The sequence below is a fragment of the Varroa jacobsoni genome, unplaced genomic scaffold (genome assembly GCF_002532875.2).
Source record: "Varroa jacobsoni isolate VJ856 unplaced genomic scaffold, vjacob_1.0 contig00072, whole genome shotgun sequence".
Classification (NCBI taxonomy): domain Eukaryota; kingdom Metazoa; phylum Arthropoda; class Arachnida; order Mesostigmata; family Varroidae; genus Varroa; species Varroa jacobsoni.
In genome coordinates, this window is record NW_019214406.1 from 10472 (window position 1) to 82560 (window position 72089).

A 72089-nucleotide genomic window follows, 5' to 3' on the forward strand; every position below is an offset into this window, starting at 1 on the left:
GTGGTGAGCTATGAATTCAGTAGATGTTGCTTTTGACCTCCAAAAAAACTGGTAAAGTATATATATATCAACGTCTAAGGAACTTTTTTTACCAGCCTTACAGAAACAGTAATATCTTCGCGATTTTTTTTTAACCCGCGGTTGACTCTCAGTTTCTACCTCCTCTGTTTTGAATTACCCCGGATCTGATCTGTCGGGTATTATTAAGAGGGGTCATCCAGAGTGGAACCAATGGCATTACCTTCGAAACGAGTTAAGAGCAAGCTGACATTGCGATATGTGATTCTTGATGTCTAAGGTACTAAGTCATAATGTTTTTCCATCAGTTGTTGGCTACTCTGTCTGTTGCAGTGTTCAGTGAGATATGGGCTGACGATGCCTGTTCCCATTATGGATATGTTGTTTTTGCAATGATTACAGCGGCCGCCACCACCATGCATGCATGCCACTAATTCACCAAGCGAGATAACGCCTAAAGAAGTTTTTAGATGAATGATCTCTTTGGTTTTTAGCGCGAATCGAACGCACGCAAGCATTAGATACAAAGTGTACAAAGCGCGCTACTGACTAAGCTGCCCCACTTGGCACATCTTTGGAATTAATCCTGCCGAAGTGAAATATCCCTTTTCAGCCGCCAAACTGAAAAATGAAAGTGGTGTAGGCTTGCAGCGTTACAGCCACTATAGATTTTGGGAGACCTGATTAAGTTACTCAAAAAGATCACACCACGCTAGCGCCCAACATGAGTAATTCCTAACTTGATCAGGCTCTTCGATATAGTCCTCCACCGCACACAATCTAAGATAACCAGCATGCTTTCCGTAAAGTTCGCAGATAGAATTTTATCCTTACCAGCCATTAAATGAATATATAAGAAAATGAGTGTATCGTAACTCGCATTCTTAAATGGTTTGATGCGTTTGCCTTTTCCATAACCATGTTGAATGCTTATTTTGTAATTCCTAGTTGACTGCTAGCTTAGAGCCTTATTTGCGCTAGAAACTTAATTTCCATTATCCAGTCGTAGTTTACTTCTGCGTTCTATATAAAAGATATTTTTGTTTCATCGTCACAGACACATATCCTTATGTTTTTCCTCGTTACTTACAAAGCCGACAGTGAGACTGTAGTATTCGACAATGCTAATAATACTGCCACTATTTGCATTGTTTGTTATACTGCATCATACTCTGATACGAATTGAATCGAAAGTTAAATTTCTTTATAAAAATCTATCGTGATTGACGAAATGCGGCTTACCTTATATACCTTTTGGGGACTTAATTTTACTGATCTAGATTGGAGGGCGCAAAAATCTCATACTTCCGACCAAGGAAGTCACGCTTGTAAACTTTACCATATTTAATTAATTAATATTTATTATAAAGTAAATTATTAGGTTCGCAGTTGGTACGTTCTTGACGATGGGCCATAATCTTGAGTAATACCTGTAGTGACAACAAAGCCATCAGTTTTTGCTTCGCTCCTTTCAGCAACATTTAGAACCTATCTTCTACTGGTGTAGGTATTCGTGAAGCGAATTACAAACGCAACCCCCTGATTTTGGAAGTCGATACCATTTCACCCCAATCTACTCAGAAGTACTGTAATAAACCAAAAAACTTATCAGAGGCTATCTGCAAAGATTCACTCAAGGAAAATAGCTTTTAACAGTTTAACATTTTTTTTAACAGTTTTTGTCATTAAGGACTAAGAACAGAAAACTCTTTGAATATTTATACTTCTCTCCGTCTAGGTTGAAATTCCTTTTAGATCATAATTAAAATAGTTTAACCACGAAGTTAGATGCGGAAATCTTTTTTCCTCTATTCGTTATTGGAATACGAACGAGGCACATTATTTTTCTTCGTTTATTAATTCACTTGTTATAAAGGGAAAATAATGTAGTAGTTATCTAGTATTATTAGAGTTGAACAAAGACTTCAGTGGACCAACTTTAGCTAAAAATCGGTCCGAGCTAATGCACCGCTGCCAGGCTTCGGAAACAGCCTGCACTACTTTGTATTCTAAAAGACCCTCAGGTTGCCTTTACTGATGTTCGTACCTCCTCTACTTATGCTTGCGGAACGCTGAAGGGTCGCGATCATTTGCCTCTCTGTGTTTCGAGTTGCACGCCCTATATCGCCGTTAGGCATTCCATGAGACGGCTAACTCTCAGTACAAAACGAGGTATGTCTATGCATTGGTTCGAACGTAGACCACAACGTGTCCCTAAGATTAGCAATCATATAGCGAACCTAGACATTCTGGTTACGCCACTATAAGTGATAAATAGGTAGGTGAAAAAGTTTGCTTCTACTTCTGTATACTCATGGGACAATCGTAGAAACATCTTTTTGTATGTGACTGAAGCCTCTCGCTCCTGCCCTTTGGTATTTCATACTTCAAGATAATAGACAAAATAAGGTCGCTTAAATTAAAATGAAAGTCCGTTTCTAATGGTATTCCTCAGATATCCCTTAGAAACAGCACAACCTTTATCGCTGAACCTTTATGTTGTTTGGTTTAATTGAGAGAAGCTGCTTTTAAGTTCTTACTTGTAAGTTTTACTTTTAAGTTTAGGGATCCCAATCCTAAACAAAGTCATGAAAAAATTAGATTGTCTAGAACTGCGTAGTGAGTCAAAGAATTGTTTATTTAATTTTTAGTAGACGGAATATGGTAAGTGTTTACGTAAATTTTTGGCTGTCAACTGTTATGACCAGAGTGTAAGCAAAGATGTCCTTTAAGTCCAAAAATAAATATTTAGCGGCTCCTCCGAGAACATGAGAGCGTTCGTCGAATTTATTGAACACTGGTGAAGACACGGCTGTGACGGCTGACGAGAACGAAACAACAGTTCGTTCTCGAAGCAGTGATTTCAAGAATGGAAATTGGGAGGTTGAAGATCATAGAGATAGTGACTACACCTACGGAATTCCAATGGAAAAATAAGTTGCTGTGATCAAGCTTTTAAGCGAAACAGGGTTAGTATGAAATTTCTTGAAACGCATGTTGTGAACCTGTGATGAAAACACTGAGGGTGAAGAAGCGAAATTTTATTCTTTACGAACTGCCTTCAGCACAGATAGAAACACGTGTAGCGTATTTTAAAAACAATTTACGCAACCATTATAAACGAATAAATCGTCTGTAGCAGTCGGTCGCCCTAGACCTAATGATTTTGTAGCCACTTCGAGCATTATTTAAGGTTTTAAGGTGTAGTCATTTCATTCGTAGTTTTCAACCCCTTAACTTTCTTGAATCAATAAAGAATGGTTATTTCGCTGGATGTCGTAATTGCTAATAATTACGTAATTATAACTTGTACTTGCCACTACTATTAAGATCTACACATGTGACAACTCCAGATGACTCCACAGCGATTTCCTTCGACGCTATTACATTAACTTCCTACTCTCTCTCTCAGGTTAGGTATGATGATATAGCGTCATCCTAGTGGGGGCGCTAGTTGATTTGGCCTGCTACTAAACTCCATTCGTCGGTTTCCAGTAGCAAGCGGTATCTTTGCCTCCAAGTTCACTATTTTCCAATAATACTCAATTAGCTGCGATTCGTAGATATCCAAAAATTATGTACCTAATTAACCAATTCGTGAATTGTAAGTTGTATTCTTTTTAACCAGTTAGATAGTTGGTTGGAAAGGATACAATACTAGTCAACAGTACTTTTAACGTATCAAAGATTGCTGATCCCCACTTTACTGCTGACCTAAATCTTCCTTACAGTAATGAATAAGTACGTCTTCTCGAAGTAATGCGCGAGAAATTTATACAAATAGTTGTCTCCTGGCGTATTCTTCGCTATCGGTGGTTGTAAAGAATAGGAAGGGAAAGAAAAGGAATCGGAAATATCGTATAACAAAGCGGCGTCGGCTTTATACCGTCACGTCATTACAATGGAATTTGTCAACACTACCACAGCCCCCCACGAGCATTGAGCTGCACTTTAACTAGTAGGTGAGCGCCAGTCCAGCGCGTATAATATATATATATATATATACATCGAAATACTTTATCTAAAAATAAAAAAATCTGCAATGACTCATAGGGAATTCAAGGGTACATCAAGCGGACCGCTAATATACTTATTAATCGTTTGATTTTCCTCTTCAGAAAGGTCGATACAGAACAGAGAAAATTCGCCTATCTTAACTTTGTCTAAGTTAGAAGAAATAGAACAAATTAGACGTGAATTTAGAAATTCACAATTAAGTTTTTTTTCTTTCAGACTCAATAAGTTTTCCTAGATGATTGCTCATTGAATTTCTCAAAACTACCCGAAATAAAGCAAAGACAGATTTAGGTGACTGATATATTTTTTGTGCTAAAGCAAACTGAAATAACCGTGTGAATAAACGGACTAATTAAGAATGAACAGCACTTCGTTCAAATCTTAGTTACACAGTCGGTCAATAAAAAGACACCGCCACTTTATACTATAACGGTTAAGATAGCTCGGCAGCCTGAAGCACCTATACAAAAATAAAAAAGAAAATTAAAATATGGCTTTGTTTAATTTGCACTCAACGGGCACAATAGACGATTATTAAGCCCGAAGAAAATCAAAATTGCTAGCAGTTATAACTGATGATTCGGTGTTAATAATATTCAATGGCAGAGCACACATAATGCGTAGGATTTCAGAGTTGCTGGCATTAGTAATTTAACATCATACAACGATTAGCTTGGAGTTTTACAGAGAAGTAAATAGGTGTTCACATTGATTAAGATGCTGTACGAATGAATGGCGTTTGAAATACGACAACCTGCCGTCATGCGAAGATTTAAGTATAGGCACTTTATGTATTAGCGTTCACAAGAGTAGTTAACCCAGCGTGAGTTGCCAGAGCGCCTGACTTCGCTGGTACGCTGTTACACCATCCGCTAAGCCATCATACTTTCCCTGGAGCAAACGAGCATGGATTAGTTTTATCTCTTAGATCCAAGTTGATTTGGGAATAAGGATCCGACCAGAGTGACGCAGTCCATTGATCCAGTAGCAGCTACCACTTTCTCCCTCCAGCTTGGTAAATGGGAATCTGAAACAATTCGGAATTCTAATGAGTAGTCATCTCGTCGAAAGGAAGCTGAAGGTTGAAGCGAATACGTAAAGGTACTATGTACGTGTTCCAAGCTACTACGTACGAGAAGTACAGATCGACACGCTTACTAGAAACATTACCGTCGGCGCATGTTCATCGACGACAAATAAGTGACACGACGAGTGGGTGTCAAAATGGGCAAGCCATACTAAGAGCGCTAATTTCAACTTTGGTTACATATTGCACAAGCCCGACGACAAATAATCCCTTTTTAACTACTCAAGCAAAAAGTGGAACGAAAGGACAGTTACTCATAGGTACATCAAATATAAAACCTCGAGTATTATTTACTATTATTCGCTTTTCGTTTCAGTGAATGCCCTCAGCCCTTATCATATTTGTCAACGACGGTTACTAGGCTTAATGCTGCTGTATCACTGGAGAAAATTCTTAACGCGTTATCAGAGGAAATCGTAGCTATTTCCGTTCTCTTGCACTGTAACCTTTTCGTATAACCCTGGCCGTTCTAGCGGCGGAATTTGTTCCATGGCTTAAATTTGTTTCACGAAAAATAAGTGACCTTACTCTACGCCCAGTGAATGGCAACGGCATTGTTTGGTGTGACTCACAGGTATGGCTTGAAGCAGCGTACGTGTAATCAAGCGACGAGGAGTGCACGCGTATCTTCGTAGAAAATCTTATTAACGGCCTACATCAAGCGCTTCCATAATTTGCGCTAAAAAGATTTCAAGTAAAAGCGCCCCACATATTCTGGCTTTCGAGGGTTTTAGGCCATGAGATACGCGCGCTCGGCCTCGTAGCTACCCATCCTTCATATGTGGCCCTGCGGATCTAGTGGCACACTGGTAACATCTTTTTTTTTCTTTTAGAAGACGTTTTTCGTCTCTCGTCCGGCCTCTAACGATTTGTGCCTGCATATGCAGTGTGTGCAATGCCATGTGCTTTTAGTTTCCCTTAGATTTTCACTTTTGCGTTTTTTTACCCCTCACCCACTTCAGAAAGACCGGAAGTCGATAGATTTGTGCACACGAGTCCCTCATTAAGTGAGGTTCTTTTTTCTTCTAGGAAAGATCTCACACAAAAATGTTCCGCACGGATGTCCGGATTGGAACACGTGATTTACGAAAAACAAGCTTTTAATGCCAGTTTAATGGAGCACTATAGCTGGATAATTCACCCCAGCACCTTTATTTTTTGTAACGAACGCGAGCAAGGATTGCATACATCAACAAGGATCAGTATCTCTGTAATGGATGACTCAAGGTACTCTAGGAACTGTAGCTCATCTCGAGGAATAAACCTTTACAAACTGTACCCACAGAGATCTTTGGAAAGAGCTCATTAGGCTCGCCTGGTGCCAGACATGATTGATGTCGAGATGCATGCAAGTCCATTCGTCGGTATCCCGCAACCTTTGGTTTGCCGAGTCCGTTTCAAAAGACATCGACTCTAGTTAGATTACAACTGCCACCCTGTGCCCACGATATCTTTAGGCTAGTAACAATACTACAGCGCAACGCATTTAAAGTGATCCACCGGTAAGCACTTGGCACTCAACGCAAGATCAGCGAAGTGCTATTCTCATAGCAAAGGCAAAGCTCCAGCCATAGGAATTGGGTTGGTCCCCGCAGATCCACGTCGTGCCTTATTCGTTCATCAATGGCAGATCGACGACTTCACCATAATATCTTAGTCGAGCAACACGGTACCGCATGGGGTGTCACTGTTTATTGCAGCGTGGGATATACCGACAATGAGCAAGCATAGACGGCTGGGTGGGTAGTTCTCCATGCTCAAAACGAACCAACAGCTTTTATTCACAGAAAGCAAATGAACTGGACAACATTGGGATGAAGACCACAAGACGCCCTAGGGCCGCTGCTATGCTAGCCCACTCTTTTCAACAAATGTCTTGATTTCGGACTGCCCCCTCCTCAGTACAGGGATTCAACGCTTTTCGTTAATTATAAAAGCAAACCCGACCGAAGCAAGCCGTCGTCGCTGTGCGGTGTTGCAAAAAAAGGGTTTATAGCGAACTTCCCTTGTATTTGCTGGCAAGAATTCCATGTGTAACAAATCCTAGCCAAATTGTATTCTACCGTCTCTGAACTGCTTTGACCATGAACCTCACCAACACCAATGAGAATTGCGGCTCGTGACACGCTCTCTCCTGTCGGTCGTTGCTATATATTAACCGATTTAGCTACTTAGACTTCTGAGTTGGTATAAGGGTTACAATTTTTTTCAGCAACATAGACTTGCCGGAAAATCTTGATTTTTAAATCCGAAGTAACACCAGTCGGCACAAAACAGGACTAACGGTGTAGAAAGATCTCAGCATGCAGAATCTCGAAAAATTGAACAAAACAAAAGCCTTGTTTCTCAAAAGAGGCGTGCGAACGCAACGAACGATTTTCAAGAAGATTCTCTATTTCATGGCAGTGACTCTACTGGTCATGGAAAACCTTCTTCACTGCTTTAATCAACCATTAGTTCTGTAACGCAATAGCGAATAGAGCCTGGGAATGACAAACAGACATGTACAAATGCAATATGTAGCGCACGGTTTCCACCACCGGTTACGTAGAGTAGAAAAGCAAAGCTTGATAAATAGTGTGTAGGTTAGCTGTAGACAAGCTTGTGACATGTATCACCTTCATGTCATCACTTCTCGCTACCCACAAGTTCAGTCGCCGCGAAGTCTGGCCTGATAAATCGAAAAATGCCGACGATATAGTGTATCGAGTGATAATTGGTAGGTTCTGTGTATCCTATAAACTCTAAACGTCAGGCGTTGTCGTGTAATTTCAGGGTTACCCTATTTTGTGAGGATGTTATATGTGTAATATTAAATTTGTTGTACCACGTTGTAATTGTAGGTATTTCGATTGATGTTAACTGCTGGTAGTACTTGAATTCTATATTTTAAAGATGATTTAGTGAATTTAGTTGACTCTAACCCTTTTTTACAGTCAATGAATCCGGTTCATCCTGATAGTATTCCCTCTGTTTTTTTGTACAACAAAATTGGTTGCCTTATAGTCAGCAAAATTAGATACCCGAATGACTATTTAATAACACCACAAAGAAGCTTGTAGGTAAATGGGTTGCAAATTACACTGCTAATGTGCGTCTCATCCAAGTGCACACTTCCTTCTCTGTAGTTTTACAGCAATTACAGTAGATCACGTGCATGAGCTAATAGAAGAGTCCGTTTGTTACATTCATCGATTTCATCTATTTCGTTAAAGGTTGTTGGCTGATATCCTTATCATCGCACAAGGATGTCGCAAATCCACTATGGGTTGTATCTGCAAATTTTGTGAAGCTGTTAGCTCTAGATACCATTCCAGCTACTGAAACTTAATTATATTTATTATAGACGGCTATGTAACTTAATATTGCACTAGGCTGTTACAAGCGAATCCAGCGAAATTTTGAAATAGGAAAACTCTTGAACTAGTTACATTGGAATTATGACTTTCCAGTATGTGTTAGAGGTACTCAATATAGTTTACCCTAATAACTAATAATAATCTGGGCAAGCACATACCTACCACTCGCATTCCCATGTTCAATTTTTTATTTATAGTTTCTCGAAGTAAATGGACATTGGTAAATATTTACCCACCGGTCGTATTTTTTAGGGCATAGAAAGTCCTGTAATCGTACGGACTTAAATCAGGAGAGTAAGCGGATTAAAGTCGACGTTAGTTATATCTTTGGGTAATCCAGAAGGTAACTGAGGCGTGGCAATGAAGTTTAGCGTTGTTATCAAGTAACTGGACCGCGTGCTTTTGACTGGCGAAGGACTGTAAAATCTCAGGAACTCCAGACTTGCCATTTGTAACTTACGCACCGTTAGGCGACAAATTCGCCTGGTGAAAACTCATGTCTTATAGCAACTTGTGCTTAAAACCGGTTGAATTTACTTCAGGAGAAGTGAAATCTCAAAAATGAAAGCTTAGTGGTTAACTTCTTCTTCTTCTTCTTTTTTTTTCATTAAAAGCCATAACACTGCGGAAAGTCATCGAGGGTTAGTGAAGACATTTAATAAGGCAGCTTCAAGCAAGTACGCAATAGGTGAGATTGGATTGTTGAAGGCCAGCGAGCAGATACTAAATATCCCGACCCAAAATAACAAAAACGCATTGCCGCAATCCAAAAGGCTCTCCATAAGAGTAGAGCTTATGTCTGAGAGGTCTGATAAATTCAGGTCAGATAAATTGGCCTTTTATATGTGACATGTTACAGACATGTAACTTAGATAAAGCTCATTTAAATACTAAAAATATGAATGGATCTTCGTAAATTGCCTTCAGATCAATTAGAAATACTATGGTACATTCCACATACAGTTTGCAAACTTTTGTGGAACATACGGTCACCATAGACAAGCCAGGTTTAATTTTTGTCATCAGCTAAAGAGGGACCAAACGAAAAAATGGCATCGCCCTGAAGCGCAATAGTTTTCTTTACGATGAAAAGTTTGGACGTAGGTGATGGTTGTACTTGCAAGGGATATCAGGGGCGTCTGCTATATAAGACATTCGCCAAAAATCAAATAATGAATACAGCCCGGAATTTTACATTCCTAAGAGACTTATAGACCCTTAACCCCTTAAGGTTCGTGTGATAACGGAGCTTTTAATGTTTTAAAAAGACAATCACTTACTATTATTGATTTACTTTGAGAAACGATAAATCGAAAGATTGAATATGCAAATGCGAATGGCTCTGCAAAAGTTATCAGTATAAATAATACTGATAGGGTATTTCTAACACATACTGAAAACTCATCATTCTAGCCAAACTAGATCAAAAGTCTTTCTATTTCAAGGTCCGCTGGATTTATTTGTAACAGCCTAATACAATAACAATAGTTATATAACTTCTGGACGAAATTAGTTCCGTTCATTAGAAACTGTTCATAATTGATACGACTAGGCTATAGTAGTCGGAATAGTATCTAGAGCAAATAGGTTTACAAAATTTGCAGGTACAATACTCAATGGCTTTGTGGTGTACCTGTGTTTCGCGAACAGCAATGGATCTCGTGCACTCTAAATAGTGTTATGATATGATTATTATTTCCAACTGGTGCTGGAGTTATAAAAATGATCAACTTCAGCCCACTCTGATTGTTGTGTATGTGTAAAAGAGTAGTATATCCCTCGGTTTTTTTAAGAGTTGAACATCTTTCGCATACATTTTTTTCCGCGATTCATCTCCAAGACATTGAATGCGTCGAATTCCCCTTCCCTTTAAGGATAAACACCACGGTGATCTGACAGTGGTTGGGTGTTCTTTAACGGTGCACAGATTCCGTGCCTATCATGGTACCAGGACGTAGGTGTAATGTTTCACGCAGATTTCATGTTTATGTTGCATGTAATGAAATCTTTGACGATAATGTCGACGCTATGTAATTTCACAATACATACTTTTATTTTGCAAGATCTTGTCTAAAGTTGTTTTATAATTAATGCATCATGGAAATACTGCTCATCGCGAAAATTTGTCGTATTAAAAAGCATACACCCTAAATTCTTGCTTGTGCCCTGCACACATAAATATTGTTAGAATTAATATAATCACAGGAAAATAACAACTTCTTTTGAAAAAAAAGATCGGTGGAGCGATGCTCCTTTAAGTATTTCATAATCTGCCAGACTTAATGCGGTAATCCTGTTGTATGACGAATGATAAGATTAAGTCGTTCATTTTTTTTAAAATTCACATTAGGTTATATTGTTAAAACTTTTTAAAAAACCCTTGGTAAGGACATTTTTATTGGACCAATGTTAGCCAGTTACACGTAATGAAAGACGTGTCATTTAGTGGAAGCTAATAGGTCACAATACAAAAAATAGCGGCTTGGTGTTTGTCAGGGTTTTAAACCTAATAAAATTACTAAACTTCTCCTCCTCGCCTTACTGAATAATTTGCCTAGAAGGGGTGGTGGACCGAAAGGACTTTATTTGGTTTTTTTTTTATAATCAAAGGCCTCATTGTTTGTTGGAGCAGCCAATCTTACGTACGACGAGTTCTTCGGCGAACTGCATGTAGCTGCAGGCTCTATATGTTTCGCGTTTTACCTCCGGTATCGCCGTTAGGCATTCAATCAGTCCAAACGAAGTGTGTCTATGCCCGGCTTCAACGTTGACCACAGCGTGTTCCTAAGATTAGCAGGCAAATTTTTACCCATTAAGCTATCGTGGCTGAGAAGCTGTAACCTAGATGAATCTAACAGCCAATCTCAATGGCTGAAGCTATGAAGCTTAGATGTTAAAACACTGCAGCTATTTCTTTGAAGCCGCTTGGAGAAGTAATGAAAATAAATGTTCTTTACTTAAAGTTAAGGGCCTAATGCATATAGAATGTATACTTTTTTGGAAGCTCTTGAAAGGCACATGCATATAACGAATTTTTTGCCAATATATCATATTCGTACCCTTGCATTTTGATTGAAAATCCAAGCTCAGTCGTTTGTACGCCTGTTTACTTTATAAGACGGCCACAATAGTGCGCAATACTATTTCGAGTTTGATGAGAACTTGGTATCCATAGACCATAGTGGTGAAGGTAATGTATTGTCGGAAAGAAATGGGACTTTTTGTTTACTACTTCTTATATAGTTCAATTTACTGACAATCAAATGTAAATGTCCTTGGTTGTTTCGTTGCTAAAACATTGGCTAAAACTTTAAAGTGGATTTGTCTTGTTCAAGATGCAAATATTCTGAAGTCTCAAGAAAACATCATCAAAATATAAAAAATGCCAGTATAAACCAAAACCAAGTGTAAATTAAAGCGACTGCAATACTAACCGAAACCAATTTTTTAAAAACAGTAAAATTTATTAGTAGAAAATAAAAACTTTAAAAAGCAACTATACAATAATTAATGTGGTGTGGGTTTCTTATGTTTAATGCTAATTTACGATTTCTAAGCATTCGGACGTTTCAGATCATATTGACTTACACTGAACCTAAACTCTGAACTCTATAAAATTCTGCTATATGGGCAAAATATTAACAACCGGCTTGAAGGTATATAAAAGAGCTTTGTTATGGTGTTAGAAGTTTAGCTATTAGTAAAAAAAGACTAAAAGAAAAGCCATATTTTTATAATTTTTTACGATTAAAGAAGAAATTCTCGACTAAGCTAATGAGCCAAGGGATGAAAGGATGACTTGGCTCCAATGAACTAGCGTCGGCGGACAGAAACTCGGCCGAGAAGGGAAACTAGACGTATGCCGCACGGGGAGCAAGCAGCCCTATACCGTACGAAGTCGTCAAAAAAGACTACAAAGGAAAGATGCCGGCGACGTTCGACGATGAACGGAAGGAAACTCATGGACCGTTGAGAAACTAGCGACAGCGTACCACCGCTAGGAGGGTCCCCAGCCGGAGAGTGTTATAGCAAATCGCGAGATCATTGGCGTACGGAATGTCGAAGGACGCAGTTTTCCGGGAGAGAGGCGAATGCCTTTAAGTAAGAGAACTAATATTGACGCCCGAAAGATACAGTTAGGCAAGTAAATAATAAACAACTGCTAGTTGAAACACAGTTTGGGTACATATCGCCGGCAGCTAGTCGTTACATGTATTGCCGTATGTCGACCAACGGCTTAATTTTTTGCAATATACACATGCGTAACAAGACCCAACTAAATGAAAGATGTTTTGGGTCTAATTTTGCCGATGGCTTAGAGTGTGCTCCCATAAAAATCACCAAATTAAAATTTGCTGCTTGTTGCTCATGCATTTTAGAAGGCTTTTTTATATTTTCTAGATCGCACCGCACGTATGGTATGTCATAATCCCAGATACTCCGGTGCAGCAACAGCCATGTCCAACCCGTTATCTAGCTTAACGTTCGGCCCATGCGCCATTTATATCAACGCCTTTAAATAACTAATAAAATTCCCATTATAGTTCCGCGATAGCAGCATGTAAGTTGGCTGTGTGAGGTGCGCACTCAAGATCTTGCCATAAAAACCCTTCAACATAGAAATTTTTGATCTGTAAAAAGCCTTTTGACTGGGAAATGGCACCATATCTAAAAGCAAAAACGATTTTGTGAATAAATATAACTCAAGAAAATGTGCGAATATTTTTGCAAATGTGCGGAAATTATTGTTTGTCGAATGCCACTGCAAATAAAAATCGGATGCCGACTTACTATAGAATTTAAACATACCAAAATCATGTACTTGATTGATCACGTTTATTGGTTAATGTAGATAAAAACCTTATGAATTCACTAGATTGTTTCTTAAAACTTATAATTTCAAGCAAATATTTTTGTTTATTTTAATCTATGTACTTCTATACATTTGTTAACACCCCAGGAAAGGCCAGTGCGCCTGATTAGTTCGCTACACAATGAGAATGCAAAAATGGTAAATGCATTTTACTATTGCAATTCATGTAGAACATCTTTTTGTAAACCGGACTTATGAAATTATAGTACTCATTTTCTACACGATTGTTACTCCTTAAAGTCATTTGTTAGCCCGTTTTGTTTGTTAAAGGGTGTCATTGTTTCGCAAACACATCATTGATAATCTTTTTTTTTTCGCTCACAGTACTGCAATAGAGCTGGGTAATCATGACGTGCTTTATGCCCTCGATACAGCTACCGCCTTTGGCGGGAGTTCCAACCCTAAAGACAATCGAAAATATTTCTAAGCTCATGCTCCATTAATTAGTTTCACCCATTGACCTTCAAGTGTCATATAAAGAGTATCACATTTTCCCTTCTCTGAGAAGATTATAGCTTTATGTTTGCCTAATGCTAATTAAAAACCGTTCTACCGTATCATCCACCAGCCCACTTCTGTTACTGTGTTCTTAACTTTAAATGACACCTCTTACGTATGTGCGCCCGGACAATTACAGCCAAATTGTTAAAACATGCTATTAAACTACATCCTTTTGCTGCAGCTTACTAGCCTAGTTCCAAACTCAGTACATTGTCATAAGGAAGATTCCATGAAAGTAAGAAGAGAAAATTCTAGGGGCCTCCCGCACTCAATTCGATTTGAGGTTTCGATTAGTACGCGCCAAGCGGGATCAATAGGAATAGTGCTGTACTTGAAGACGTTGTTTTATCCTTTTGGTAACTTGACATAAGTTTTTGGAGCATATGAGTGCAATTGAGAGAGACAAAATGGATAACAGTTCGATAAAATCAAGTTATACCACCGGGGCTAGGCTCCCCTACAAGAAATAGGTTTATCTTAGCTGTGTTCGGCTAATACATAAATATGTTACTCAAATTCTATAAAAACTTCATTTGCAGATTATGATTCTTTTCTAGAACTTTAATGCATACAAACTATAATCCATGCCACCAAATATTTTATTCATACATACTCCCAAGCAGCCTGTTACGAACTCGTTAATTAACAAAAAAAAGAGGTGTCCGATTTAGGGCATCATATGCCCATTCCGCCATCCTCCACGTTTGATGTTTCCAATTTGAATTGAATTTGCTATTAAAATTTCCAAATAAAAAACACATGTCGATTTCGTGAAACAAGAACCGTGTAATACTTCTAAAAATGTTTACTGTTAGGGGCCAGATAAAGCAAACGTAACTTCATGTAACCTTCAAGAATAAACGTTGTTGTTAAACAAAAGTTTGTCCCAGAATCTTTCATAACGACTTCTGAGCATTTAGTGGTTTACGACATCTCTCTAATATTCGATAAAACTGAAAATATTAGTCAGCCATTTAAGAAAGCTAGCGGCAAATACCAGTCTACTTCCTGCGAAGGAACTGGTTAGAATGCTAAATGCTTGTAATAATTTAGTCAGTATTAAAGACAGATTAGTCCTACGGCACTTTTTTTTCCATATTATAAGCGGATGTTGAATGTAAAACTTTAAACACTAATTTGAATAACAAATGTTGGAATTGCCAGAATGCATAATTGATCCAACTTGTTGGAAGCACATGGGAGCTAAAGGGCATTGGTTGATACCCTTCTGCCACTGAATGAGATTAGCTGACGTAAAAATAAACAATGTACTTGTCACGTGTCTGAATTTATTGACGTATCGGAACTGCTAAACGTAGAAAAAGTACGAAATCGCGCACATTACTTTTTTTAAGTACACCGTTTGATACAGTAGGAAGAATCACATTGTGTCTATATATCTGTGGTGTATTGTAATAAGGAAGCATTACTTTTGGTGTATTTGTTATAGATTGTATACATTAGACTAGAATCTTACTTTTTCGGTATTTGTGGAAACCGTTTACAACCGGGGTAAACGTTGGATCCCGTAATGCAGCTAGGTCTATGCAGAGCATAAATAAATTGTGTTCGTGACGACTGCCCGTCTGCTAAGACATTTGAAATAATGGAACGATGGAAAATTCTGTACTTTTATATTTACATAAATGTATTTCAGGTTCCAGCTGGTTGTTGGGATATAATACCTTCCAGCCGGGCAGTTAATCGCTAGTTGCCAGTGATTGAGCTCCCTCGTCGCAACAGATTTGGCGTCAATGAATCCAGCAGTTTAAACGGCAACTCTGTTCGAACTGCTTCATGGCAGCAAAGCTATTTTGCCCAAAGCTGGCGTACAATGGGTCCTGAAGCTATGGGAATACAGACAGACGGCAGGCCTTTTTTACCATTAAAGGTCAAGAAACTGGCCTAATTAATATTATATAGAGTTAGATTGCCTACCGGCTGGTGTCTAGCTACTTTCCGTAGCGCAGTGCATAAACTAGAATCCGCAAGTACGTCTACAGTTGCGGAGTCTGCCAAAGAACAAAGCCAAGTAATGAACACTGGCTGGTCTAGGCGTCCATTAATCAGACCGACATGGTTTTTTATGAAGGTGGATATGGATTTTATGGCACTACAATGCGCTTTGTAATGTGATCCTTTGTCTTGTGTCATGAGTGTAGATTACTGAACTAGTTTCGTTTGCCTTTTCTCAGCCCGGGAGAAAAACTGCAAGAGAAATGTCTGACCTTTAGGATCGTTACGAGATTATAGATGCCTTCGTGATGGAAAGGACGAGCTACTTCCAGAATCTGCACATTAGGCAGTGTTTTGCAGGATACACCATTCGCCATGTAAAACGAACCAGCTGGTGGTGCGAACGATCTGCGTAGTTACGGAGCGGTTGTCTGTTTTTTGGAAACACACAGACCTTTCGCTTCCGCGATACGTCCAGCGACCGCCATGGCAATGAACACTATAATGAACGACGCCCTCCGTACGATTCCATTCGATTTGATCCATGGGTTAAAGCTGTTTTGGTCGACAAGCCTCGAAAGGCTCAGTCAGTTTAACCACCTGGCCCTTCTATATTCGAGGTTCAAAAAGCAACCCACGTTCACGCTCTTTTGGTGAGGGAAGCCTTAAGGATACTCTCTGAGAAGCCTACCTTCCTACCCGTATAATATTTTGACACGTTCCTGTTTAAGTTCTAGCCTAAATGGAGCATAGAGAAGCGAGTGATGCAGTACGTGTTGATTACGCATGCCACGTCAGCGGCATATCATCGGCAACCTAAGACTTTAGGAAAGATTGGGCATGAGATAAAAACAAATTAAGCAAAGGATGAAAACAATCCTACCGGTTAATCACTTTATGTAATTCATCTATGCATACAAGGCAGTTCCTGTCAGAGAAATTGACTTATCTGTATTTGACTTTTATGGCATATGACACGTGCCTGGGATTTTCGTAACCAATCAGTGACGAACCTATTCAGAGCAAAGAGATAATTAGAATTTTTCGCATTTTCTCGAAATTTTTTCGAAACCGCAATTTTCGAAAACGCATTTTCTTTCTTTGGAGTACGCGTCGTTCTTTCTTGTCTGTTTTTTGTTGTGCTTTGCTGGAACCTGTTACTTTCTTCTAGAACCTTATATTTATCTACGATGCGGTACAGTGTTCATTTGAGGTAATCCAAGAAATATATAGTGTCGGTAATCTTCGTCCAGAGCTTAGAAGTTGGATAGTAGCCGATCTTTGGCCAAATTTTGAAGTCGATGCAGTGTTTGTTACGAGTTTTTTTTTGCGAGCTTTTGTTTGGTAGTAGCAGGTGGACGCACGTTGATTATGACAAATAGCCCGCCAAAGTTTTTTTCCAGTAATATGTATATATATATTACGAGACAAGCCTATGCCCGTTTTCAAAGCTAAGCCACCTTACCTTTTTTAGAGTCTAAGCACTAAACACTTACAACTGTATTATTACGGACACGTCAGCAAGTAGGTTATTAAAAATTTCTATTGTAATTGCTAAAATATTTTCAAAACCATTCAATGTTTCGAGTTATACGTCCGGTACTTCAGCCGTTAATCATTATTTCAGATATCTAGTTCTTAATTATACAGTGTGTGCCTCAGAACCTATACAGCCACGTGTTCCTGAGTTTAGTAGACAAAGACGCTACTTCGGCTCTATTAGAGAGTCGATAACTATTTTTATTAATTCTGTTTATTTTAAGCGTATATTCGCTTACCTTGGTATATAACACTTTAGTGTGGAAATAATTAACTAAAGTGTTATTAAGGAAAAGCAATAACTTTTCAACAAAATGGTCCTAATACACTGGTATTTCGTGAAAAGAATCGATGGAAAATCTTATGTGTAAATAGACGACCGAAGTTACCTTTGTCACTATTTTAAGAACCTATTTACCTTACCTTACGTAATGCCTATTTTTACGTGCATTTAAGACGATATCATCGTACCTAATTATATCAGCGCCATGACACATATGCAAATATGGTACCAACATAGATAATAGATATACTGCTTATCTCACTAGAATTTGGCTTTCTTTACTTCTGCAATTTATACATGTGTACACAGAAGCGGCCTGTCTTGATTGAGAATTTTTTTTATGCCTTACTTTAGGACTGTCTTCTAACACAAGTATTTCTCAACGAGATGTTCCATATATATACCAGAAGTGTCATGTTTATCCAACATAAGTACAGTCCGCTGTTTTAACTTAAACTATTCACGAGTTTTTCTCAGAATATTATTTTCCTAATTCACCAATAATCTTTTAATAGTCGCACGTCGAACGATATTTCTGGGTGCAAAATGGAAGCGACATTAAAGTATCGCTTAAGTACGCTACATATAGAAAAGGACTTCAATTTGCTCCGCAGACGAACCTTCTTTGCTAGAACAAATTGGCAGGAATGTCTTCTTCAGTTGCCAGCATATTCAGTAAGCGCAAGGCGATTGATTTTGGTTTTAGAACAATTTCAGACACCTCTAATTGAGAATTAGTACGTTTTTCAAAATATATCAGAAACGAAAATAGTAGATTGTATTTCTTGAGGTTGAACGTGGCCGTAAAAGCCATCGCATCACTCTTGTTCTAGAAAACGATTCATTACTCTAAAGACGAGGAAAATAAGTGAGTAGGAGTACAATCGGCTGCGCCGAAATGATCGGATGCTTTTTCTGTTCCACTAGGAAGCGCACCATCCGCTAACCTTGTGGTATCTTTCGTGAAACACCATGGTTAAGGTTAATTTTGTTAGATGTATTATAATGCAGTTATGTATAATCGTACTGAAAACTCTCATAAAGCGAAGAGTGTTAAACAAAGAGGCGAAAGAAATTTTAACATGCTATTTACAGTCGGAATTGGCAGGTTTACAATACATTTAATGTGGGTCGTAATATTTTTGTAATTCACTAGTTAACTTTATAAATCAGTGGCATAAATGCATACCCTGAGCATACTTGATTTATCAGTTAAATAAAATTGTACAGTACTCAACCATCAAATAAATACGGCAGGTGTTTTATCCAAATAATAGCCTATGGATTTGTTGATTAACTAAATAATAGTTAATGAATAAATATATCCACGTTCCGAAATACAACTCTATATTAATTACTTTTTGATTACGAAATTAACAAATTTGGTAAACGCAACCATTCAAGAAACGCATCAAAGCAAATACTCGTTGTTTCCGGTGTATTCGCCACTATTTCCAAATGTCGTTCAACAGCTACGCTTTGTCTCATGTCTAATATTTCCCGAACAATTTTCTACAACGCATCAAGCAAATGGTTTAGTCCAGAGAAATCAGCTGGGAGACCCATGTGGAATCGTTTACAGAGAGAAGGAAACAGTAAGGGTAAAAAATGAGCAGAAACAGTGTAACCCAATCATAAAGTGGAAGAAGTGCGATATCAGTTTTTGGGTAACATCTGAAATGGAGTCTAGGTGCAACACTGGGGATGTGCTAAAATGTGGAACGAAGGTCAAGGCACGGCTTGGATGTATTAGATACCAAAGGTACGTTACATATATGCACTAACAAATATGTACTTCGTGACACTATGAACGCTCTTCAGATACATCAGCAGCTCGTATCTGATAAACTGGAAAGCTGAGGTTTCAAAAACGCTGTCTCCAATAATGTGTAGCAACGGGCTGTTTATTTGTTGATATAATAGATTAGTCTAGAAACAACAAAGTAAACCATATATATTCGCATACCTGTCGGAACTTTTCCAATAATGAAAAAAAGCTTGCCTCTGCTTTGACTGAGTCTTTTCGTATCATTTTTATTAAAAAAGTGTAGTGTGGCTATGTTCTTACTACCTATTCATTATGCCAGTGCTGAAAAAGAACTTACTAATGTCAACGATGGTAGCGCATTAGCTCCCAAGCCTCTTGGGTACATTACTCTTGAAGAGCTTGAAAGTCATCAGCTTTCTTTCGGAAAAGGGGTCTGTTAAATGATAATGAGCTTCGTCACAAACATAAAGTATATTTTCTATGAAAATTATTTTCCGATCATGCGTGTTTATTACACATAAAATATTGTCATGAAGTATTGATATATGGGTATATGGAAATAATCCCGCGGATCGGCAAGAAGTGTCGAGCCAACAAAGGGAGAACGGGTATTACAAGTGCCAAAAAGATTATATATACCGCACATATCGTTGCGGAGCCAGCTCTCCTCATTCAGAACTTGCGTAGCGCGTGGTGAATTGCATACGATATGATCAGATGGGAACATTAACTACTAGTTGTTTTCCTCCTTAGTAAGTACACGTTTTTCATAGTATTTGGGACTTGCACACCGTTGCCTCCCATGTCAGCAAATGAACTGGATAATCTTATCCAACAAGATTAAAGCTTTTTTGACATCGTCGGTGGAAAAAGGGATATTGGTAGGTAAGTCACGTATGTCACGTGCTTTGGATATTATGTGGTAAGCCTATCCAGTGCCTCAAAAGTCTACAGGAAAGTAATGCGTAGCTAATGCAATGGCACAGTTAACCACGAGTGGTACCTTGTAATATAAATAGTTCCTGTGTTGTACTGAAAAACTGGCTTCAACAATCTTTTGTAGCGTTGGCCTCTTCTGTTTCTTTGGCTTTCTCTTGATCGCTCCTTCACTATAAACCTGTTGTCGTATGTTTAAGAGCCATGTATTAGAACCGGCTGACGTACCTTGGGTGTTTACTGCAGAGCATATTTTTTCATGCCGTTGATTTATTAATGTAAAGTCCATACATAGATTTCGCGATAGGCATATGTTGAAGGTAATAATAGCTTTCCACTTATATCATTAAATCACCGTGCACTAGAACTTCAAAGAATCTTTGGCTTTATTGTATTTCTCGCCAGAAGGTCACTGACGAACTCAGAAGATAAAAGTCCAGAAAAAGGCTAAGCTTATGACTTGCACGACCTCTATTATTTATTCAAACATTAGATATTTAACGACGTTTTTATTTTAGATAATAAAGTTTGCACTTCATGTTTGCCAGCAAAGAATTGAAAACCGAAATGAGCGCCGATAATTCTCCTAGATTTTGTTGTTGCGCAGATCTGAAGTCCACAAGAATTGCAAACTTATAATAATAATATTAATAATAGCTATTATTATTTAGTCATTAAAAATGCTAGCACATTGCCTTTGCTTGCCGCTGTAGTCCGTGTACCTAGACGGATTAAAGTTTTGCTTTTTAAATTTCTTCAAGCGATCGCAAACTGAGCTGACCTAACGTTTAGATTTTTGTTATATATGGGAGTCTGTGCAATCAACAATTCAGTTTAATATTTTGTTTCCCATTGAGTGTCATATAGTTAAGCCTATGTATTAGGGACCGAACTTTGACGATTAATTCTTTCTCGATTAATTGACTATCTTATATACACACTATTCTGTAAGAGCCGTTATCTGAACCAAATTTCCACCATAAAACATGCAGATAAAAGAGATCCAGCTCTGAAAGCAGAAACACTATGTTTATATCTTTAGTGTAAAATGTTGGAACATCATCTAGAACATGTCTATTAGCAAATTACCTTGGTGGCCTGATCTTATTTGTTCGTGACCTGCGCGTTATAATGTACTAAAGTTCTCGGCTTATCCGAAGGACAAGTTTGAATAATTTGATAGAACATTGACCGTCTACAAACCTAGGACATTCCATTCATCTATTCATAGGAGGCATGCTCTTTATGTCTCGAATAAATTGAGATGATATTTAGGTTTCTAGTGGCTATTACAATTAGTCAGCTTATTTTTTTCACTTCGCTGTAAGCTGCTTTATAAAAGTACACTGCAACATTTCCAGCAAACTTGGCAACAGAAATTTGCGAGTAATTCTTCCACTCTGATTAACTTTATTTAATTACTTACCTTTGGATTTACTAGCAAAGCTATTATATGGCAACAGAGAGACAGCTTAAGATATGGAAGACTTAGTGATGAATGCCCTTTAGAAATGCCGTTCTGGATAAATATTAAAGTTAAGGTTACCGCGGGCATTTAGTAAAAAGCATTCTTCTACTTCATGGCAAAAGAAGGACGTTTACTTGATAGGGTTTAGGATAGTTGATTTGTTGAATCGGCACAAAATGTTAGCTGGGGAGAAAATTCAGTGTGTTCGGTATTGTAGGCTAAATATAGAAAATCACAAAGATGTTTTGTGAGTTAGCCAATTTAGATACACATAATTTATCGTTATTCGCAACAGTAATTTTCTGAACGAGAGAACCACACGTACTGTACGCGCGAACCACTTTATTTGTAGAATGGCTCGCGCGACTATATCACGTTATGTGTTTTCGGGGGGTGTGATTACATTATTAAGGTAATTAATAAAGCTAGCATTGATCACCGATGTTTCATTCTACACTGTCTGTTTCTAGTGCCGTATCTATCAACTATACATTTTTAGCGTTTGTATTGCATCGTATAGTTGCATATATGTGGGATTTCGTTATTACAGGAATAAAGAAATCGATTTTTTGAGGGAATTTATGAATGGGTGCTGTTGCATTATTCTACGGTGTAAATTGTAATTGTTTGGAAAACAATACGTCTTTTTTCCTTCTTCTTTCATAAAATAGTAAAAAGGAAGCTTGTAGCTCATTTTGAGTCCCATGCTTTATCTTGTGCCTCATTTCTTCGTATTTGCCGCACTTAGATTTTTATGACTCTTTGTATATCACGTTCTATCAGATAGTCGCAGCTATCAGATAGTTATTACCAGTATATAAATAAGCAAGTTGATGATCTGAGTTCACAGGGAATAAGCAGTCACACAGCGACTACTATTGCAGCAGTGGCGAGGTTTTATTACCACATGTACTCGACTGACCGGCTGACGAGAGACCATTATAAACCTGCAGGCGGCCGGAACCGCAAGTGCATTTACTTTCATTAATACGCCTTTTAATTACATAATTTACACGCCTGTTTTGCTTGTTACGAAAACATGCCATTCGGTAACGTAACGGTTTCACGGTTCACGCCAAATCTTTTCAGATATTCCGTAATTTTGTAGAAACCCGCCGCTGTCGTGGCTCACACGAGCGATAAATTTGCCGCCCTACTTGTTTCTCCACACTTCATTCTACTCGAACCTGGGCAACAACTTCCGTGGTATACAAAAGCGCTAGAGTGGGAGACGTTTGAGAATGGATTTTCTGGGCCCAAGCGGGAAGGTCATCTCTTTGAGGGCCCGCCTTTGCTGGCAAAGCCAGACTTGGGCTTTTTTCCACCGCATGGACACCGAACGACCTGGCTTTTAGGCTGGTCGCAATCTCTATGGCAACACTCTAAAGTAATTTGAATAGCGTTGTATCTAAGGCCTCGCTAGACGTACTATTCACAATAAAGGTGAGCACCAAGAGCATCACAAAGATGGAACAGGTGAGCGATTACAGCCAACAGGCGGAGAGACGCCCCGTGATGGCGCGGGTCGTTCGCTCGGCTAACTCGTCCGCTTACTCGTGAGCTAGAGCGGCCTTCATATACCGAACGTAGGAACGTGTCAGAAATTGCTGTAGGCGTTGGCCTTGAAAGTAAACGGCCTTATCCGTGACGAACCCGTTTATGTTAGAACTGCTCTGAAAGGCGGAGAGAGCATCTACCAAGACTTTAGCGGTCGCACGGTGGGGGGTAGTAAAAATGAAGAAAACGGGTGCAACATTCTGTACTCACTACGACGAGCGGAACCGCTTTTTCAAATACACGCAACGGTTCCATAATATGGAGACTTATCTTTGCAAAAGGGTGCTTTGGCGATTCTACAGGCGTCTGAAGCAGATGACGCTCGAGGCAGCCTTTGTTTGGTCTGAGTGGCTTTGGTGGCAAAGAGCGAATAAATCTGATTTGGCTGATGGCAACAGGTGTGGTCGGAAGCCTCACGATCTGAAACGGTTCAGCATGGCTTCCTCTAGCATGAATTCAAATAGAAGAACTTCAGGATTTTTCTGGAGCATGGTCACCATGGAGACTTAACCCAGACTTGCAGGATGACATGTTACAAGAAATAGGGCCAATACCGTCGTTTATCGTCCCTTTTCGGAGTGCCGTCATACGGGTTTGGCTTACACTTATTGTTGGGGCGGTCAGCAAGTTCCACCCACAGCTGTACGGACGGATATGGTGCAGGTGCTTTTGGAACCCCTGAGAGAATGCCATCGAGAAGTACAAAGACCATTTGATATTGTAAACTTTGGTACCCAACGGGCGCGATTACTAGCTTCGACGACCTCGGGAGTATCACTTGGCCTATGTTGACGATCACGGATAAGAGCAAGGCGCGTTTACCGTTTAAGACTCGTGCAACTGTACTGGACAGACATATCCCCCCCCCAATGATTTTCCGGTGTATAACGCGGGGCGGCTTGCATTAGGACACTATACAGGGTCAACTTAACCACCTCAGTAAAGTTCGCTGAGGGAATAAACTTTTCTCTTCTGTTTAAATTGAATTGTCATGAAGGAGTTCTAGCCTTCTTACTTGCCTTCCGTCTGAGCCGACTTTGTTTAGGGAAAAAAACATATCTTGAATTTCTGTTTAAAAACGTCCCCATTATCCGGACTACGATTTCTATATCTTGCCATACTAAGGCGGGCTACGTAGGTATGACCTCACGCATCGTCCGACTCATCCTGGTGGCCATCGTCGATCTGCGGCCAAATATATTCCAGCTTTCTGTAGACCATCCAGGAAGCGGTGGATTAAGTCGTCTATATTTGCTTGACCCCCACCACTGCCATCAAATTTGCAACAATCACGAGATTCCATCGCTGAATACTGGCGATTGACAGGCCGGCGGGAGGGTATTATATACTTACAGCCGATCGCAATTGGAACTGCATAACATCATTAATACATCAATTTTACTATGTAGAAATATCGAATGCTATAGCAATAATACAGTTAGAGTAAGCGTATAATCCCTCAAGTAGTCAATTCCTACTCTGTGCAACTGACTCGGTAACTTTAGTGCACTTCTCTTACAATCCTGTTGTAATAATTGGTTATTCTGCTGAAAGAACTGCCCCAACTCAGTTAAAAAATGTACTGCACTCATGTATACTGATACTTCAAGAAACAGTTCAATTTAACATCAAAATTGCCAGTATAAACCCACATAAATTTTACTCCATTTGTACATGTGAAGTTACATGCTGCGCAACTCTGAGACATAATCTAACTCAAACCCCACGTCTTCTTAGGTTATTCGCGCTTTCGCATTGGCATGTTGTGCGTATACCTCACTTTTCACTTCTATTACATTTACTCTTGGAAAAAATGTACTCATCGAAAAATATGAATCATAATCCAAGATGATTTATCTTTCATCGACGATTTCGGAAATCTCATTAAATCAGTATTAACCCTTACAGGAAAAAATTACGGTTCAAAAAAGTACTCACACGCATATATGAATTAAGGTGGTTTATATTTTAGCAATTATAACTATTGGCAGCTCGTTGTTTTACCGTTAAATCGTAAATAAAGTAAAATATTGAAAACTAAGTCCCAAATATTAATGTCAAGTTTATTTTGTAGAGCTAGAAGAAAAACAAGTTCCAAGTACAGATTTTTGAGCAAATCACCAGGAACGGTTGATCTGCGTAAATTACCATTGGGCTTTATGATAAAAGAAACTTCTCAACCATGAAAAATTTTAATCTAATAAAGGGATATAAACCACATTATGAGACTGTTCCTCTTCTATGAACCACCGCAGAATCTAATCAGCTTTATGCCTCCCTCTATCAAAGATGAAACCTACCCTCGGAATAAGTATTTCAACGGTTATGGATCACTTCGGTAAAAAGAATCATATTACTTAATTAATAGAAATGGAAAAAGTCGCAAATCCGATACTACGCCTATTCGCCCAAAAACAAATAACTTATCAACATGAACTTTTCATCTGTTGTTTAAATTGAATAAAGTGCACAAAAAGGCAATTTGCTCACTACACTACGAACTATGAATAGAAAAAATCTGCCCCCAGAAACAAGTTAAATCAGTCAAAGAATATGGGCTATAGGCTAAGGTTAACTGATATTTCATCAATTATTTCGTAAATCAAGAGAATTAGCACTACGCTTCATTCCCTTATTAAAAATAATTTACTCAAAAAGAACCCCTACACTTGACAAATACGAAGCATATGCTATAATGGCTCATATTTCGTTCATTTTGAATCAATTAAGCAAAGTTAACAATGTTGCTACCGTACAGAACATATACTAAAAATGATTTTTTTGCGAAACTCAGTGTAGCATTTATACAACAGAGCCTGGAAAACCAATAGCCTTTCCACATAAACCCTTACGTGTGATAGAGCAAATAGCAAAATATGATCAAGTTGCACAAATAAATATCACGCTTAAGGAAAACGCTACAGAGACAAACTTTCAAACCTTAAAGGTTCAAAACCCAAAATTCAATCGACTCTATTTAGGATAAGGATTTAGGACAAGGATAAAGTTATAGTACCTTTAAAAAATTATCATCGGTTATCCTACCTCACTTAGCTTCTTTTTTTATTATTTTATCAACCTGTTTTAATATGTTTGCCAAAGGACTTAGTTAATTTGTCTTACTCTTAGCGTGTGTCATAGTCTTGCTCGTGATATGTTGGCTTTTTTATTTATATATATAGTATATTTCTCTAATGAAATTATGTAGACTCGTTAATGTTAACTAATTGACTTTGTCTCCGGGACATCACTAAGGCTTGATGTTTTTTTTGAATTTATTCCTTATATTAAATATTAAATAATTTCACACAACGCTGATTCTGTATATTTTAGGTGATCCCTTAATTCTGTTTTTGGAACACCACCAAAGCTTAAGTATTTATCGCTTTTGAATAACAAGTATATTAAATACATTTTTTTACATTTTAGCATCTTTCCTTGATAATACACTAAACAGTTTTTTGTCACCTGAGCCACCCTTCCAGTACACACTAACAGAAAAATTGCTTGGAAAATCATTTAATATTCCCTTGGTAAAGATTTTCACTTTGTTGCCACATGGCAGAAACCGGCGCGAGATTTCATTTTCCTTTGCACTTCGAGCCCAAGAACTCATTTTATGTATAAAAACATGAATTAAATTTTTACTGGGTACAGGAATATGTAGGGTGCTTCGATACAGTTTGTCGCGCGCTTTTGACTTGTGCCGAGAACAATCCCCCGACATAGACTTCCATGTGAACATTCGGCTGCTATAAATATTTTGTCAAGGGAAAACACAAAATATAGCCTACTCCAGCCCCTTCAGTCCTCATAGACGTGCATGAGGTATGTCATTAATGATTTCGCAGGATAACAAAATGGGCAGTATACTTACTTGAGGAAGATTGAAGCTGCTTCCGGAAAAATATTCGAACATTCGGAAAAATAAATTGAAATAGTGCTTAAATAATTTTTGGACGAAAATCATCGATTAACTGCTACATATAAAAAAAAAAAGACATTTCGTTAGATCCAACTTTGCGCTTGCTTAGTAGAGCTTAGAAGTGATATTTCAATATATATTTTTCACAAATTCTTAATAGTTGCTAAGCTAATGGCAAAAAACCACCGATTTGCTTCTGTTAACATCAATAATAATAGCAGTGTAGTTATCGTGCTCCACGTAACTCGTTACCTTCCTGTAGTTATTTCTATAACCTGTTTCAATGAGTTCTTTAGGCGCTCAACCAGCTCTGAACTTATCCTATTTGGGCTTTTAGTATATATCTAAAACTTCATTAAAGTGTTCTTTAGCGTTGGCAGATTGACTCAATATATAGATATTTCCGAAACACACATAAATAGGGTCGATCGTTAGCTGATCCTTGGAGAACGAACATAAATTGATTTAATTGCGATTAATACAATGATGATTGAGATATTAACAAGACAAATTTTTTACATTAATCATTTTATTATAAATATTTAGCTATATCAAATGAAGATTGATTCGATTCTCGGGAAGTCGCCAAGATATAAAAATTCATTTTGTTTTTCAACATTAATAAACGTAGATACGTATGGATACATATTCTATTGTCAGGGTGGTATTCGTAGATGTAAGTTGTTATTAGTAAGTGGAAATGTTGTGTCTGTGTGTTGTCAGAAATGGTGCAAGAGCAAAAATCGAACAACGAGTGTAAAGTTACCCAGTGCAGAACACTGCGAATCAATGTTTCATGTACTGGCATTTTTTAAGTCACAGAGTATGTGGCGGAGTACCAAATACTTTAAGGCTGTTAAATATTTCGGTTGTGAAGTAAATCGAGTTGGCATCATCCAAAACCCTGGAAGGCGTGGTACACGATAGCCGTTCCAGGAAAGCGATAGATGCAAGATTGTGAATATGTCGGTGAATATATCGGACCATTCGATTACAAGCTACTAATATGCATATTGTTGAGAGAAATTTTATGTCTAAAATGAAATAATGTTTAAATCTTATTGACGCACTATAGCAATATTTGAGGGTAAAATTGCAGTGTTATTGACAAGTTGTGGATACGTATCCTCAGCAATGCCCTAAGTGAACACGAGTCATCGGCGTCAGCCGCAATGCAGAGCACATTAATTGTCGACTTGCGAATCGCGCGGACGGTAGTACTTGATGCATGCCAATGTCGATATCGGTACCGTTCCTGACGAAAGATAGTACCTGACGGAGGTCAGCACACTATTTAGACTCCGCCGAATGGTTCGTGAGTGCTGCATATTTCACAGAAGAACCGATTTTTAAGGCTTCGCGTTTAATTGTGAAGAATTTGTCCAATGGAGTAAGGGCTGTCAAATAAAAATGATTAGCAATTTTGAAATTGTTGTTAATACTGCATGGCGCGTTTTCGGAGACTTGGGCGGAGATTTTAAAACAAGGGCGATCAGTGCGGCCGCCAAACATCGAAACTGCAGCGATATTTAAAAAGGCCACTGCGAGAGCTACTGTCCTTTTAGGCTGCACTTTTAAGAATATATAAGAATAAGTAAGTGAGAAAGACTTCACTTGTGCCTCCAAGCGCGTCGCTGAAGGTAATTTTGCCTAGACGTGTCTCTAAATAGGCGCAGACATTATTGTAGACTACTCTCTGGGCGTCATTTTAAAGTTGTTCGTATGCAAGTATGATTTCGTGCTGTTCATCGGGGCCATATTAGAGTTCTTTGACAATCTCGTCGTTCACGTTGATTTTTGGATTTTTTTGTACGGAAAAAAACTGAGGCTACGCAGGGACTTGTTATACTCCGTTTACCTGTTCTGAATGTACGATAGCGCTTAACAGTAGCGGGCTTCACCGATTCGTCGACGTCACGCTGCGCATCGACATGCATCCATTACGGACGAAGTCTTCAATCATAATATTCTTATACATGGTCTACAGGTAAAGTCAATAGACTAGTTTGCTCGTCATCAAGATGATCGCAAACAGATCTTGAACTGCCTGTGGCATCTGTATGGTGTCAGCATCTGTCTTGTAGTCTCAATTTTTGTTATCGAAAAGGAGTTTTCTGTATGCAGACCTCTTCGAATGTGACAAGATGACCCGAGTCGGTTGCTTTCAATGTTTCGAACCGTGTAGGTCCACGGACGCAATAGAGTAAATTACGCAGATATTAGACCTTATTTCTGAACAATGTGTCCCTAGGACTAGCAGGCAAATACGTTACCCACTAAGCTATCATCCCGTAAATCTCAGTTTAGTGGTATACTGTACACTCGTGAAAGGACATTTGGTGCTCCTGGGTTAAGTACAGGTGAACTCGCTTAGCAAGAGGTATTCGGAAGTTTAGTACTAGATGAGCTTAGTAGTAGATAATTAGGAAGCTATGTATTTGTGAAACAGCTTGGAAGGGCCCGATTTGTAAGCCGTTATGGTACTGTTCTATCTCATCAACCTTAAAGGTAGCCTTGTCGCTACTCTTCACTATGTACCTCATAACATATTTAATCAAATTTGATAAAAGAGCATATGTCGACGTAAAAGTAGTAATCGGTTTTCAGGACGCGGGCGTTGTATTTTTTGGCATAATTAACATGCTGCTGAAGCTTTGTGAGGCAGATGAAGACAACAATCTTGGGAGAGCGATACATCTGTTGAATAGTCGTTGTCGGCGTACAATGTACACTCTCTCTTGGGCCTGGAAAATCCTTTTTAGCAATGAATGAAGATCAAACAAACGAATTGTAAATCGTGTATTTCAGCACTAGCGTGTGAATTTCTGCGCTGGCAACTTCAGCCTACACAAATTTGACGTGCGATTCTGGCGGGGGACTTGTTTCCTCATCAAGCCAATGTAGAATGTAGGCAAGCGAAAGCCTTCGTTTTTGGTTTCTTGCTAGACAGGCATTAAAATCCAAGCCTCCGTATGTGAGAGCGTATGAGAAGGTTTCTTTTTAACTGGAACATTCGATCAATTTTGGCCGATGTTCAGGCCGATAGAATTTGGGAAAGTGGTGAATAATGTCTCGCCATTGCATGTTACACTTTATAGTTGTGAACGAAAATGTGATGTACGTTATCGCTCCGTATGAGCTACTATCTTTAAATGTCGAAAAGAAGATGCACCGTTTTTCCGCAAGGCCTAAGTCGTAATCATTATCAATTGCGTCAGTGAGAAACTTATGTTATTGCTTGGAGAAACCGTTGATTTAATTGAATACGCCCCAGTCGTCATTGCCATGTTGACAAGGGACTGTTGGTACGGATGGCCCGCTTGGTACAGATGGTTAAATATACCAGGCCATTTTATAATGCGGTACGCGTAGTAGCAGAGTGTGTAGTTTCCTCTTGTCACAGGACGAAAGCAGGAGTACGTACTAAAGACTGTCGAAAGATAGGTGTGATTCCGAAATGAACTTGAGTTCGGCTGCACGTGGATTAGATACAAGTTGATCGTCAGGGGTGATTCAGTGTCAATAGAATGGTACGTCGAAACGTTATAGAGAGGCCGCGCCTGCATAGTGGTCTTTAATCCATATTAATATTGATACAAACTTTGCATACGTTACAACTTCTCTCCTTTGCTGTTGTAGGGTAACGAATATAAAAATTCGTCCGTCGGAGCATAACCTCTAGAACTTGAACAATGGCGTAATTTGGGACGATCCACAATATGCAGTCAAAGTTCATTAGCGGCTTGAGGATCTAGGAAATAAATTTAGAGAAATGAACATGCATTCTCATCTGCTAGCATTAGTGGGCCTATTTGATGATAAAGGGCTCCTTGTTAATTAAATTAAGAAAGGATGGCAGATACTTTTGGAAAAATGCTACCGCCTGTTATCGCAAGACGACGTTATGTGAAAAAGCGTATTATGTTGCCCGCAGGCTGTACGAAACATTTCCGTGCTACGCGTGGTGGTTCTGCGCGTTAAGCTCCGCGGGTAGATGTCCTTTTTTTTACCTTCCTTGCAGTAAAAAAATTTATCTCTTTAAACACCAAGACTTTACAGTAATGACACACTTTTTTCGACAGGGGGCTGTTTTGGTTTCTTCTTTGTTGGCCAGGCTTTCAAGTGGCAACCAAAAAGAGTATTGATCGGCTTGTAGCTAAAGTGGAAGTCGGTTATGCGTCTAGAAGAGTTAAGAAATAAGTGTCCGGACAAACTATAGAAAAAGGCTCAGATATCTTTTTCACTCTTTGTACTTTATTTGTAACGCAGTTTATAAAAGCGGTGACTTCCGGCAAGCAGTGCCTCGACATCACAACACAGGTGAGTAGACGTTTCGAGTGTCATAACTTGCTCGCAGTTTTCAGCGATAATAATATGTCAAAATCAGTTAAAGCAGCGGAGGCAACTTAGATGGTATTTTCATGCCACACAATTCGGACACGAGTGGGCACAGCTTTGCTTTCAATATTTCTGTCATCGTCCGACGGGTATCGTATTCAGTGATTGCAGCGGATGAGCGTAACGTTATAGGTATCACGAGGTTTCCTTCCTAAAAGCAAAAGGATATTTCGAATAGGCAGGTGAACACAGATAGAACACAGTTATACACTTTTCAAATTAGCACGGACTATGCTGGTACCCGCCGTAATACTCCTCAACGATGCTGCAGTTTGTTTTAAAACATGGAACATGAGAAAGGGGTTGATCTTGTCTGTTTATGGCCAAGCAAATTAACATCATGCTTTATTTGCAAAATTTTTCTTCCAAGGTCCAAAATAATTGTTCAGTTGTTTCATTTTCTGCACTGTTATTCCCAGGGCGGAATCGTATCGATTTTAATATGGAGTATGGATAAGTATGGATAGACCAGATACGCCCGCGGTATTTGCTCTTTACCTACAAAAGTATTGAACATATTCTTTACTTATTTATGTGCAAAAAAAGCTGTTTGTATTTATTATTAATATTTTTTTTATGGAAGTAGAGTCGATTGACCTCCTACTCTTTTAAAATTTTTGTTGTTATGCTTAAAAATTCTCTTAATTTTATAATTTTGGGGGGCCCATATCGACTTTGTTTTGTGATTCTTTTGTTGATGATGATTTTTTCGCTATTGATGTAAAGGTTGTACTATTGAGCAATGGGGTTCCGGCTGCATTGCAGGAAACTACGAATGACAATAATTTGTTTCGCTACTCTTTTTAAGAATGACCTAGACATTTTTAAGGGCTTCCCATGCGACCAATAGTACCGCATAGTTAACCGCGTCTAAATATGGGATCTTCGAAGGAAATGGGACGTCTTTTATTGTTATACTGTTGTTCTGACTTGTCATAGCAAAGCACAATTGTAGTGAAAATTGATGTCACTACATTCTGCAGTAGAATCCTGACACAATAATTATGGGCAGTAGAATTCCATCAGTAGCATTTTATTTTATAATTTGTTCTCGCCAATGTCCACGCACAAGTAAGAGTACCCAACGTCATTATCATTTAACTATATATTCGGAAATAAGTGTCTGCATAGATTTTCAATGTCTGCATCGTTACCTCGTTTGAGCACTGGCGGTAGCTGGCAGAAATTACCTGACCACTCTGCCCTAAAGGATCATCTTTACTGCGTCCGATCAACAACTTCGAAGGCTTGTCGTTCGGTCAAGGGACATTCGCTCCGATAATAAATGCTGTTGGGTGAAGAAAATTTGCAACTTGGATATTTTTTTCTTGTATTATATATAATATATATTTTTTGACTTTACTATCCTGTACTGAGAGTGCGCAAATCCTCCTCAGAGCATTGAAAATCACTAAGCTGTTATTTTTGTTTAGACACTCGCCAATATGCTTATAGCTTTCTTTATTGCTTATTTAAAAGTAGCTCGTGGGTGTTTACGATATCGCTTTTTTTCAGTAATGCTGTATTGTAATTACTGTAGAATGGTTGCGTCCTCGGTGAGCTGGCAGATTAAAATTCTCTAGCTTTTCGCCGAAATCCTTTGATTGACTTGAAGATTACTATGAGCTTTATCATGTCGACGGTAGCCATAGTCAAAAAGTTACAATCTTGAGCAATTCATTCTTAAAAATGTTCTATATGTTTTATGGACCGGCATCATTAACATAATCATGAAGAGACCGCAGTCTGCTTGACGCATCTGTATTTGTTTGGCACCTTTAATAGCCTTCTACTAATGGACATCGTTGAGTAATTTTTTAAGTAAGCAAGTCTTTTTGAATGCTTCGATGAGGATTCCTTTATGTGCTTTCAGTTATCAGACACATGAGTCCACATTATGAAGTGAACATTATTATTAAAATTGCTATGTGGAGACACTAAAGTACTTTGACAGTAACTGTGAGGATTCATCTGTTATTGGCCCATGTGTATAATCTAAGTGTATAACTTTGGGTACCTTTTCGAGACTTGACCGTTTTTCATACAGCGAAATTATGCGCATGTTTTAACGTTAATCTGTAACGTTCACGATCTCTATTTGGAGCCTAGATTTTAGCTTGCCAAATGCATCGTAAATTAAGAAATGAGGCTTGATATCATATCATCGTGGTAGAATATGCACCCGACTTTTAAAATCGGCTATCCTATTTATCTGTTGATGGAACGTCTACAAGCCTTTGAGACTTTTTACAATGTGATCTAAAATTTTTTTCATGAGAAATGCTCATATGTTCTATTCAAAACGAAGATTAACTTTGTCTTGTGTTTTTTTCCATCTTTTTAGGTTTTCTACATTTTTCTCTAAAAATGAACCAAGGATTTTCTTTCAATAAAATGAACTTTACATTAGCCGCTTCAACTTTTACATTGATGTCTAATAGAAGTTCACTCAATAAAACGTTCGAAAGCAACTCATCATCTCACTTTATGATTGAGCATAATAAGATTCTCGCCATTACCATTAAAAGATACCCATCTTAGGTAAAAATGTGTCTGTTGCATTTTTATTCAGCTCATCTAAGTCTACTAATGGACGTCCAGGAAACTTTCTTTTAAATGAACTCAATCTTCGACATTTTCAACACGAAAACAAACTTAGATCAAGCATATAATGCATTTCGATTCGACCATAGAGAACTTTATATTAGTGTCAAGAAATACCTCACCTACAATTCCCACCGGAAAAGAGTTCATCCAATCAACTTTATTTCCGCGCAAACCGAAGATGAAGCAGTAGTGACCCATGAAAAAGTAGCCCAACATGACTATTTTAAGGTAGCACTTTAGTTAAACCAACCCGCTACCCAGTATTTAGTAGGACAGATAAATAGATCGATAGGTGTTAGAATAACATGCGGGCTCCGTTCTGCGCCTACTTTGCTATTGATCAGTTTATTAAATCTGATTTGTTTGCGGAAGATAATGGAATGTATGGGCCTACCACAGACTAATAGTTACCGTGTAGAAGTTACCATGACCTAGCTACCGCGGTACTGTTGTGTTATTATGTGTGAAGAGAGCGCAGGCTTCTAAGCCTAACGTTGACAACGTAAGATCGAAACGGTATGAATATGAATAATAGAATCGGTAATAAGTAAAGAGCAATGAGGCCTTATACAGCGGTTGGAAATACGTTCGTCTAGGTAGCATGCGTGTGAAGCTGGCCCACATTGTTCTTGAATGCGAATGTGTAAACTATTGGTCGCTGCAAAGGAACGTGAACCGGGTCATTGTGGAACAGTGCGCATAACAGTAGGTCGTCTTTCTCAGTCAGGAAGGCTTTGAAATAGTCGAAAGCCCGGATCCGATTCAAAACAACGTACAGTTCACTGTGGGTACTTCCCTGAACGACGTTAAGATGTTTTCGAGCATTTAAATTTGGGCCTTGTAAATGGTCATGACGAAACAACTATAGGAAATTAAAGGGGAAAGAAGGGGTACATCCACGTCGTTGGCGAGTGAGCTTGTTCTCTCAATCGGCAACTAGAAGGCGTGATCTTGGACTCTGCCCGCGGCGATTTTCGCAACAGGAAAATTAAAGCAACTCGTAAACAACCACAGCTGATAACAGATCAAAAGTACAAAGGGGCTCAAAAAAGTCTCAGAAAATTTAACCGTCAGAGCTTATCTAAAAAACTTGATTGCCAATAGGTACTCTTCTCTCGAAAAGACCTTCCAGTTTCTATATAAAAAATGTTGATTTATCAGGAATGGCGTTTTACGCCATTTTAATATGTTTTCAGACTTTTCTAATTTAAACCGTATCGTGCATACTTCGGTTTACAGCACCGAAATTTTTCAAGACTTTCATAAAAACTGGCAATAACATAGGCCATTGATTTCACACAAAAAAGAAGTTTTTAATTTTGATGGGAAGTTCGTGTAGTGTAAAGCGATTAGGTAATTGCTGGTCTTCGCTCAATGTCCAATGAAACGCATTACTTTCCTCGTGGCTGCGACTTTACTTACTTCCTTTTTGAAAAGAAATTCGGTTGATTGACCCTGTGTATAGGACCTTTTCAGACGTAGTGATAAGCTGCACGGTACTCATAAATATGTAAAAAAAAAAAACGTTTCTTCATTAGCCCATTGCAACTACAGTTTGAGTTAAACTAATCTAATTTCAGGTTGCACGTTGTTCATACATCAGTGACATCAAAAGAGTTCCGGCTTGCAGCCCGCAGGCTTGTTGGATTTTTGTTCTTGATTTTCTGTATAAGCACACTCGTTTTCTACAAATACATAGCCGACACTAACACTTCAAGCTACCGAATTGAATTGTGGACGGGTAAGCTCTTTGTTTTAAATTTTAATTGATATTTGAGATATTTACATTCGCTCTAGATATGTTATAGCGTTCGAAGTACTAATTGGGTATCGCATGTAATCACACAGAAGATTATGAAAACTTTCCGCGAAAAATACCGTGAAAACAAATGATCAGCCAAATTTTGAAATTTACTTGAATTTGCATCTGTTTTCTTAGCAAGTGATAGACAGTGTGGGTATAAAACAATTTTTTGTAATGTAGCTGTATGAATGAAATTATATAGAAACCGACACAAACGTGCCATTTTTAATTTTGGAATTTTGGAATCTTGATAAGCTGCGTGCTCGATACCTCTACGATTTATTTTAGCTAAAATTCTCGCAAAATTTTTGGCATCATTCCGATGTAAGAAAATGCACAGAGTATTGCATACACATTTTAACAAAGAAAGATTCTCAAATTCCTACTTTAGACAGATAAACTTGACTCATTTTCTTAAAACTTTTTAGCTTTGGTATAACGTAGCAAAGTCACAGCATAGGCAAGCACGATTTTTTAAAATTCCATCGTGCCTCTAAAACCTTTGAAAAAAACTGGTTTCAATATCTCAAGTCCATCCTAAAAACGACATTTTTGTAAACTTGACTCTTACTCATATTTTAGTCCCTTCTTTTTAACATTTCATACTTTATGCTGATTCAGTTCCATTTCCAAAGCGACACTACGCTCAAAGTAGTTGCCTCTTCAAACGCGGTGTTTTAGAAAAGTTGAACGGCATTTGCTTATTCCTCCCGTAACCTTAAATGTAAGAAAATTTTGCCCAATGATTCCAAAAAATTGGATTGAAAGTTGACATTTAAGTATACATGGCCACTTGAGCCACAGGTAAAATTTATGTGACTGAATAAGTGTTCAGTCACATAAATTTCACCCGACCAGTATTCATCTTGATTAATTTGATACCGAACGTATTAAACTGTCGAGTAAGTTCTCACGGCTATATAAATTGTGCTTCGTTGTCTATTACTTGTCGAGTGCTTAGTACAAACCTAACGTTTTTTTTTCCCTGCTTTAGCATTTGGTTATCTGTGTTTTTTCGGATCATTTAGTTTGGAGTCTGTAGTTCAGGTGAAATCTTGCATTTCAAGAGCGATTAATATCTGCATTTTCAAATACACAGAGATAGCTAACATAAAGACCGCAATAATATCAGGAAAAATGATTACATTATTCAAAAATAATGAATAATAAGCAGAATCAAACTGATTTTCGAAGAATAATCCAAAGCTATTATAAACAAAATAGATTCAAGGGGTGACTTCAATGGAAACGGTCTATGTTTTTTATATTTTTCATATTTTTCGATTTCTATTCAATTTTTAGTCGTTCTCAAACGACCTACTATGAACAAGCAACCTCTCGTTGTCCTTACGCAAAATCTCTTTGTGAAGGGAGATTTTAAATGCATGACTGCGGGTTACATTCGTCAAAGGGCTTTTTTTCCCAAGACGGCTGAACTTAGTCCGTTGAGACCATACTCACTAACCAAGAAATACATGACTTTGTTGTTGTATAGTTTATATAAAGCATATTTTCTTTTTCATAACTGTTAAGAGCTTTACATGACGTTATCTGTACTGCAGCTATCAGCATAATGTTAGGATATAGCAAATTACAGTATTCACAAAAACACGCATTTTTATGATCGTGGTAACTATCAGTTTTACAGCAGAAGCGAAGAAACGCATGAATTGCACATCTGCTGAGTGTGCGGTGTATTATACTAAATATTTATTTTCACTTTGAGCTATTTATTGCCTTAATTCTATGAATTAAGGTCAAACATTTTGTCTTCATAATTTTTAGTAAACTGGAGGTATATGGCTGTACCTGGTGGTAAGTATTGTTTCTTCGTAGAGTAGAATTCTTCGGGAAAAGGGGTGTACCTGTCATTAGATACACGAGTCGTTTCTCCAAGGTGAAATATAGCCTTATGGGAGCCCTTTTAGGAAAGTATGTGTAACCCTGTCCCGAGGAGCAAGATGAGAGGACAGAAGTTTCTTGCAGTACATCTGTGTCTTCGCAGGAAGCTGTGGATTTGTTTTCTCCTAAAAGAGACGAAGCGCTGTTTTCAACGAAATCTTCTATAGCTATCTAATTAAGAATGCCAATACTAGGGCTTTTTGACCTCTTCCTTTTATGTGTGCTTCAAACGGCTCAAAGCGCTCAGAGTCAGCGTGACACCTCTGTGCGTGTATTTTTCCATGTTTTCAAATGCTTTTCGTTCAGTAGAAGCATGTCGGATTTTGCTGAGTTTTCCCCCTGTTGTGAACTTCACGACTTCCATTTTCTATATGCTAATTTTTAATATCCAAGATGTACGAAGTGATGCTCCATGAGGCTTGCTGCTAGTTGCTAACTGTTACTGTACACCACAAGGTCATTTCACCACAAAGGTTTTTTAGTTGTTATTCTTGGAAGTATTGCAAACAACGGCAGGAATACACTCTTCTGTATAATTAATCGGTATTACGTTACTGCGTCCTTTATCATTATTTTACTTGTTGCACTTGCAGGACGGGCATCAGGATATGTGGGATGCTAGTAAGCACTTAAATCCACGATCCACAGTCGAAGGCGGGCGAAGTTCGCAAGCCGACAGAAACGCTAAATAAAAACTGACCTTTTCGTAGCAGCAGTCTTTAACGTCATTGAGGAGCATCTTTATACGCTTTTCATAATCCAGTAGGGTTAGATACCGGGTCAATTCCTTGACTAGGTCTGCTGTTTATCTGCTTCTGGCGCCTATTATTTTTATAGCAATAATACTATAGCGTTCCTTTTCAGTTATAATGCAGTTATCTTGAAACATTAATATCTTCGTCTTGCCAGCGCTATTGTACGACGCTAAGACGTCATCGCTGGGATGACTTCGTTTATTTGTGCGTGTTCATACGCGGCATGTCCCGTCAATTTTTCGCACCAAGAATGGTTTTAATCTCTGTTTCGGTAGGAATTAATATGTTTGTACCGTTTGTAGGCGGAGGCTGACAGAAGACTTACTGACTAATCGGGATCTTCACAGTTCCACTTACTAATATCTACCTTCGTGTATAACCTCCTATCTACTAATATTGGGTGGTCGAAAAAGTATTGACCATTTTCATAGATAGATGGCTTCAAACTAATATATCTCAAATAATATGGGTAGCGTCGAGTCGACCAATTATGAAAAAGTTGATAAAATTATTTTGAAAATCGAGCATGATCAACACGTGATTAGTCATGACATCGTCAAAAAATTAAATAACCATTGCCAAGCAAGTGTAAATATTTTGAAGAAAACAGGCTCGGAAAAACAACTCGATGTATAGGAGCTGATGCAAAAAAATTCACTCGATTGTATTTCCATCTGAGAAACTGTACAGATACGCAACGAAAGCAAGTCATTTCCAGGGTGATTGATTATATGTGATGAAAGCTAAACCATATACAGCAATGACATGCAAATAGAAATATCGTGCTCCGAATTTGTGGTAAAGCCTAGACTAACGCCGAAGAACGTAGTGCCGTGTTTGGTGAGATCAGATAGGAATCTTGCACTATAAGTTACTGCCGTTTGATTAATTGATTGATTTAAGCATCTGTAATGTATACTGTAAATAATTAACAAGATTCCAATGAGCTATTAAAAAAATTGAACAAAACTGGGAAAAAGAAAATGCGTTGTTTTCCACCATAACAATGCCTGAGAGTAACTTCTTTCTTCCCATTCTTCTTTAAAAATGTCTCCATTATTTTATTCTATTTTATCTTCACAGTGAACAGCACTAAAGTTTCTTATCCCGGCTTTGGTGACTTCAAAGCTGTGTACGTATGGATTACCTTTAGCGGCTGTAGCATCAACCATCCGACCGGTTGTTGACCGAACGATGTCGTCTCCAAAGATTTTATGACAGTGGGCTCATACAAGGCATTGCTGATTCTGGAAGGGCAACTCCGAACACTTAATATTTCGCTTAATATCGCGAAATAAAACGAAATGGCGGCCTTTATAATAGATCCTCTGGCCCTGATGCTGTAACTTTTTACCAGAGGTTTTGCTCTCAAGAAAATGTATTTAAAGGATCTATGGCAGCGGCATGCGTAGTAATCGATATGTCGACGCCATTCTTACCACAATAGTGTATGGAGTTTTCCTACATAGCCTTTTTGCACGGTACTGCCATGCCTAGAGTAGGTCGTACTGGAAGCCCGAAAAATGCTCTAGATCCAATCAAGATCACTATTAATTTGATCTTATATTGCTTTGCTGTAGCATGGCAAAAGTCGAACTAATGTGTCTTGTTCTCATATCAGTTCTAGCTTGCGTGTGACTACATGTTCACGAAGAACAACTACGGACACAGGGAATCTCTTCTTACTTTTTCTAAAACCGTCGGTGTTGGAAATGGTACTACGCCACTTCAAACAGCTTCTCATTTGCACATTTTCCTAGCTCTTCTGATTTTTTAGTTGTTTATTTTGTATTGCTGACGTGATGTGTGGGTAATAACTTTTCTGTAGAAAGACAGATTGATAACAGAATGGCGCCGTTTATGGTGCTCCACAGTAATGGTGCCAGGATAAAACCCTTCGAAGAACAGTTTCAATCGACAAGCCGCTGAACGCAATTCTGACATGCAACATCACGCCTTAAAAAATATATCTTTTATTACTGACCGCCCTTCTGAGTTATTTCAATTTCTTAAGGGCTCGTTTAGTTACTGCAAACATCCCACGTTTTTTTCAGAAACCTTATTGTGCCTACGCAGTCAGTTTTTTCATCGGAATCCCTTAACAGCTGCCCCATTATAGCATTAACAAAGATGCCTAGTTTGCCACTACATATGAATAATATTTGTGGTGATCTCAGCCTATCTTTTAAAAAAGACATTGATGGTTTCCCCTTTTTTTTTTCCCTTTTAATATATTCTTCTGTCCACCCTATCCACTATGACGTGTTGACTTTTGCCTTGAAGGTCTGAAACGTTCTTGTGTTCTGTTCTATCAAACTCAAAACGCCTTAAATTAAATTATTATAATAAATTTTTGACTTTTCTTTCCCTAGTGGATCAGTTCTTCTTTGTTCGTTCTCTAACATTTCGCTAACTTATAAAAAGATTCTTCCACTTTCTTCAAAATACCCCATTTATCATTTGTCCTTACTTCTTAAGATTGCCTTTCGTAAAATTACTATATAACTTTTGTATTCCGCCGTTGCTAACGTTTCCTTTCGCCGATTCCTATTTTAGTCTGCGTTATTTTCCCTGAGTTTCTTCTCGAGCCTAATATTTGCTTAGGTTAGATAGCATTTTCAAGTTTTCTATTTCCACTAAGGTTTTGTTTTGATAGCTTTCTTTAGCTTGTAATTATTATCTCTCTCCATGGTTATCTGCTGTTCTAGAAGCTCCGTCTCATAGGTTGGATGGTAATCCAACGGAAGAAATACCAACACTATCATGAGAAGTCGGCATGATGCTTTCGCTTAACGTACCCAGGTCATGCAGTTCCCGTGACGGTAGCTTAGTGAGTAACTCATTTGCCTGGTAATCTTAGAAATACGTTATGGTTTAAATTCGAAGCCCTAAGCCTGGCGGCCAGCTGGCTGATAGAATACTTTAAAGCGATACCGGACGTAGAAATCTAAACGCAAAGCCAGGTCATACAGCGCTCTATTCATTTCGGCCACACTCGGCACCTTCTATTAAATGGAGACGTCCATAGCTTCCAACTACAATTAAAATCTCCAGGGAAGACGATGAATAGTTTTTTGGAGTTTCTTGTTAACTTAGCTACGTTCTCCGGTAACTCAGTTAGGTTTTGCACAGTCCATCAGGACTTCTATAGCAAAAATAGATTCGTCCCGCACCCTTACTTTCAACCCATGAAAATCCTTGCTTTTTTTATACTTCTTAGCAGTACAGTTGGGATCTAATATGCAGGTATCGACCTTGTTAATTATGATCTATGCGTTAAGACTTTGAGCAACTCTCTCCTCGATTTGTTCGGGAGTTTCAAGTTAACCGTTCTTCTTGACGCTATTAGATTGACAAAAGAGCGTCTCGAATTTTCTGGAACTGTGAATGAGTACTAATACCAACTTAATCAGCACTGTATACGTTAGACTCCGTCAGTATTTTAGGACCGATCGAAACATGGGCTACCAAGTCCTAGCACTTTCAGGCTTCTAAACTGTCTACTACACTTGAAAGAGAACGGGCGCCCTCGGGCGCTCTCATTGAAAGAGTTTCAATATTTTAAAACCACTGAGTGAGTGCTACCGCCCTGCACTAGAAGAAGGCAAAGTTGTTACTCTTATCGGTACTAACATCATTTATGCATAACTAGACCGGAGTACCTTCGGTTGTATGGTAGTCGTCCGTAAAACGCTGGTGGCATCTGATTATTGGCTCGTTAGTTCTATCATTACCGCGACTTTCATCGACCATAACGGAAAATCGATATGTTTGCAACATCCATAGGACTCAACATAAGGTATTTATTCGGTGACATTCTTTGTTCAAAAAAGGGGCGTATATACCAGCCAACATCGTTCTGCACTTCGTGGTTTCCCACCATATCAGAAAAAAACGCTTCCATGACGTTTCAATTTAGCAATTTCCCTCACTTGTGCGCATAGAGTAGTCGTAGTGTCGAACCATCTTTATGTTGATGCTTGCACCCTACAGCTCGTCGCTGAAATAAATCCGTTCGTCAACCAACGCACTATAACCGCCCTATCCAACCGCGATTCAGTGCACTTCGTCATAGGACCAGAAGGCCGCACGTCGCATCTAGAGCTTAGCCTAGTGCATATTCGGTGATGAGGCCTCTGTCGGTCGATTACAAAATTACTTTCTGAAAAATTTACGCTTTGAAAGCGACCGTCTAAAGGATGAGCACATTTTGGCCCCCTGCTAGGCCCGCAGGCTACAGGAGTGCCTCGGAGCAGGCTCACTACTTTCAAAGTGCCTTGAAGTCGTCTTTATCACCGACCCGAAAGGTACGGATTGGCTAGTTTGGCAAAGAATGGCAAAAAAACCTACTACAAATTGTTATTGCTCCATAAAGAAAAAGCCGAGTCGGTCTCTAGATGCCGCAGGTAAGGAAAACACAGCTTCACACAGCACATGTGGAGGAAGTATCGCATCAGAAATTCTAAGGAAATAAGTTCAAGTGCCTAAATCAATCGAACTTTGGCCTTTTAAATGGCCTGAATGCATCCTACCTCGAAGGTATTTTGGTCTCCCATTATACGGCTCAAAACGGGCTCGTGTTTCTCTTTGTACATATTCTCCTAATCGAAGAGTCAAGTAAACATTTTGCGTTTTTTGCAGTTATTTTCAACAAGATGCTAGTGACATGAAAAAACAAATTATTTAATTTCTACATTCGCAAGTTGATTCAACAGGTATACTGTCAGTGAATTTGCTGCTGCATCAACAGCGGCTACTCTGGTGATAACATTTGCCGAACTCATGATGTCTTTCATTTCCACCGGTACCACAAACCAGCATTTTCATGATGGAGTGCGCACCACGGACTGGTTCATGAGAAATATCAGAAGACCGAATATACTGAAAATATATCGTGTGTGTATATTAGGTCCACTAGCTAGCCTAGAGACAAATTAATTCGAATATGCGACCATACTTGATCATTCTCTAAAGTTTTTCTCACCCGACCTTATATCAAAATGTTTACGTACGATACACGACAAATTTGTTAAATAAATTCATTGACTTCTTCCGGTAAGGTGTGAGTCACTCTTTCTTGCTATTACGTTTCATTCATGAAGACTAAGATATAGATGTTCATCATTATTAGCCTTTTTGGCCAGTATCAGGGACTCAGTGCAGAAATCGTTACGATTTTTTTCGGCATGCCTAGTCCCACCACTCGATGCAACACCTTACGTAAACTTCTTTAGTTTTGTTACGATTTTCATTATATTCGGTTTTTGTAAATGACTCCATTTGTCCATTTCAGGTTTCTGTCCCTGGTCTGGTGTGTGCATTGTGCTCTATGAGTAAAGCCTCTATATTTAATCTTATGAAGTTGGTCGCATGGTCGCTGCATGAAGTGCCTTGTAATGCTACATTCCTGGTCGTGTGTGTTTTAGACTCAAAGACTGGAGTTTCGTGGCATTTTTTTCTCTTTTTTGTCTCTTTTTTACAGCTTTAACCGTATGTCAATTTTTTGGTAGCGAAGTTGTGGAAGTATTGTGACTCATTTAGTGCTTGGATGAGAAATTCGCCTTACAAGTACACTAAATTTTCGACCTATCTATCCGACACTCCTATAGCGATAGTTTCTCTCGTGATCGTTTCTTCCAGCTTGTATGAATCCTTTAGTTCAGATAATTCATACGGAGTCTTTTCCACGACGTGTCATTTTTCTTTTCAGTAAGTTTCTCATGCGGATTTTTTAAATTTAAGCATCCTTAACCTTGCCTTTCATCTTCAAAACTTATAAAAGATCTATCATGGCGTTGACTACGTTTAAAAATATTTTTACATTACTATTCTTTAGAATCCTGTGCCCTGTCACACTTTAGGGTTGTTAGTGATTGTGGCTGCATCTTTCCTTTTTGTTATGATAATGGCATATTTTGGCACCCTTCTACTGTAAATCTTGCTAGTCTTCACTGAAAATTTTGTTTCTGTTTTCCTATTATTTATGGGATCATTTTTATTCCGTCTTGTCTCCCTTTACTAAAATTATAGGACATGATAGCCCTTCGACATAACAGTTATTAAAATTTTAATTACCAAATTAGTCTCCGTTATAAATTCTTCTTTATGTGACCTGTGAGCGATTTTTTAACATGTGTAAAATTGGTCCATTGAGCTAAAATGTGCTACACACATGCATCTTTCATAAAAATTAAACGTAAGGTAGGCTCCATTCTGTGTAGTTAAGTCGAGCTGCGTGGTATAGATTTAAGAGCTTTGCAGTAGTACCACGTGCCTAGCTGGAAGTCGAGCGAGCGTGTGTGAGCTTAAAGAGGTTTGTGAGTACGACTCCGCCAAGGAACCTTAGGAGGTCATAACAAGCAATTTACACCGCCCTTAGAGTTCTGGTTCAATGGAATGTGTATAATTGGAAGCCTGAACCCGAAAAAAGTCCGATATAAAATGAATCGTTCTGGAGTTAAAGTGCTAGGCTATGTAGTTGAAGAAGCCGAGTAAATAACTTCTCGAGAACCTTTTCTTGTATATGTACGAGCCGGGAACATTTCTGTCCACCTTTTTTGCATTTTTTACACCAACATATTTTGTAGGGCCTGCTTATAAGTTTAGATCGTATTTCATCAAAAGCGTTTTGTGGTTTTTTTTCTAAACAAAGCATCTTGGAAACAACGCAGAACTTTTAATATTGTGACACTACTATGCGACGATTCGTAACTATGAAGCTACAAAAGACCATGTTTCAACTAAGGTCAATAAGTAGGATGTACCACTTACAACGTAATGTGCACACGGATATCTAGCTCAGCCTTAACTATCAAGATGTTTTACTACGGTATGACTTATCCATTCAAGCTATGCTTTTCTAAGATATAGCGTTTACAATATATATATATATATATATTGCAAATAATATTGGTCCTTGATGCTGAACGCATGGATACTGAGATTACCAGATCGATGTTAGCGCATCGCTCTATAACTCTGTTTATAGCTGCCTGCAGGATGCATCTCTCTTTATCATAAAGTAGTTAAGTATAGTTTGGAATAACCCGCACAAAACACGTTGCTTTTGCTGGTAAAATATTTTCTAAATTTAAAGGAAATATCAAGGTAGAACGTCAGTGACGGAAATTTTTAACTAGAAAAAACACAGCATTTTACTCGGATTCCTGCAGCAAATTAATTTATTATATAATCGCCGTTTCTGTCTGAGACTCCCATGCCAAATTTATTTATCAGAAATGTTGAGGCCTAGTATTGAAAACCTCATGTAATCAGTTTTGTAGACTCTCAGATGTTTTGTTATGAATTCAAGTCGTCAGTAAACGGAGAACATGTTAATCGATTGGTGCAAGGTGAGAAAAAAGTAGTTGGTACGACATCATTTTCCACTCAAGCTATCGCACTTCGGTAATGGCCTTTGCCATTTGTGGTTTGTTTGTTGGGAGGGATTGCCTTACCTATCGAGCCTTTATGTCGGGTAATCTTCTTCAGTCGATACAAATGTCCCATAAATGTACCTTCGTTAACCGCTGTACTTTCCTCGAGAATTTACCAGTAAGTACCTTCCAGGCCCATTATACGCAAATCGTAGTCTTTTCAGGATGGAGATAAGAGTTCTCATTTACTTCGGACGGCTGATCGGGTGAGATACATGCTCTAGTTCAAAGATGCCATTATTAAATTTTGTAACTCACTTTTAAACAGTTGCTTCAAACATGGAGTCCACACTGTACTCGGCCTAAAGATCCCGGGCTACTGCGGTAGATCTTTTGCTTTCAAAAAAGGTGAAATGTGTAAAATGAATAACGAAAATAAGTTTTTTTTTTCACAAGAACACCCACCGTAGTGTTTAAAGTCGAGGTAAAATTAATTTCCCTGCATAATGAAGTGTGAACAGATTTATGAAGGAAAGATAGAGCATTTCTGAATGGTCAATGGGGGAAGATAAATAACGGACAGACAAAAAAAACAAGAGAATTTAAAAGAATTGTCTTCGCTGCTGTTTCAACTAAATATATTAAATCGAGTTGAGTCAATAACGACGCCCTACGGAATACTCCTTTTTGAGAAACTAATTGATCATTAAACTTTATATCGTTTTATTTTTTAAATAATATTTAATCGTTTATTTATTTATTTATAAATAGTTTATAAATAATATTTAACGCTTTACTCGATGTACTTACTCCAGTCGAGCTTAATTTACACAATGATTTGTTGTACCTACGTTTTACTTTGATAAAAGCTTTTGAGTAAGCAAAAAGAATACAGCAAAACATCTAATTGTGTTTTGCTTAAGAATGCATCATGGCTGAATCGATTTCTACCTAGTAGAATCGCATTAATCCACATTAACAAACAGTTGTAGACAGAAATTCTCTTCCAAAATCCTATTTTGCGGGTACCTTAAGTTTGAAAAAAATATTTCATTAATATAAACCTTGAAAAGTTGGTTATCGAACAAATTGTCAAAAAACCGATCTGCCTAAATTTGTATTACTCTCTATAAAAGATAAAATTCACTCGCGAAAAAAAATATCCATCCAATTGAAGATGTGAACCATATGCTGAGATTGTTCAGATTTCATCACAAATCATTCGAATCTGCATTTCAATCAAACAACCTTTTTGGATGGAAACCTGGTTGGATTCTAGGCATTGCTGTTTTACCCGGAACTGCACATTTCTATCTGTAATTTAAGCTAACATACAGATACCATTTTTCATTGCTGGTGGCAATCCTGTATAAAAGTCAGTCATTGTGAGTGCGTGACGCTTGATTCTTGGCAATGTTAAGATGCGTCTTAGGATGTCAAGTCGTACCTCCTTGTTGGGTTCAGACAGTTTATGAAATACCCAATCCGAATTTCTATGTAGGTCAAAGAGACCTAAGGTGGTTAGTGACAGTCGTGTGGCTGAAGTCTGTTGATGCCCATGTTATTTGTCGGCAGTCTTCCTTCAACTGCCTTTAGACTGTCATCATCAAATCCAAACGGTCATCATTCTTTAGGTCACAAATACCGTTTCCAGACTTGGCAAACCAGTCTTGAGCATTCCTTTTAGCAATAGCGTCGCTACCGTACACAAGGCTAGTTTCCTGTGTTTTCCGTAGGACAGAAGGTATCCAGAATGCACTGGGACATTCGTTTTTGAGGAGCAGTTTCGGGTAGATGTTGCATTCATAATACGCCGTTACAGCGCATCGACAGAGCAGGGAGGGCGCTTTTGAGAAATAGACTAGAAGTATAAAACACGTGAGGACAAGTGGCAATCAAAAGCTTTTTTAAGCGCGGAAATTTTCCTTTTAATTTATTGAAATTTTCCTAGAGTGATTTAATTGCCGCCACTCCAAGAGCTTACGTGAGATTGATGTTGTGCCTCTATATTGTTATTCTCCTCATCCTGTTAGAACGCTGTTATAATCTTGTTACATTGTTGCATTTACTCAATTTCTCCATTTTAGTTATTCCTATTCCAAAAAAGAATGAATCAGATTGAAAAATATAAACCGCAATCTGAGATTGTTTAATTTCATCAATCGTTTCACGAATTAATCGAGTTAACATTGACCCCTATGCGAGAACAAGAATTGCCCTTTAAAAGAGTGTTCATCCTATCCAAGAGCATTATTGATATGTAGAGAGTATGACCCATATTTTATCAATGTTAAACTACTTCGGTAAAAATTACAATTTAACCCCTGAATAACGGAAAAAAGAAAAATAAAAATATTAAATTATGCCTATTTTATAGAAGTCGAAGATGATGATAATCCTTAATCAATGATAATCTTTGAAAAATCCTCAACAGTTGTCGAAGAAATCGCTAACAAAGGGTCAGCTTGTTAAAATTACCATTAGCATTACTCTATAAAAAAAAAATGCCTCATCCTCGACGAAAAAAATCATAAATAATTGCACAAATTACCCAAGTTTACATCAAACCTACGTATGAGTGAAAAAAGCATTTGTCTAATCGAAGGATAGAATGAAAATATTTCATCAGTTCTGTTTCTGCAAAGATCATTACCTTTCCCCTCAATAGTGCAAAACAAGAAATCGACCGTTTTTCCTAAACTCTAATGTTGTGTCTATTTTGTAAATCTTGAAAGATAAACCACTTTTCAATACGGTTCTGCCAGAAATTTTCTACGGTTGTCGAATGAATTGCCAAAGATGGTTAGTATGCTCAAATCAGCATTATGCCATTATTACATATCCGCCGCAAATATAGCTCTATTTCGGAACCTTAATTTCTCACAGACCCATTTTAAGTATTTCTTTGCAAATGTATGACCGCATTCTTGATAGAAAGGGTCAGCAAGTCGATGTGCTTATTTCAAAACTTAAAAGTCTCGTTCAATAGCAATTTATATATACTAATTCAATGGATCCAAATGTGGGCTGTAAAGCGGCCATATGCACTCATTCTAAAACATTCACGATCATGATCTATGCATTCTTGACCAGCTAAACCCTCGCTGTGTGTTTTGATTTTTATGCCCGGTATTGCCGTTAAGCATTCCATGAGACGACTAGCTTTCAACACGAAATGAAGTGTGTTTGTGCCCGGATTCGAACAAGATTAGCAGGCAAATGCTTTACCCGCTAAGCTATCATAAGGATAGCTAAGCCTGCCCTAAGCGGCTAGTATGAGGCAACGCACCACCTTGCCTTTAGATGTATAACTTTCCTTCAAACTCTTTCAAGAGTCCACGGTTCTACAAGAGTTTGCAGAGCACCCATGTAAACTTTGTTCGCGATATGTTTAATTTTTTGAAAGAAGCATAGTGGAATGACATCTCCTTCTCTGGATACCACGCTTAAAACATGACTATTAGCCTGTCTCTAGATCTCTCTGTCATCACTAGATCGTGCACAAGTAAACAATAATTTTTACGGTCAGTTATTATGTCGAGAAAAACTTTTTCACATATATATATATATATATATATATATATATACTTTAGCCATAACTCCTTTAGTCGACGAAGTCCTTTCTGGATGCGTTGCAGTTGATTCATTCCTCTTAGCGCACTGCCGGTGTTACTTGCTTTTAGAAATGCAGTAATGTTTGATGCATTACTATACTATATATATTAAATCAAGTCAGGTGTGAGGCCGGCATCTCCGACGTGTTTATCATTAACTATCATCAACTTAAGGCTGAGTGAGGATGAAAAATTTCACTCATTGATTGTTTTTTAAAAGAACTAATAAAGGTTGCTCTTGTTTTACTCAGAGATACCCGATCGGGCGTTTAAGGTTTACCGCTAGCCAAATCATTTATATTCAAAGAAGCATTAATAATCCTTTAAAAACAACGGAAAGTGTCGCCTAAGCTGGAATTCATTCACTTCTATGACCTATAAGGTTAAACTCTGCAGAAGAGAAACGGTCTGAAAAACTTTACTTTTGTTACTTTCTAAAGACTTGGTAAGTCTTATAACTGGGCTACAAAATAATTATGTGTAGGCGCACAACATCCGTACAATATATTGAACGAGCTGGCAATTTACGGTTTTCGAAATTATTTTAATAAATACTTTATGTTTGTCTGTTTTTTCGATCTAGATTACACGTCTAATGCTTTATTCTACAATCAAACGATACCTCCGCTATTACTGGATCCCCTACGGCTTTATTACAACCGGATTCCCAAAACAGCTGGTACTACAATGCTGTCAATTTTACACCGATTGGCGGAGCGCAACCATTTTTCGCATTATTCTTCTGTTGTCTACAATCGGCGTAATCTAACGGACCGTGAGCAACTGGAACTTGTTCGGAACGTAACCAAAGCTGTTCCGCCAGCCAGCTTTGACCGACACGTCCATTTCGTGAACTTCAATCTGTACGCTCTGTGAAATTATATGCCTATATAGAAATTATCAGGGTTGAATGTACATGCTAGATTGATTAAAAAAAAAAGGCGATACGAAATATGATTGTTGATTAAAAAGTTTACGACATATTACAGCAAAAATATTTATTCAGTTGTAAAAGTTCTGCCGTCTCTTGCAGCTGACAAACCTACACGTATCTTTTTTTACACTTGGCGGTTTTAAACTTGGCAGTGAGATACGACTAATGACTGTACAACCACGAAAAAAAAGCAAGGAGCACTTCAAGTTTGGTCCCACATTAACCGTAGGTTTTCTTTGGAGCATCTCTACAAAGATAGGAATTTACTTTCCCTGTTGCAAACCTGTGAACCGTTATTTGTGACGACCCTTTCAAGTCTTTAACAGTGGTGGTGGAACAAATCGCAATGGATGTCTTGCCGTTGAAAGTTCAGCAATTCCGGGTCAAACTTGATAATCCCCTTAATCCGCATAAATTTCCATTTTATCCATAGTAATCCATTAATTGAGAAAACCTTTTTTTATTTTTGTCCACTATATATATAGGGGTCAAACGAGGCTCGTCGTTAATTTTATCCTATCTGCTGCGGAATCTTCCAAAGCAAATTCTGCCCATGATTTCATTTCTACAGATAGTCCGCGTCACTTTAGTGTGTGGAAATTAGTTCCTAACGCGAATCTCGTACATGTTCTTTATTCCTTAATCTCGCTTCGCAAACCTTGTGAGTATATGTTAGTACAAAGCATCGAAACGAATTAACTGTTAGCTCAATTCCTCTTGAATTTGTACCGTCTGTTCAGAGAGAAAAGTGTCCGAGACAAGTCACAATCTCTTAACACCCCGTTTTCGAGAGAACCCACAAAATTTCGAAAGTTTTTTTGCCAGATTAAATTTTCGCCCTCTATTGAGTTTGATTCTACATAAGGCAAATCACGACTCTCACCTGGACCACAGTTCCATATTTAAGACGCAATATGTAAGTGCTTACTTTAGCTGAATAATGGAATGAATTATTCAGCATTGATTAAAATTATGACTATTATAAAATATCTTCTTGTGTATGAAATAAAAATATTTTAATAGTATTCCAAACCTTGAAACTACCTTTTTTGAAATAACATCAGAAACGCGTAAACTTTTGAGAACGTTTACATTGGGAGTTTTTTTTTATTAACAGAAATACAGTTTTCAATCAACAATCTTGCTACTCCTACTGATTCAAAATCGGCCCTCACTGGCTCAAGTAACTTAATTACCGATTTCTCATACTCTTGGCAACTAAAGCCTGTCAACGAAATATTGCAATACTGATCAGCATTAATCCTGCAGATTAAGGGAGCACATGTAGATTATCTTAAATCAACCCGCGAAATTCCTAAATTACAAAAATTAATTTCCGTATTAGTAAATATAGAAATTATAACATTATTTTGTTATTAACTATTATCCTTTAGAGCAAATGGCTGCTGTCGTTCGATTTGTATAATGACGAAGAGCTTTAAACATACATCTGCTTACATTTACCTACGACCAGCTTTTACTCCCCGGGGTTACGTCTTATCCTCTTTTCCGAATGTGATTCGTATTACATATAAACTCCCTACCTAACACTAGATGCTACCTAACACTGTCTTGCTATCTTACGCTTTAGCTAGTACCTAAAGTGTAAAGCGGCTTTAGCAGCTAGCTTTGTTTTACTGCAATCACTCACTGCAGTCATTTTGTTAAATTGTTGTATCATTCCATAATTCCATAACTCTGTTTCAGTTCTTTGTCCCGCGTTCTTGTTGCAATTAAGCAGTACCCACGGTACTAGTTACTTCAAACTCATAATTATTATTCCGCTATTTCAGAATATATTTGATCGAGATCTTCAAAATATAATTTAAATAATGAGCAGGTCAAGCAACCTCCTTGTTATCCTATGTGAAAACCGATATTTCAATTAAAAACTCTTCAATTTTTTGAGCTTATGTTTAACCTTTTCAAATATCTTGTGTAAAATCTTGTGAAAAATAATCTACTTTTACATTTGGACATTGTTTAAATCATCAGTCGCTGTGCTCGAAATAATACCGAATGCAGGGACCTTCAAATCGAATAGCAGCAGCTATCCTATCCCGAGTTGAGGTAATGGAATGCCGGACAGATGTGATTAAATCCGGAAACTGCATAACGAATGACGACGTATCGACTTGTGTTTCTGCTGTCCTTCCATGCGGACTCAGTCATTGCATTGAGTCTGTAGAAGTCTGGGTCTATCGTTTTTTTTTTAGTTTACCAAACCGTACTTACAGCTCTTTAACAAACTGTAGTGTTTCATACAGTCAGTAGACCAGTAGTTTCTGGCTAAAACATGGAGCTCAGGGCTTAAGGCAGGTTGACTTTATACAGTCGAGAGGGTATGCGGGTCTATTGTAGCAGACAATGAAATGAATGTGGGATCAGTCATTGAATACAAGGCGAAAACGTGAGACCCACGCTCAACCAACGGTGTCTTGAGAGTAGAAGTAACAGAATGTAGAGGACTCTAGAGAATGACCCCAAGTTAAAGTCCGAACATTATTATATTAAATATGAGCATAATTTCCGTTTTAATGTTCCCGTTTACTTTTTTACTGTTCGTTTACATCCATATACCCCTCAAAAGTGCTCCTCTGAAAGTCCATTGTGCAGATTCCATTGTGCGGTCGAAATTAAATTTTTTGTGGAGTTTAGGCTCCAAGAATAATAGTTCCAGACGAAAAAAAGAAGTGCATTTTTAACACCTACTCAACACATTTTGCTCATATCAGGATTCGATCTTCCGTTGCTCTTCTAGGTCAATCCTTATCTCTTAAAAAATTCGATTACTTCTTCTTGTTAGAGGTGCTAAAGTGTTTGAAGCGCTCGTCTAGCCAGGTTTCGAAAGCCTTTAAGAACCATTGTTAAACTTACAATTACGAATTTTACTTTCCAATAATCGGGTTAGGTGGTAGTTCATCGTGACGAGATTTGGAGAATACGGTGGGTGCAAAAAAGCGTACACATTCGCTCCTGCAGAGCGTCATCGCCGCAGAAGGCCTGGTCTTTTCATGGATAACTTCGCCTCGCTTATCTGGTTTTTTCTGTTGAATATTCTCGCTCACTGGACCCAGACAGATAGGTTATATAGAGATTTCTGTTGCGTATTCTGTCCTTCCTAAACACTTCGCAGTGTATAAGACCCTCTCAATCCCTCCAGACCCAAAGCATTGTCTTTTTGGAATGGAAATCCGATTTAACTATGGACCTGGGTATGTGCCCTATCACGTTGTCTGGTTTTGTTGATACGGAAACACCATTTTTCGATCACCGGTGATAAATTTGCATAAAAACCTGCCATTGTGGCTACGTGTTGTCAGACGCCGATCAACGCGTCGAGGTCAATGAAAACAGTCCATGACACATCCAGACCCCTAATTTCTGACACAATTACGTGCATTCAAGATGTCTGGGAATAGTGTAGTGTTTGGAGCTTATTTTCCCAACCAATTAACGAGTTGTTTGCTTTTCGTGGTTTTCGTCGATCTATATGGCTGGTTAGAAAGAGGTACACTTTTTAGGTCAAAGCTTCCATCTTTGAACTTAGCAAATTCCTTTTAGCAATCTTCTTAGTTAGAATCCTCGTTATACCTCTTTTGACGTCTGCAAAAAGCACAATAAAGTAAATGTCGCAAATGCACTTTTGTTTTCCTCGAATCTTTATCTCTGCACAGTTGCAGCTCCCTTACAGAGTAGAGAGAGCACTTTCGAGTAGCGTATAGAGCAAATCAGCGGTGGAAAGATACAAGAAAAACTGTACATTAAAAAAAAAAAAGAACGGAACTACCCATTTTTCAGCCTATTGCTTTACTGCCTTTACTGCTAAGATTCAAGCGAAAAGTTTTTACTATTAAGAAAATAGAAGTTACTACCACGCTGCTAGAATGCAATATAAAAATAAGGTATAAAAATATGCAAGACATGTGGATGCAGACTACTGTGGTGATCATGAGTGTACAGGAAATAATACATCTTGCAACCGTCAGCTGTTAGTGTAGAAGAGTCAGCACCAGCCAATCAATTTCTATGCGATGCAGAATGACTCTCTGCTACTTGCTAAAATCAGAAACATATCTCGAACATGTTTTCTTGCTTTTATAGTATGAATGCTTCCTCGTAAATGCGTGCCTTCATGCATTAATTGCACTAACGTCTTCATGTTAGTGAAGTTATAATTTGCCACAGATAACTGACCTTCAACAGATCATTTTTGTGAAAATAGCTTAAGAATAAAAATGTTGTCAAATGTCATTGGCTGTCAGCATTGGCAGCTAGCTGATGACACTTGTAACTCTGTGACCTGTGTTTTTGAAAACCATCAAGAAGAACTTGTTTCCTCTAAAGATTGGTTGCACAATGACACAATCACGCCTGGAATCCGGCCCTTTATAATTTCAGTTACCTGCCTTCAGCTAGCTCCATTTTAACAACGGTCTCAAACTCAGTTGACATAGTCTTTTTGTCATTGGAGTATCGTCTAGATTGGGTCAAGCATCGCCCGTGTTTATAAACGTAGTAAGGGATCCAGTTGAACGAGTAGTGTCCGACTATTACTACAGGAGGGCGGTAGCTCGGAAGAACCTCGATAGCTCGTCGGTAACGCCTAGCCTATATTGGCTTAACAAGGTCCGTTTACAAATATATCGTTCGATTCATTACCTTATGTAATAATAAGTTAGACCTAAGAAAAACTGTTCAGTTTAAAAATAAGTAAAGTATAGTTATCACATGCTTACCAGGTGTGCTTCTAACAGTTATTAGACGAGCAATGACTTGTGACTTGGCTTCCTATTGAAAAAATCAAAATCTCAATTTTTTACAGCTCGTACAAAATTTATGGGTTCATAATTGCAGTAAATCCAATCCAGTAGGTGATATTTTACTTTATAGCATATTTCTGATTTGTGTGCATGTATTTCCTTTTCTGCTCGCATAACTCTTGCAATAGCAGTTACGTTACGAACTATCAGGAACTAAAAAACATGATAACTACAATAGTCGTATTTCGCTCTATGTTCTCATAGCCGATCGAGGAATGTATTCGGCGAGGAGATGCTGAGTGTCGTTACGTTACAGGCTACACGCAAATAGGTCACATGGTACCCTACTTCTGCGGTCACAACATAAGATGCTCGTTCGTACCTTTATTAGAATTTGTTAAATTTGAGTGACACACGGCATAATACACTTGAAGTGTATATAGAGTTGTTTCTAGTACCAGCAAATCCAGGATGACTTTTATTTGGAAATAAACTGTTTCGCGTATTCTTCGCTTAGTTTGTTGCAAGGAAACATGGAATAAGTAAAATTCGATACCTCTCGAAAGATTTACGTGCTATTTATGAAAAGTAGCAACTATGTTTCGGGCACATCTACTTTCGACCGTACTCTTGTTATGGAGACGCATTGTTTACGTTAGTCTTATTTCCCTAATGAGCCATTTCCTGTTATTAGGGTCGTCAATGATCCATGGGCGCTTCAGCATGCTAAACGGAATATCGAACTATATTACGACGTGGTAGGACTAGTTGAGATGCTGCCAGAGACAGTTGCCGTACTACAACACCGACTTCCAATATTCTTTCAAAGTGCTTCTGAGGTGTGCGGACAAATAGGTAAGAACTACGTTTTAGCAATCCATACTTTTCAGTGGATTCTCAGTTTTATTTCTTTCATTGAAATATTCATCGAAGAAGATGGAAAATCGGTGTAAACAATCGAATCAATAATTTTTTATTGTTAGTTTGGTTGCGCTCTAAAGGGTCGACATTACCGACTACAACTCAGTTTTTTTGGCCAGATCTACATTACAGCAGAGCAGTTTAAATTATATGCTAGTTAAGCACATTGTCCGGAGGTAGATTCAGTCTGATCCTGTTTAGAATCTATGCGTCAACGCACTCCAAAAAAGATGCGCATCAGTCGTCCAGGCCGCACCGCTGCAGTACACATCGAATTTAAAATTTACATCCATTTTAACTGAACTGATGGCGTATTATTATAAAGAACTTAAGGTTTGAGCAGATATATTTGTGGACTGGCGTTCTAAAACGCTTTGTTCCACAGAGGTGACGGCAAGCGTTAGATACAAAGCAACGCTCGCCGGCAATATGATCATTTATGTATACGGTTATCTCCATGCGTTCGTGTTAGTTAAAAAGTTCGACTGAGCATTAGCTCAAGATGTTAAGGTATTCTTGGTATGCTCTTGTTTCCGTAAAGCTAAATTTGGTTTTCATGGACACGAAGTACCTGTTGCTGGTTTTTTATCCTGATTCCTAGTATTATCGCGAGCAATAGACATGCGCAACATGAACGCATTAACTTTTACCTTCGATTGCTGAGCATTTCAAGTTTAGCTAAGAGCGCCCACAGCTTTTTGCAATATGTACAACAACGTTACCGAAAGCGCCTCTTTTTCATTCTACATAAGAGGTCAGTCACAGGCTCGGAGGTGAGTAAAATAATTACTATCTTTTTAGAGCATCAGATTAATTAACATATGCATATGTTTTTCAGGGTCTTACAATGTAAATCCGGATAAACCAAACGTAACATTTGAGGCAAAACTCCAGCTGAGGCTTAACCTGACGAACGACTTAGAGCTTTATAACTTCATTAAGAAGCGTCTTCTCAAGCAATATAGCGAGATACCTAGGTGATAGAAGTAGACCTAAACTCTGTGTATTAAGAACTCCGGTAATTCAAATAGGACAAATATGCTTGCAGGACTACATGTTAACATTATTTTTTTCTGTGAAAAACATATTTGTATTATATAATGAGTGAGCAATGCAGTTGCAACACGCGATTGACTAATTTATTCGATCTTTGTTATTTAAAAAAAAAATAGTTTAAATAGTAGTGGAAAATAGTTTAAAAAAGTTTGAGAAGCATTCGGTAGTAAAGAAGAATGTTGACCCGATTGCATAACCATACCACTAATCATATTAGCGCTTTGTTGGATCTGATTTGTGGTTCGCGATATGACCATTGGCTTGATTTTGCTATGCAAAAGAAGATATGTACCGGATGTCCGTTGAAAGACCTTAACTGATGGCGATGAAAAACGGACAGAAATTAAAAATAAATCAGTTAATGTTTTATAGATTCTTTTTGAGGCGACAAGAACATCTTGTATTCACTATGTTTTAGGGGTTTGTACGTATTCTTAAGTTGTAGGCAATGGGCTCAGATATCCTTTGATAAGCATTGTTGCCCCCAATCTTTTCCTCTAAGCAGTGTCTTTTTACCCATAGATCTAAGTAGTAACGTAAGTAGTTACCAATGAAAAGCTCATGCTATAACACCCTAACGATAACAATCTTCGAGTTAATGACAAAAATTTTACATTTTGTAACAGCAGACCGATTCCTTTGAACTTATTTTAAAAATGAAATCGTGAAATGCCTAGAGAAAATAACATCAATCACGGAAGTACAGACATACCGCGGATACGCAGTCACAGAGTAATAAATGTTACCTCAAATCTATTATTAAAAAATGTTTTTACTTTTATATTGAATAACTTGTGTTAGGTCAAGCAGTTCAACAATCAATTGTACTTTCTTATTTCTTACTCCTAGACATCTCAGAGGCTGCGTGCGTGGTTCCTATGAAATACACGTCACCTCGCCTGGTTGATTCCATTGATATGCAAGATCGTCAATAAACTGCTTCATCCGTGCCGCCTTTGAGAAAAAAAACGACTTTTCTAACCATGGCGTGTTCACTGTTATGCGTGCTAATATCACTAGCTAAATAGGAAAGCGATATGTTTATTATCATGTCCAGCTTCCTTATGGTCACTGACCGTCATTAACGCAGGGGCGTGGTCATCTCACTGCTACTTCAGACGCCCAGGAAGGGATGGAGGAATTGTGCGAAGCTGGCTGAAGTGCTTTCGACGTGCTCGACAATCAAATCCAAGGCCATCGTGAACCTTTTGAAACTGATGGGAAACGGGAAGCCGTAGATACGAGATGCACATCGTCTCTTCGCCGTTTCGATGCTGTTCGTAGTTATGATGATTCACGGCAAAGTCAATCAGACAATGCCAACGTAAGCCTTACTGATCAACAGTTAGTTTTGCCAGTCGGTTTTCAGCTTATAGTGGCACCTCAAGTCTTTGTGTTGGATACAGCGATGGAGCCGCATAATGATTCGAATACATTTGCTTTTACGCATGCGTTGTGGTCACAGCCACGGCGGCCCTTTCAGTTTCCACATTCTCCTTATGATCACTTCAATTTACGTCACTGATGGCAACGCGCGTCTCCCAGTTGACCCGCGATGTCTCACGCTCGCGATAAACAACATGAGTGAAAACAGTTGAATTTTAGGAGCTGTCACGAAGCTCTGAATCGCTACGAAAGGACTCCAAAGCATTAGTGCCCCATCGGTGGGCCTCACATACCAATTCAAGCCTCACACATGAATTGGATATGCAAGAATATTGTAGCTGGTTCACACTGTGTCCAGCCTTTTATACAGTTGGATATAGCAAGTCTTGAAGAATGGAATGCCTCATTTCTGTTTCTGTAAGTTGCGCGCGGCCCTCCAGCCGTCGTGGCTGCTACAAAGGGCCACCTGACGGCCAATCGATAGATGCTGTCTCCATACCGGCACCTAATCGCCACATTCATTGCAAGTAATGACAATAAAAATTTAATCTTTATAATAATAATTGAAATATTAAACGAATTGTAGACTACATACCATTATAAGGCCGACTGGCGATAAATGTTAGCTCGAATATATTTTTAGAACAATGTCTTCAATTTTAAATCTGAATGCTGGCATCAGATCAAGTCGCTCAACCACTGGTTGCATATTCACACTGCTTCTTTCATAAGCATGTTAGAGACCGTGCGTGCTTTCTACGGGAAGTATCTTGTGAATCTTTTCCCCTAGCCCAGTTGGCGTCGTAGTTACGTTAGATTGTCGATGAATTGACTAGTCCATTAACAACTCCACTTTTACATAGCATAATGCCGCAGGCCAGATGACTAGACGAAAAGTTTACGGTTATGAGCTTAAAATTATTATTCTTAAAATGAGCTTGAAGATATTATCACCTATTGGCTGTAAGTTTAGACGCTACAAAACCGAAATAATTCCTAGCCCTATCTTAACTCCACTTACCAACTAGCTAAAATTAGCTGACATCACCAAAGGCCTGTAATTAATTCCAAACAATTTAAAAAGCCCCACCATATCTTAAATGAATAGACGGCTTAATTTTTCACTCGTATATTTCACTCGGCATTTAGTTGCATAAAGTAACTCATATTATATATTACGTCAAAGTATTGCTGGAGCTCGAGTTGAGCAAAGGATTAATTCCATACGATCTCTGATATAATTTAAATAAAACAGATTCCAATATAAAACTGTTATTTTTATTTCGATTGATCTCTATTGACGAATTGACTAAGCTTATCACGATTAACTATGTTGTCCGAATTCGCCCTGTAGATAAGTAATATTGTCAGGTAACGGAGCATAAATCCATAGGGAATTACGATAGAAAACGATGGCTAAAATGTATAGCGAACGATGGATAATTAAAACGAATCAAGTTATTAGTTCTACAAAAGTTAAATACTAATGCGAAATGAATGAGAATTGACATAGATTTTACGTGGATTGTGCAGGGCCTTTAAATGAACACGACCAATTGATTATAGCACATCCAAACGGATAAAAGCTAAACCAGGAAACGTGTTCCCAGTGACAACGAGCACAAAGACTTCGATATATGTGGAAGGTTTGGCTTTCCATGTATTTTAGTATGAAACGATGGATTTCAACTTGTGACTAGTTTGTATAAAAGATATTTCATAAATAATGGTCAGAATGTGTCAGCAACATATCTCAATATCGCAGATGGATCTTTAAAATAGGCACTACAAACGCTTAAGGAACATATCTCCAAGAAGTTATGTGAGGATAAGAAATTGACATCGAAGCAGTATTAGTGTCACGAATGCGGTTATATCATAGGGTAACTTAGTATTGAGCTGCATGCCAGGCACTGTCTTACAGAAACAAGGAAGAGACAATCTACGAATGATGCACGAAAAAAATTTCGAAATAGACTTAACTAACCTAATCAAAGTTATGAAGAACTTTGATGTATTTAGTCATGCATGTTATGTACTATATGACAGTAGATATAAACAAAGTTATAATCGGCGACCAAATAGCAAGTAGAAAATAGACAATAAAGGTAATGGAGGAAACACTAGGATTTAGAATTCCTCCCACAAGTGATAGCAGCATAATCTGCAAACCATTATTCCATCCAAAAGCAGAGACCCCCACCATAACAGCAGCAAACCGGTCGACATGTGTTCACTTTGAAAAGAAAAACCAACATCTAGAGGCAGCTACTAAGGAAATAGTAGAAACTTCGAAAGCACAGCTGGTCAGGACAGCAGGAAGAGTAAAATAGACATTCATAATAATAGTTATGACATCCACCTAACGCCAACCATAGAAATGTTTAGGCAGTAAAAATTTAAAAAAGACTTTAAGAACCTGTGTGTGTGTGTGGCATAATTGATTATGCAAGTGGCAATGGTAGTGGGTACGGTCCACATAAATCTAGGGAATGCCAGACACTATTGACAAGAGTCGTCGAGACAGGTAAACCATTGCAAAAAAGCTTTGAAATGTACTAATACGAATGGTAAGAGTAACGATAAATAAAAATAAATTAATATAGCATTAGATATAGCATAAGAAGGACGCATTGCACTAGTAACACTGAAATACACTTAACGGAGACTAAGAAGCTGAGATCAAAATGGAATAACTCAGTTAATATAATGATGAAGATAAAAACAGGACGGTTGTTACTTTTGAGATAGGTCTATGAACCTATATATTCTTACCGATACTAGAAAATATAAAAGTGAAACTAGTACAAGAAGGTTTTTATAATGCAGAATACGTAGGCAAAGGTCGGAACGGACCTCTCTGCCTTCTCTAAAAATAAATATTACAGGGAAAGGCTCTAACAAGCATTCATTTCTTGAAAAGAGATTAATTGCAATAAGGAAGAAATACGAAACATAACTCTGTCTCAGACTGCATAGCAATAAGATACCAAGATTCTATGTAGAGGATCAGATTTATAATATTACTTTTCATTATTACTATTACTGTATGTCATGATCATTAAAGCGCAATTCCAAAGAATAACACGCGAATACGACCAATGGGCGCTAAGGAGGCGGCAAACGAAGTAACCAATGGTTAAGCGAAAAATCAAGTGAATTTGAAAAATTACCAAACTTTGAAAGAGATAAGCCTATAGATAATAGGATGAATATCAGCGCGCTCGAATCAACGCTTTAACAGTCCGGAGAGGTGAAACAAGCGGTCCAAGCACATAGGAACATGAAGAAATAATAGGAGGCCACGATTCAATACAAAATGCCAGAGTGAATGAGATTCGGGATAACAGCGTTATTTTTCGCGGAAGATCTAGCCGCACATATCTGCCAGGACATCAAACTGATATTGAATACAACAACGTACGTTAGCTCACATTTAAGTTCTCCAAAAGTACAATAAAAAAAAGAATAATTCAAATACTTAGAGTTCACGCTGGACAAAACTTACGTACAAGTCGGCTGGTGCATTTAGACAACTTTATACCGAATCGCTGCGGACTGTAGCAGACTAATCATGTTTCGAGTCTTCTGGGGATACCGAATATATTATACGAAATTTCAGTAACAACAATATCACAAAATATCAGAAACGTACCGGAGACCGAAGAGGGGTCATAAGCTGAATCTACAGAACGTAAGAGTAACCCTAGCCGTCAGAATTTTTGAACAATGAGTTACAATGCAGCACATTCGAGAAACAAAAGACCGTATTTGGCAGAATACGCACAGTGTTACCCTACTGACTACCCCGGGCCATACTGACAGTCATGAAAATGAACCGAGGTTGTATAAGAAAACGATGGAATTAGAAAGGCTATATAAAATGTAAACGGAAGGTTACGCGCGAGCTCAGTTGTTGATAAACTAAGAGTCATGTCTGAATTAGTACTAAATAGCCATGTCATGCACGTGTCGAAGGTACCACAGACTGCTGACCAGTATAAGGTAGAAAATATTGATCCGTCGACCAGGAAAAGGTGTAGCAGTGACAACGAAATTCATTAGAAATGCAGGAATGCTACACCACGCAGTTTTGATGACATGTTAAACCTGAGAGACAAATACACTGTGTCCAGTATAGAATGGGGTGAAGTATATACAACATATGATGCTAAAATATCACAGACCACCTAGATAGGGCAATTTCTTACGGTGATCAGGACCATTAGAAGCGATAGACAATATTTCCATTTGGAAGACAAAAAGGATACTGGGAGCCTTAAATATCTGTTAGGCTAATCGCCGTGTTAATTCGGTTGGAGCACGTTACGACCGATATGCAGGCGGACTGTGCCATGACGGATTGCCAGTACTCCAGGTAACTTATTACCGTATCACCTCACATAGTGCAATGGGTAGACTTTGAGACAGCACTCGCTCTTCTGTCACAACGCTAAGGCATCAAACTCAAACCTTATATAAATCCGAAGTATGTATGCATAAGCTGTGTGCAAATGAAAAGGCCGATTGTTGCGTATCATACAACAATTCAAATTTGTATACTATTTGAACCAGCGTCTTGTGCACTGTTTGAGAGTCGATTACAGTGTTATAAAAATCAACCAGTTGAAACGTCTTTAAGCGAAGCTCCACGTTTTCATTTATCGACATTGCTCCATCATGGATACTGTCAATAATTTTTTTTCGATTTCATAGAAATAACATTTTAGATACATCTGAACTTGATTTAGGAAAAAAAACTTGAAGGAGTGTTCAGAGATAATGCCGCTGCCTCTGCCAGAGCCTACAACATAAACGATTATCATTTTTCAATGAAATTAATATTGTAAGAGAGAATGAGGTTTTCTTCCGGCTTAGTTGGTACATTTTGTACAAAGTCTCAGAGTAAACCTACCTGTTAATAAGTTTTGAGCTTGCTAAAGTTATATATATATATATATATATATATATAGTATAATAAAAATAGAAATATTTTTTGGGAAAAGGCAGTCTAAAAATTTATGTAAACAGATGGTTTTATTATGCCTTTTAGCGGTTTTGCCTAGCTTTAAAGAGTTCAAAAAGGTCCCAGTCCAACGACTGGGTATTCTGACGACAGTTCATGGTATTACCAAATCTTTTATGTAACTTATGTACCAAATAATTAACGAGCTAACTTGCAAGTAATGAAACGCCAGATCTCTTAAAGGCGTGAGTTTTCACAGCACTATTCAATGCCAATGCGTCTTTTTTTTATCCCACTCGGCTGAGACGGTCCCTAATTTGTCCGTTATTTTTTTGAAAATAAAACTCCTGCCCCTAAACTATTTTTGACTACATTAAATATACTTTAGTTTCTAATATTATATATCTCAAGCAGGCCTTTCCCACAATTTACTGGACCTGGATTGGCATCATTTTACATGTATCAATTGCTACACAGATAAAAAAAGGTAATCGGGAGCTGTGCAAAAAAATTTTGGACTGATTTTTAGTTCATTATTAGTATAAGTAAAATCCGAGCGTTTCTTTGTTCCTAAGAATTATCAAACGCTGACACCAGTGCGAGTTAGCACAGCCTCCACACGTTTCACAGCCCATGAAGTAATTTATTATTGTTGAGATGAGGAAAAACTTGCAAATTTTCATAATGTTTGCGAACCAATAGAACAGCTGTACAGCGGCCAGTAATTTGGCAGGCATGCACGTTTAAACACATAAGCTCTTTCATCGTTGAGTAATTCCAATATCCTTATAAGCCCTTGTTTAGTTCCTTATGCCATTACTGAGTTCAGGTCCACCCATTTTAGAGACGTGCAGAGTTCTTCCTCAGGAGAAGCATTATACGGTACCTGTAAAAGACGGCGGCGTTAAAGCTGTTATATGAAGAGATCGCAAAAGAAAAACTTAACACTAAAGGAAAAGCAGTAGTTTAACTAAAAGACGCTCTTGAATAGTCTTCTGTGCTTCGTCATGGGAAAGCTCTGTTACACAATGGGGTATTGAAGGTTGAAGCTGCTATAGATTGATGTCGTGCCACAAGAACGGCTAGATATAGCAGCGTTTAAAAAATGCGCAAGGAGATCTTACTATATCCAATCTTAGAGGAGATATAAATGAACAAAACGTTTCAGCTAATATAGTTGAGTTTATTAAAGACACACAAGGACTGGGTTATTAAGGACATTTCCATATGGACTTCTTTGGAATCGAAAAAGGTTCATATATAGTGCTCCGAGCTTATATATATATATATTTTTTTTCTTCGTCAAGAAGCGGTATTAATGTATTGGCACATACATCTGGGCCGAAGAATACATTGACATCCAGTGTAATGTTAAACTGAACTTCAACAATATGACTTGGTTCTGCCGAGGTTAATACCGACTTACGCAGCCCCTCTCACTTTTAAGCCTCACTTTTGACAATCATAGCCCGTTGTACTACGGACTAGTAGAAGAACTGGTAGATGCATACGGATCAATTAGCCGTGATCACCTACGTGTTTTCCGTTTCACCGAACGCACTATATCTCAATACCGATATACTCGGAACTCTACTCGCGTCACCTAATTCGTTGGTAGCCTCGGAAAAGGATCTTCTAATTGGCTGTCGCTTGAAGCACTTTTCTTACTTTATGAGTCCTTTCATTCTTGTCGGTCTGAGTGCCGACCTCTTAGTAGTAGCGTATGTGCTCCGGTAGGCCCGCTCTGAACAGCTCAAGACAGGATCTTGTTTTAAAGCAGGTACCCTCTCCGTTTTATTTGGCCGAGACCTTGTTTCTAGCTCTTCTCCTTGTAGATTCGGAAACGGGTCAGGTTACTAACGTGTAACCAGAGTCACTTTCTGACCTTTGGCAATAGTAAACACGTTTATCGAATTCTGTGTAGTCAGGACAAAATCCCCATAAATCTGCATTGATGTATTACGTAAAAGTCTACTTCTTTTCCAAAGCGCTCCAGCTACTTCAGGCCTGTATAGCCACCCACTCAGCCTGCCATGCCTCCATGATACCTTTACAGTTTTGGGATCGCTACACCATTGTCGCTTCCTTTCTTAAACCTTAAAGCTTCGCAGGGATGTTTCGGCTGAGACAAAAGCCGCTGCCCTATTGATTGTTTATATGCTTGAGAAACTTGCAATTCAGCTATCCTTTGTCTTATGAAAGAGCTTTTTACTTTCTTTGAAGCACAAATCAAGTTGGAAAATTAACTGGTGTCTTGATTCGGCAACCGACAGTATAAGCTTTCGTCTGCCAGGACCACATATATTAGGCAAGATCCTTGCCATAGCGTTCGTCATTTTATTAGCCCTTGCTAGCCCTCCTAACATAAAGTAACTCACTAAGTTTCTTGGCCAAGTGTATGCCCAAATATCTAACATATCGTGCCATTTCAGCCTGTCTGTCCATTAGGTAAAGATTGATTTTTCGTATACCTTTCCTTTCTGTGAGCAGAATGCCCTAGTTCTTTTCGAGGCATTTCTTTTAATCCATTCCGAGATTACGCTTACTGCCTTATCGGCATGAAGGTCCATCTCCGCAGCCGTCCTTGTCTGTACCCTAATGGTTAAGATATTCGCATACACCAGGAGCTCTGTTCAGTTTTGAAAATCTGATAGTCATAGGACATCATCGTTGGCAATATTCCATGGGGTTGAGCTTAATATAAAGCCTTGAAGCACTTTCGCCGTCATTGGAAGCTTTTAGGAAGTACAGGCTTACAAGTTTTCGCTTCAAGTAGTCTTCCACGTAGGACTGTTGAATACATTATTGACGTCCAATAATGTTTTAGTTTTCACTTCCGAGATTCAAGCTCTGTACAAGTTCGATCTTGATTATCACTCTATGTATTGCCGCTAAAACCAGGCAGCTCATGCGCAAATTGAACTATCTAGAGGGCTTCAGTCCATGATTCTCAGCGAAAGATCGCAGCTTTTCTTCGATTATTGCTTCGGAGCCTTTGCCTAGGGGTTTATCACGTAGATCTATCTGAAACCCCAGTTCCCTTTAGAAGGAGTACTACTTCTGTTTCTTTCCAAGAGCGAATTTTCGCATACACTCCTTGTGGCTGTTATTGCCACTACCTCTGGGAACTTTTTCAAGAGAACCTTGATCGCTAAAAGAGGGATGTTCTCTGTCCCTAGCGTTTTTTGTTGCTTGATCAGCTCTGTTACCCTGACGATTTAGGCCGCCATGCCCACTAATGTCCCGTTTTCCGGATCGGCTGCTGTTTGACTGAGCTCGAATGCTATCCACAGAAACTCGTCATGTTGTAGAAATAATTTCTTCAGTTGATCTTCGAATCTGCGATTTTGTGTCTCTCTGGCAAAGCTAGTCCTAGAGTTTCCTTGTTTTCTCCTGACTATCTTGTACGGTTTTCCCTATAAATCTTCCCATTACATTTATGGTGAGCGTAAGCTTCGCTACGTTGTCACTTTGGGGTGATTTACTTGCTGTCTTTTCTGTGTCGCTTTTAGGCGCCTTCTTTGATGCTCGCCTGGTCTACTGGTAGTTCCTGCGCGCTTCTATGATTTGGGGGCTCCAAAAGTAGCTGGGTGATATTGATTTCCCCGTCTGGGGTAGTTGACTGACCCCCTTGCTGTCTTGCATGCCCTGTCTAAAGTTTACTGTAGACCCTCTGTGGTTTCGCGGATGCCGCTCTGTGTGATTAGTTTGCTTAAAGCGTCTTTCAGCCCTTTTGTGCTTCGGAGTCTTCATAGGACTTTGGGTGGGGCCAGTGAGCGAAGTATGTCTGTAGTGATCATAAATCCTATGCAGTAATGATCATTTAGTTTTTCTTTGTCGCTTAGTACCTAGCATCTTATAATCATCCGTAATATTTCATCGCTGCAGATGATGGGATCTACGTACGATTCTCGCCCTGTCCAATGGAGCGTTGGCTCTCCCCCTCGGTTTATTACGTACACGTTATTCGAAGTAACCCAGTCCAGTATTACTGCTTGTTCTAACGGACTCTCATACCTCCGAGAGTACATTAAGGTCTCCTTGTTTGGCTGCGGCGTTTTGCGTACTGAAACTGCCAGGTCAACGAGGTAGAATGTGTACCCTTTCAGCGTGCAATTCTGCGCGATACAGCAAAAATACACCCTTTCCGCCTGTTCCAGTTCTATCCGCACGAACCTCTTGCCCTAAAAGGAAGACGTTTACTTTAATGCAAGCACTACTGTGCGGGTCCGCAACCTAATCCGATATGCTACTTACAGGTGATAGGTTCGCTTCGCTTATGAAGGCAAGCAAAGTTCTTCTGTTTAATATCTCGTGCACCATAGTACAAGCAGAGCGACTGCCATTGCAGCATTACTTGGACCGGAATTGTTGGCGCTGGTTCCTGCTTCGATGGGTCGAATTTCTGTGGGATAGTTTACGCCTAATCCAGTCCACCGTTCTGTACTCATTGTGTATCTCTTTGGCGCCCGGCGACTGTTCCTGTTGCGAGTCGCTTCCTCCTCTTTTCTGCTTGTGTCTTGACTCGAACAATTTTCTCCAGTACCGCCTGCTTGCGCTCCAGGACTGTTCTCCTGAATGCAAGGTAAGTCACATAATTCGCAAAATGACCGTGCTTTTTGCACTCATAACAGTGCAAAGCATGTCCTGAACATATTCTAGAAATTTATTTGATTGCTTCACACCTATAACATCACCCTTCTACGATCTCCTCGTTTTTGCATTATCTGGTAACGCGGCCCTACTTCTGCTAGTTGAAGCATGTGGTTATCGAAGCCCACTCCTCGATCTTAAGGCTCCGGTCTCCCAGTGTCATTGTGAAAGTAGCTTAATTGCAAGAAACCGGAGGAAAGTAGCCATGCTTTGCCGTTTCGTATTTCTACCCCACGGGGATATTCCGTGCGAATCCTGACGTCCTTAGACAGAGTCAGTTTATATATTAATTATTTTTAATCCGACTGGCAACAAGAAAGGGACCCACGCCTTGTAATATTACAGTAGCATAAGCTTTTGAGACTCCCGCACGTCAGACATGATGCCTGCCCCTTGCCGTGCGGTGTCGCCAAATGTTTTTCATCCACCCACCATGGTTTCAGCTACTTTTATGGCAAGACTACCTTTTTTCTGTCTTTTTAACTGTACTGATTTTACTCCTGCTTTTTTCGATTCTACATAAGCTCTGATATTGCTCAAGATCTCTTCGAAAGTCTAACTCTCCTAGATTTTAATTCTTATAAAGGAATAACCAGTTTTGTATCCTCTAATCTATTTCCTACGTGAGACCTGCTGGGTTCATGAGGAGGCCTCAGACCCTTCTTTGCGGTCGACTCCACTTTGCACTTGCTTTTTCTGCAGCACACCTCGATAGCTCGTTCAATAAGATTTGTCCTATTTCTTGGAGATGTGATGTCCCAGGTATTTTTCGATTACGAGTGTTTTACTCTTTTCCATTACCATGGCAAAGGTCTGACAATCATTGCACCCGCTCCCGTGAACCCAAAATATTTTTCCGCCCAAAGATGGATCGTTTAAATACCATTTTAAATCATTCTTTGGAGGCCAAGCGAACTAGGCCGACAAGCGTCTAAGACTCCAACTCACGCCTTCGGCTTCAATGATGATTTCGGCCGCTCTAATTGTCGTTACATATTCTTTCGCAACTTGTCTGTTGCATATTACATCCTGTGTACTCTATTCTGTTACTCCAGAGTTTGTTTTAACAAATCTTTCATCACGGAGCAGCCGTAGCTGCCTTCGCTTTTCTTTGTTTTCCAGCTGTACCAGATCTGTACCGAAAGTATATCATTCTGCTGTTCAAGCTTCAGGTTGCTCTGCTGTGATTTTTTCAACGTTATTCCGTAGGAGTTGCCCCTCCTCTTGCCCTCTTCAAAGAACCTCTGAACGGCTATTATGAATCTCGTTAGCATCGCCATTATTGAGTTTTGCGTGGTTATTTTTGAAGGTTCGTAAGGGACTTAACTCAGTCCTCAGCTTTTTTGAAAGCTTCATCATAGTCGGCCGATGGATCAAAAGCTAGATCGGTGCACTTTGTTGTACATTATCAGCTTTTCTTTTACCAGTATTTTTATCCAAAGCGCCAGGTTCGATGTTTCAAGTGGGCCTGCGCCGGTTATCGAATTATTTTTTTTGGCGCTCGAACAGATATGCTCTTTAGTCCGATTATCTGTAAAATTTGACTAGTTATACGAGTTTAAGATGACTGTATCGCTCATAAATTTTTCATTTGTGATTAATCCAGATATTACCAGTTGACGCTTCGGTATTGAGCAAATTGGTAAGTGCACACCTGTTCTCATGGCGTCTCGATCACGCCACGTTTCCTGGCGGGAAAACATAGAACTACATACAATCACTTACATTCTAGCTGGATAGATCTGGAAAACGTCAGTTTCGTCGACAAATAGAAAGTCATGCACAGTTTACCGGTAATTTTCCAAAGTCGCAATTATAGTTTTTTTTAACAATTTCGTATTGCAAGGAAAAATACGTCCGATAACCTCGACGATCAAGACGCAAATGTCATATATATAATATAGATTTCGGACACAGTATTTGTTGCTTAAAGGTACAACTTTATCGATTAACCAACAATATTGAATTTTAGACATCAAATAAGCTGGAGGTCAACATACTTTCCTTAAACTTCATGCGTTTTTCGGAGATCTGCCTTTTTTGTCCTTACAGAGTGTGGATGGCAGAAAAAGCGAAGATGGTGTGATGGATTGTTGTATCTGCTCACTCAGTTGAAAAGGTTACAAGTCCACCTGACTGGTTCTGCTAAAAGGCTACCATTACTACAGTTAGCTAAGCGGCATAAAAATTTAATTCAATTCAGATGTTTAAGAACGATCGTGTCATCTTGAGTTATTTCACTGTATAAGAACTCCGTATAATATAGTGGTGTTTACTGCGAAGGGCTGTAGTTTCCCTGACAATCCGAGGTCTCTTTTATTATTCCAAGAAATCGGTAAAACTTCCTCTTTTCAGAGACTGCCTTAGGCGCTGGATATCGTGTATTGATAGAGCACTAGTAATGAATTATATGCTAAATTTTAGTTTCACGTTTGACACTGTCGTTAGGCGTCTTATCAAACGGCTGACTCTCAGTACAAAACGAAGTGTATCTTTGTTCATACTCGAATCTAGAGCATTATATACCCTTAATATTAACTCCGTATTTACTAAGCTATCATGCGGACATTATTAATATTTAACCTACGATAGCGGCTCATTCAGTATTCTTTTTCTCCGCTGTTGCTCTTGGACTAACTTTTCAGCTGCAGAAATTTTCTGCTGAATTTCAGCTGCTTTCCTTTATTTTTGTCCATGATGTATCGACAGCATTTTGACTTCCTGACTTTTTTGTACATGCATTTTGGCAGATAAATGGATGCATCTCATCCAACGTGCCTAGACTCACTAGACGAAAAGAACGAAAACCAGCAGGATATATACATGTGTACTGCTGATATATACTAATGGTAATGTAGCAAGGAATATGTTTAAGGGAAAGGCCTCTAAAATAACAACTGATTAGCTAATCTGAGCGTGAACGTATCGAAGATAGCGATACCTCTTTCGAATCAATTTCGAATCAACTACGGCTGCTCTATCATAGGATGGTGTACCGTATTAACGACTAAATAAGGAAGTTACCGACCGATTACAGTTTCTAAGAGAAGGATCCAAAGGCTTTAGATTCTGCGAAAGTGGGAGTGAAATCTACGACTATGATTATTGTATTCACAACAGAGAAAAAACACATAGTAGAAAATCGGTTTAACGTCGTTAATCGAAGCATCTTCAAAAACAAAATCGAAGCATCCAGATTTCTTGGCTGTTTAACGACTATGGCGGAGTGCGCTGCATATTGAGCCAAGGTTCTTAATCTAGAATCAGTTAGCTGAATCACGGTTAATGTACAGCATAGCGATTCACATACCATAGTTAAAGACAAGATTATCAGAGTATATTTGTCGAATTTGCATAGCATGAGTCTCCGGCTTGGCTTTCCCGTAATAATCAAGTTCATTTACGAAACCCCTTTACAGGTGTCATTATGCCGATAGACCAAGCGGTACTGATCTTCAAAGGAAGTGGGCTCAGTCGTTGTCCTAAAAATTCCCAAAATGGTTCTCCACCATGAGCGCTCGCTGTAAGTGTTTCTGAAATTTTTTTTTTACAAAAAAAACTGTTAACTACCTGAATTTCACTTGCGGCAATACCGATGAAGCTTTTTGCGGCTTGTGCCCTAGAAGACTAGATAAGATCAAGCCTCTCAGGACTTTTGCAGGAAATT

General features: G+C 38.6%; 1 protein-coding gene across 1 annotated transcript; it reads left to right on the forward strand.

Moving 5' to 3' along the window:
* The first annotated feature begins 19289 nt into the window (after positions 1–19289).
* On the forward strand, positions 19290–57811 carry LOC111270741 (uronyl 2-sulfotransferase). Its single transcript, XM_022851127.1, has 7 exons — positions 19290–19395; positions 35873–36033; positions 50327–50606; positions 55162–55306; positions 55705–55814; positions 56135–56295; positions 57200–57811. Exons 1-7 carry the CDS (start codon positions 19313–19315, stop codon positions 57340–57342), a joined length of 1083 nt encoding a protein of 360 aa, XP_022706862.1. The 5' UTR covers positions 19290–19312; the 3' UTR covers positions 57343–57811.
* The last annotated feature ends 14278 nt before the right edge of the window (positions 57812–72089 follow it).

Excerpts from the sequence above, each read along its gene's own strand:
- LOC111270741 (XM_022851127.1), top strand. The coding sequence starts at position 19,313 with ATGGAGTCTAGGTGCAACACTGGGGATGTGCTAAAATGTGGAACGAAG. Across the intron at positions 19,396-35,872 it reads GGATGTATTAGATACCAAAG|GTTGCACGTTGTTCATACAT; the intron begins GTACGTTACATA and ends ATCTAATTTCAG. Across the intron at positions 55,815-56,134 it reads GGTCACAACATAAGATGCTC|GGTCGTCAATGATCCATGGG; the intron begins GTTCGTACCTTT and ends TCCTGTTATTAG.